The following is a 67,708-nucleotide window of genomic DNA, read 5'->3' on the forward strand; positions in this document are numbered from 1 at the left end:
TTCCCACTCATGTGGCTCCCTGCCTGCGGCCTCTCCCCTCGGACGGCGGGCAGGACCGGGTGACGACGGGCTATCAACGGCCATGTGCCGCTGGGCTGGCACAGCCCTGCAAAGTGCTGGCACTGGGGCATGCACCAGCAGGCGTCTGGGGAGCAGGGCAGGGTGTGGGGTGGGCTCCTTTCCTACGGGGGACCGTGATACCCCGTGCTCCCAGTGCTGAATATCAGATGGCCGTGGCAGGGCATGCTGGAGCTGGGGCTCAGCCTGCAGACACAGACCTGAGACTCTTCTCCTTCCTGCAGTGCCCCTCGTTCAGTACCTGCTCTTCCCTGACCAGTTCTCATCACCCTGTGGGTATGAGACCTCGGTGGTCTGTGGCAGATGGCACTCCATGGGATACACCCATCCCTCCAGTAAGCTCCAGGGACTGAAATAAAGTTTTATTTCAATTATCATACCCTTAACAGTGAGGGACAAGAGGGGGCACAAAAAAAACCCAACCAGTTTCTACGGCACCAAGGAATAATCTCCTTGGAGACAGTGCCGTCTCTGTCGATCTCCAGTCCAGACCCCGGTGATGGGTCAGTTCCCCGACACAGGGGACAGCACGGGACATTCCCCCCAAAAACCATTTGGAAGGACCCATGAGGTATGAGGCAGAGGTTCCAAACAGCAGGGTCCCTCAGCTGCGGAGCCCTGCCGTCCCCGTCTGTACCTCCCTTTGCTTTTCTGTCCTGTCATGCTCTGCAAAAACAGCGCCAGGAGGAATTTCTGCAGTTTCACGGCTCGGGGAGCAGGACAGGGACCTGCCCTCTCTCAGCCGGTGAGTCAGCAGCCAAGCCTGCACCGCCACCAGCTCTCTGCTGCAGATGAGTGCTCCTCACCTGCGGTCCCACCCCAGCTGGGGAGAGCTCCTGCTCCATCCTGTGCCTCTCCGGGCTCTGGCGGTGGGTGATGGAGCACTGCTCACCATGTCCCACAGTGCCAGCGGTGTTCCTGCACGGAGATCTCGCTGGGGACGTCCCGACAGCCCGTGACTTCTGGGAGAGGGCAGCGTGTGCTGCATGGTTTCATTCCTACGTGGGGCAACTCAACGTGGCAGTGGCACAGGTGCCCACCACCCAGCCCAGGACTAGCCAGAGACTTATCTGCTCCAAGGCAGCTTGTGGCATTGCACGGCATGAAGACCTCCATGCCCACACCAGAAGGAGACCTTGGATGGGGTTACCTGGAGAGGTAGCGGAGGCATCAACTAGGCATGATCGTAGGCAGCCTCCTGTAGCTGACCCTGCTCTGCGCAGGGGTGTTGGCCCAAGCAATCTCCAGAGGTGCCTCCAACCTCAACCCTCCTCTGGTCTCCACTTTGGGAACCTGGCAGCTCTCTGGAGGGAGGCATCCATGGGTGACATCCCTACGCCTCCTCGTGCCCCGGGCCACAGAGCCCCACCAGAGGAGATGGCCAGACAGCCCCAGGAACGTCCCAGGCCACCCATCCCAGCATGGCTTATTTCCAGCAAGAGGAGATCCCCTGTCCCAGCGACCCTTTATTAGCTGTCACTTCTGATTGGCTCCAGTGCAGCACAACAGGGCTCCCGGTGCCAATCAGAACACAGCTGCCGCTCCCACAGGTAAGAGAGTCAGTCTCTGATTGGCTGTTTGGGTCCCTCCTGAGGGTTCATGAGTGAAAGCTTGGCTCTGATTGGCTGCTGGAGTCCCTCCTGGAGGCTTATTGGTTTTCACGACTGGTTTCTTGCTGGTGGCTGGGACAAGGCCTGGTGTCATGGCCATGGGCAGCTGGAGGGCTCCCGTCCCGGCTCCTTGCACGGCCCCAGCCCCTGCCCACGGGTGGAGCCAGCCCCAGTGGCGCTGCCCTGGCCCCCGCGCGTGGGTGGTGGGTCTGCGGGGGGCCAGCTCCCGGGCAGAGGGCAGAGCCTGCCCTTGGCTCGCCCAGGGTGCCCGCTCCATCCCAGGCAAGCCCAGGCAGGCCCATCCCTGGTGCAGGAGCTGGTGTCACACCTTCAAGATGCTGAGGACATCCCTGCTTCCACCCTGGGGATCACAATCTGCTGGGAACGGCCACCGAGGATCTTGGCCAGGCTCTGAGCGTCAGTTCCCTGTCTCAGAGCAAGCCCCAGAGCCTGAGAAAATAAAGCAGCACAGGTGGAAAATTATTCCAAATTATTCCTGGCTGCGGTCCTGAGAGCTTTGAACAATATCTCTGATTCCTTAGGAGAACAGCAGAAGGGAGCGGCTCCACCGGCGCAGCAAAGCGTGGAGCAGGTCGTCAGGCACACGGGCAGGCAGAGGCACCGGACAAAGCCAGGGGAAATGGGTATCGCCTGCATTCCTTCCTTCCCTGCTGAATCTCCCTTTGTGGCACCAGGACAATTAGCACAGCATGAGAACAGAAAGGTCCTTCCCTGCTCCATCCCACCCACACGGGGGGTTTCCTGGGGAGCTTGGTCTTTGACATTACCAGACGTGTACTGACTTAACGGGCAGGCATTTGTCACTATAAGGTCTTTCTGCAGCTTTTAATGCCATCAGCAGCGCGGGCTCAACCCCCATGAGACTCAGCTGGTGACCTCAATTGTTAGAGAGAATCTCACTGCCACAATCGCTCTGACTGTGCTGCCATTCAGCGTGACCTGGATAGGCTGGAAAGTTGGGCAGAGAGGAACCTGATGAGGTTCAACAAAGGCAAATGCAGGGTCCTGCACCTGGGGAGGAACAACCCCAGGCACCAGTACAGGCTTGGGGTGGACCTGCTGGAGAGAGCAGCTCTGTGGAGAGGGACCTGGGTGTCCTGGTGGACGACAGGGTGACCATGAGCCAGCAGTGTGCCCTGGCTGCCAAGAAGGCCAATGGGATCCTGGGGTGCATCAAGAAGAGTGTGGGCAGCAGGATGAGGGAGGTTCTCCTTCCCCTCTGCTCTGCCCTGGGGTAGGCCCCATCTGCAGTACTGGGTCCAGTGCTGGGCTCCCCAGTTCAAGAAAGATGAGGAGCTACTGGAGAGAGTCCAGCAGAGGACTACAAGGATGATGAGGGGACTGGAACATCTCCTCTACGAGGAAAGGCTGAGGGAGCTGGGCTTGTTCAGCCTGGAGAAGAGAAGGCTGCGAGGGGACCTTAGAAATGCTTATAAATATCTGAAGAGTGGGTGTCAGGAGGATGGGGCCAAGCTCTTTTCAGTGGTGCCCAGCGACAGAACAAGGGGCAATGGGCACAAACTGAGGCACAGGAAGTTCCATCTGAACATGAGGAAGAACTTCTTCCCTCTGAGGGTGATGGAGCCCTGGCCCAGGCTGCCCAGAGAGGTTGTGGAGTCTCCTTCTCTGGAGATATTCCAGACCCGCCTGGACACGGTGCTGTGCAGCCTGCTCTGGGTGACCCTGCTTGGGCAGGGGGTTGGACTGGGTGACCCACAGAGGGCCCTGCCAGCCCCTGCCATGCTGGGATTCTGTGATTCTGTGATTCTGTGACTGTTCCCCGTAACACGCTGCCCAGCCGCAGGCCGTGGATCCCCTGCTAGTCACCACACCACGCTGAGTTCCCCCAGCCTCTGTGCAAAAACATTTTTCCGGGTGAAGGTCCTGCCGTGTTTTCTCTCCATTCACGTAAGCTAACGTGTTCTGAAACTCTGTTCAGCTGGCGATCTCCATTTGAGGGACCTGATCTGACTTCTTCAGTGAACAGAGTCCAGCCCGGGAAGCCCCTGGGTGCCTCTGCAGGGACCCACAATGGCAGGGCTTCATGTCACTTCTCTTCACAGCGTATCTTCCGTGAGTGCTCCTGCTGTACTCCATCGTTTGTTGACTCCAGCCTCTTTGGCAGGCAGCCATCTCCTGTGTACTTAAAAGAATGTTTGAATGTTAGTTGTTATGCCTATAGCAAGTTGTTCCTCAAAAAAATATTCTGGCTCACCTTACTGTGGTTTCACGTTTCACTTGCCCAGGTTTACTCTATGCTGTTTGCCTTGTTTGGACATGGCTATGGCTTAGTCAAAGAGATCACTTTACTTCCAGCAGGCTCCCATACTTGCTTTTTAAAAAACATTTGTTATAATACTGCTAGAACCTCTTTGGACAGCCAGCGTACATTTACTCTGTGCTTCCAGCATCACATTTACATTAAGTCCATGCTATCAGTAAACATTTTTCTTTTTTGGTTGCTGCTTTTAATTTCTTAATTTCTTCATTTTCTTAGTTTCTTGATTTCAACAGAGTCCCTCTTCTTGCACATAACTGTTGCTGCAGGTTTTATGCTGCTGGTTTTCCAGTCCAAGACATCATATGGTCTTCAGAATAACATTTTGGACTAGGTTCGTTGTCCTGCTTGTAGACCTATGTAACAGATACACTGAGACTGGGATGGAGAAAGTGTGCATGGGAATGGCTGGGTGTGAAAGAGCTAGAAGAAACCCTGAAGAGAAAATAGGGAAAATGGCCTTGATAACCAGGAGCACAATCAACATCAGGCAGATGCTGAAGAATCTGGTGTTTGCATCAGCCCAGATGGCTGTGCGTTGATAAGGCCTGGGTGTAGATGACTCAGCAGCAGAAGACTTGTTCTTTGATGGCAGGAGGATGGCAACAAGACATAAGCACATCGCTTACATCTTCCTACTCCCCCAACATCACGATGGCGCCTGTAGAGACACCCACAGAAAGGAAGCCCAGACAAAGGGCAACAATCCTGCCTGAGGCTCTTGGACGGTGGGCTGAGCAAGGATCAGAGGCTAAAGACGCTGCCATGAAAATAGTTGATTCCTAAAGGGTATAAAAGACCTGTCATCAACAGTTTGCCAACGAGGAGCCCATAAGACACAAGTGAGGACCCACCTGCTAGCATCCCCCATCCTCAGTGCCGCACACCAGTGACCCAGTCAGACCCCTTATGTGGGTGAGTGTGGGGACGAGTGAAACTGGGAGAGAGGCAACGTGAGAGACTGAGTCACTTTGACTTAAAATAAAAATCCCCTTCCCCAGGTCATTTTATTATATCAACACCTGACAATGTGTCTGGCCCAGTACTGCTTGAGTGGAAGCCCCAGCCCCAGCCGGCATCCCGTTGGCATGGCCTTGGAGGGCTTTCCTGGGGCTGCTCCACACCCAGGTTGCGGGAGGCTGAAATGCGAGCGGTACCTGCTGCAACACTGCCTGGTGGCTTGGCTGGGTGGGCTCCTGGAAGTGGGATGCGTTCACCCAGCACAGTTACTTGGGGGCTGTGGAGCTGAAGATGTGCTGGCCAGGCTGAGGGTGCTGCTTCCAGCAGCTGCTAGGGACACACTCTTGGAGAGTAAGGTTGGGTCCCACAAAGGCAGGGCCCTTGTGAAGCCCTGGAGAGTTTCCAAGAGCCACTGCAGCAGCTGCCAGCTGAATGCAAAAGCTGATGCTACGCATGCTCAAACCTGCCCTGACACATGGAGGTCCATGGAGATGGGGCAGGGCAGCTGCCTGTGCCGTGGTTTCTACCTGGTGGGCAGCATCGCTTCTGCATCCTAAAGCCCAGGAGTACTCCTTACCTGTCTCCAACGGCATGCAGAGGACAAAGCCCGAGAGAGGATCCATGCTGCCGAACTCTCTAACTCTGCTGAAACCCAGCACACCCGTGGCTGGACAGGCTCACCCAGGAGAATATCCCTGCTGTGCCACCCCTGATGCAGAGAAGTGTGGTTGGCAGGGAAAGGGGTTGCCCAGGGTTACTCAAAGAGGTGGTGTATCCACAGCAAAGCGCAGGTGTGGGCATGGGGACTTGTGGCCATGTCACCCTGAAGGGATGGAGATCACCCACAGACTCAGGGATCCCCTGGCACGATGGGTCAGGTTGTTGTCCTTCCCTGGCCACTCCATCCCAGCTGTACTCCTGCAGGCTGACTCACAGGATTGCAGATACCACCCACGCCTGCCCAGCAATCGTGGAGAGCTCTGCTCCTGCTCCTGGCACAGCAGGTTGGCAGGATTCTGGCACCCAAGGTCAGAAATTCTGGGATTGGGGAAAGGCGGAGGGAGAAGAGGGGGTACCATTATGGGTTCAGGTTTGGAGCTACAGTAGATGCATCTTGCAGGGCTCCTTGCTCCTGTGGGAGGAGGAGAAGGTTTCCCCTCTGTGTCTGGGCACTGCTTTTCGCTCTCACTGCTCCCCCAGGGTTTATCTGCCACCAAGCCGCTGCCATGTGGACCCTCTGAGCGTTGTGCCACCATGCTGACCTTGGCCTGGCTGGGCACGTGGCCACTGAGACCAGATCCTCCTGCAGTGACTGGTCAGCATGATCCCGTCTTGATGTCCCATAATCAGCATCCTTCCAAAGCAGACTCCAAGGAAAGCACAGAAACACCGAGTGGCTGACACCCAGCCTTGGTCTTGTCACTTTTCAGTCATGGAGTGGGAAAAGACCAGCGGGCATAGAAGGGTCCATCCATCCTCCAGGCTGAGGCCAGAAAACTTCAGCATCTTCGAATCAAGGATAGGAGGAAAAGTGAGAAAATTGTGAAAGGGAAAAGAGAAAAGTCATTTCAGCAAATAGAGGGCCATCTAACCAAAGCTCATAAAAAGAGGTGCCCAGAGGTAAGTTTGGGCTAGGGACAGGAGGTGTCTCTGCCAGTGGCAGAGGATCTGAGATGGGCAAGGGAAGACGTCATAGACTAAAAACCATGTTGGAGACTGGAAATAGCAGACCTGTTCCCAAGTGCCATGAACCTGCTGGGACTGAAACTCTGCTTCGAAGCAGGAATTGTCCCCAATGAACTACTGACCTCCTAACGACGGCTGAGGCACTGGTCAAACTGGGCTGGTAGCAACTGGAGCAGAAACGCAGCAATGCAGCAGAAGCAATGACTTACTTCCAAGCAGGTAACAAAACTCAGCACCAGACCTTGGTGACAGGGGATTTCTGTTTTAAACAAAACCCATGCATACTCCCACACTTCTTGCTGGTCTCTCTCACCCTCACAGCCACCCCCACCCTGATGTGTCTGCACGAGGTGTACGGCCAGGTCTTCGGGCCAAGGCACAGAGGACTGGGGTGCCAGGTCAAGTCCTCCCTGCCTGGGATCATCTCAGCTGGCAATGACAAACTAGTTTGGGGCATGTTTTGGACAGGCATCAACAGTTATTATGGCAGGGTCTTTCACCTCCTAACCTTGCTCACTTCACCCTCCACAAGACTCAGGCAGAGCTGTTGCTTTTTGTCTGTTCATCCTCATTTTGGGTGTCTTGTTTGGCTGCTGTCTGCTGAAGTGTTGGGACAGAAGGAAGACACAGGGCACCTGCTGGCAGCATCTTCCTGTTACAAGAGCACAGACCTGTTGGGCTCAGGGTGAAAAATGCACTTCTCGGTGTTTATCGATCTGCCTGGGGTCACTCCCACCACTGGTTATTGATACAGACCATTCGCTTAATCCCTGGCATTTTTTCAGGTTCTTTCACATTGGGACATTTCTGTCAATGCTTCAGCCAATGTTACCATTTTGGTTACAGACTACACCACGATCCTGCCAAGATCCTTGCTTTGTGCTCGGCCGTTCTGGGTTCAGCCTGGGATCTTGGGGCTGCAAATCGGTCTAGTGAAACCCATCTGAGTCTTGGTATTTGACAAAGCAGCATTTGCATTCTTGCAAGGCTACAGGAGGCCACTCTGCACAAAAAGTAGCACGTTTAAGAGGGCTAGAACTGGTCCAAGAGTTTGTTGAGTACCCAGCAAATTAGCAAAAAAGTGCGGTTTGGTAGTTTGAGTTGAATAAGGTGGGAGCTGGTGTGACCAAGTGAGGTTTTAAGAAATTTTTCAGGACAATTCTAGGCTAAAAAGGTATTTTGAACAATGTCTGTCCTTGCTTCTTTTGTAAAATGACCTATTAAAATCTTCCGACTGCTTTCCTGAATGTGCTGTTTCTAACTCCAGTGCATTTGGTGTGATCTGCTGCTGCCCTGTCCCAGTGAAGACAGAACCCCACGTGCTCCACGTGAAGGGAAAGGGCATCCTCCCATGCAGCTCTTCCCACAAGTGTCCGACCAGTTTACGCCACTCTCCAGTGGCAGCAGTGTCCTTGCACTGCTGGCTGCATTGCCCGCTGCCTGGCAGCCTGCCCTTCCACCGGCCCCGGAGCCTGGCACGGCCCTGGCACAGATACCTGCCCGTGGCAGCCTGTCTGCCAGCCTGCAGAGTGTGCTGGGAGCAGGGAAACGGCCCCAGAGATTCCCACATTTTCTGGGTTTTCTACACCCGCAGCCCTGAGCTTGCAGGAGTGCAGGCACGCAGGGCAGGAACAGCCTGGCCATGCCCCGCCAGCTCTGCTCAGCGCCGGCCCTCTGGGGGCTCAGCACCCCGCAGACAGAGCGAAGTCAGGTCCTGAGGGGCTGGAAATCCTCCAGTGCTTTGCCACATGTGATGCTCCTGGGGTATCACCACTTGCACCCCACTCTCTCTCTCGTCCCCTCTGCCTTAGCTGGCTGCTGGCAGCCCCACGATTGCTCCCATACAGTGAGGTCAGAGAAAATGTTTTACTCTCTGAGTGTCCCTACAAGGAGGGAGAGACCTGCCAGGCTGAGCAGGACCTTGTCCTGCCCCGCTGAGCTCACCTGCATGGCCACAGTTAGGACAACAGAACTAAGACACCCTTGTAGGAGCAAGGGACCATCTGCCCCAAGTATGCAGAGTCCTCAGGAGCGTGCTGGGGTTATGGTCAGTCCTGGACCTCTGCTCTCCATCTTGTGGGCCAGCCTTTCACCTCTCCCATGCTGGAATAATTGCAGCCCCTGTTGGCTGCCTTCACAAAACACCAGCGTCCTCCTCCTGCAGACCATGGTGTGTAATTCTTCTCCTGCAGTTCAGAGACGGAGATGCCAGGTGTTTTAGGGAAAAGAAACAGCACCTCTACTTTCAGGCCAAGGGGCCTAAAGCTGCCCAGCACCAGTGGCCAGTAACCCCATGGGAGACGTGCCTGCGTCACGCTGTCTTTCAGCCTGCATGAGCCCTCTCTGTCTGTGCAGCACCTAGCAGGAACCACCCGGTCTGTAAGTGCTCTCCAACAGCAGAAGTCAAAGCAGGTCCCAGGGACTCTTCCTTCCCCTGTCCTGGATGTGCCTGCAGCATCCCACGGCGGTATTTGGTGAGTCCCCAGTCTGGGGGCTCCGCGGCCCCATGGCCTGGTGCTGCGGCCCTGGGGAGCCCAGATCCCCGCTGCTCACAGGGACGTGGGGTCCAGGGCTGGCCCTGCTCCCAGGTCGTGCATCGGACGCTGGAGCAGGAGGGGAGGTTCCCAGTGTGAGGATCGGGACGTGGCAGGCAGCAGACCATGCCTGCAGCCGTGCTGTCAGGGACAGAGGGGTGAGGATTCTGCCTCAGGCACGAGCCCCAAACAGCCCCAGGTGGCTCCTTGGAGCTCGGTATCTTCTCCCTGGAGACAATGCCCCAGATCCTGACACACTTGTGTCATCTGCCAGCCAAGCAGTCTGTCTTACCAGCTCCTCAGCAATTACCCAAAGCTGTGAGTAGCAGAAAGGCATCCCCCACCTACAGTCACGAGTGCCATCAGCGCCAGGCTGCAATTACTGCTGCATCACCACCTCCTCGGTGCTTGGGAGCCAGCTGGCCTCGCGTCACCGTCGAGCTGCCACACCTGCGAGATACCAGCAGGATATGGCTGTGTCACCTGGTGACTCAGGGCCACCGGCTTCGGCGTGAAGCTGGAGCTGCTGACCTGGATCTAGGGGAGAACATCATGCAAGCTTCTGCCTCCTGCCTTATTGCAACGTTGAGAAGCTCCAGCCCTTCGTGGGCTGCTGGCTGGCGGCCGTGTGGGTCAGTGGCTCAGTGCTGAGCAACTCACCGCGTGGGACTGAGTCACAAGGGCAGCGGGGAAAACTGCACAGGGAGCCTGGGGTTTTCTCCATCACAGGGGAGAGGACAACGTCTCCCTCTCGCCAGGCAGCTGCCACGGCCCTGGCTGACACCTCTGACCTGCAGGCAGCAGGACCTGGAGCCTGGGATGGATGGTGCCCGCAGCCCCAGGAATCCTGCTTGCCCCTCTGTGCTCGTGGTTGGCCTTGCTGACGCTGCAGGTGCTGGGCTAGAGCAGCTCCGACACGGATGGAGCCCATCTCACCCACCCGTGGCTGTGTCCTCGTGGCTGCAGCGTTGGCATCCCAAGATGCAGGGAGTCCCCTCCCTCCCCTGCAGGATAACAAGCTCGGTAGGGAGGTTCTTCCCTCCCTGCACCATCCGTCACCCTCCTGGCACCCCAGGCAGTACCACAGCCCTGGAAAACAGGACTTGTAAGGCAAAGGCAGGCGAACCCCTCCCCGTGCTCTGCCCTCTCCTGAGCCTGGTCTGCAGGTACCTTTGGAGCATGCGGTGCTGATCGTGTGCACCTCTGGGGTCTCAGGAGGGGACCTGCCCGCCCCAGCCTCAGGCCAGACCTGGCCACATACCATCAGCGCGATGCCAGCAGCACGGTGCCCAGCACAGGTACCAGTCCTGCACAGAATCACAGAATCACAGAATCACAGAATAGTAGGGGTTGGAAAGGACCTCTGTGGGTCGTCTAGTCCAACCCTCCTGCCGAAGCAGGGTCACCTACAGCAGGCTGCACAGGACCCCGTCCAGGCGGGTCTTGAATATCTCCAGAGAAGGAGACTCCACAACCTCCCTGGGCAGCCTGTGCCAGTGCTCATCGATGCCTGTCTCCCCCCGAGAGCTCCTACCTCCCAAGAGCCTGGGCACCATCTTCTCGCCCTCTTCCTTGGCCACAGCAACAAGGACGTGACCAGCTCCAAGGGACACCCCTGGTCCTCGGGGTCATGGTGTGGCCCTGCCCGTACGCAGCTCCAGCAAAGGCTCCTCTGGCTCCCCGGAGCGGGTCCGTCAGGAGGGGCTGTCTGTCTGGCAGGGCGTGGGCACAGCCCACCCAGACGTGTGGACAGACTGTGGGCAGTGAGAGCTGCCCTGGGGACACAGCCGTGCCCGGTCACCAGCACACCTCCAGGGTGGAGGACAGATTTCAGGGGGGCCAGTCTGCTGTGATGGGGGCCTGAGGGGAGGCAGCACGGAGAGCCCCCAGCCCTGCTGGGGCTTGGAGAGGGGAGAGCAGTTGCAGGGGGCTTGGACACGGGGTCCCCAGCCCCAGCCCTCATTTGCATGTGTGCAGAGCAGGGAATTTCCCTATTTTTTTCCGTCAGCAAGCAGCCGAACCTTCTGCACGGTGACCTTCATCCCCACCCAGGGTGGGGCGCCCACGGCAGCTGCCGAGCGTCACCGCAGAACCCCGCTCCCCACCGGCGCGGGGACCCGTCCCCGTCCCTCTGCGCGGGGGTACGGCAGCGCTGCCCGGGCTGTGGGCACCCAGAGGGGGCAAAAGCACGGGGTCTGGACCCTGCCCCAGCACCCACGCGCTGCTGGCTCGGTGCACAGCGAGCGGGTAAAGCACCCCTGCCAGCCCCCCAGCATGTCCCCCGGGCAGGGCAGGGTCCCCAAGCCCCCTGCCACCCCCGGCATCGGTGAGTGGGTGCCCAGGCAGCCCCCTCTGCCCACCCTGCTGCCAGCCCCAGGCGCTGGCACCTCGTCCCGCAGGCAGGGCCGAGCAGTGGCACCGGCTCTGCGGTGTCTGAGGGCAGGTGTCGGCACAGACGGACGTTTCGGGGGTGCTCAGCACCGCGCAGCATCAGGCCCTGGCTGCTGTGACTGCTCCGGACGGTGAGGACGAGCTGTCTGGTTTGAAGGGAAACTGGGGGGGACCAGGAGAGGCCACTCAGGAGACCAGGTCTGGGTGGGGGTGGGGGTCTCTGAAGGTCACCCCTGCAGCGTGGAAACCCGTGGCCACCTCCCCCAGGAGCTCACAGCCCTGCCAGCTGCCCAGAGGAGGGTCCCCTTCGGGCAGGGCTGCCTGCGTGAGGTCCCCCCGGATGCACCGCAGCCTCTCACAAAGCTCCGGGACCATCTGTGCCCGCCGCTGGGCACAGACCCCCTCCTGCAGGGGCTGTGACGCCGGACCACCAGCCCTGAAGCCCAGCAGCCTTCGGGGGGGCCCATCGCCCCTGCCCAGGGGGTCCATCTTCCACGTCCACGGGGTCCATCGCCCCAAGCACAGCCTGCCCGTGTGCCAGCTCCCTGCTCGACGCTTTCCAAGAACACAAGCCCTGATATTCCCGGTAAGCGCAAACGACCCTGACTTCTGCTCCGAAACCTTCAGCGGTGCGGGCAGAGCATGGACGGGGGCCAGCGCTGTGCCTGGCTCGGGGCTGCTCGGCACCCGTCGTGCTGCGGGCGGGTGATTTTCCACGGGTGTTTCCCCGGCACCCACGTCCGGGCAGGCGGGCGTGCGGGGGCCCTGGGTCGCCCGCTCTGCCTCTCCCTCTGCCGACACAGGCGGGGATGGCAGCGCAGGCACCGGGCACCCAGCGCGGGGCTCGCTGCCCTCCGGGCTCCCCCAGACCTTCCTCCTGCTCCTCCGGACCCCCGGCTGCGCCCGGCTGGGTTCTGCCCTCCCCGGCTGCAGAGGAGTTGGGATTCACCGAGAGCAGTCGGGGATGAGAAGCACCCTGAAAGCGACCCTGAAAGCGAATGAGGAGGGGACTGGAGCATCTCTGCTACGAGGAGAGGCTGAGGGAGCTGGGCTTGTTCAGCCTGGAGAAGAGAAGGCTGAGAGGGGACCTTAGAAATGCCTACAAATATCTGCAGGGTGGGGGTCAGGAGGATGGGGCCAGACTCTTTCCAGTGGTGCCCAGTGACAGGAATAGGGGCAATGGGCACAAACTGAAGCCTGGGAAGTTCCAGCTGAACCCGAGGAAGAACTTCTTCCCTCTGAGGGTGATGGAGCACTGGAACAGTCTGCCCAGGGAGGCTGTGGAGTCTCCTTCTCTGGAGATATTCCAGCCCCGCCTGGACAAGGTCCTGTGCAGTCTGCTGTAGGTGACCCTGCTTCAGCAGGAGGGTTGGACTAGATGACCCACAGAGGTCCCTTCCAACCCCTACCATTCTGTGACCCTAGGAAACAGGGGGGGACAAGCCCATAACCCTGTGGCGTGGTGGTTTTCACCAGTGCTCCAGCTGACCTTCCCCAGGACTTGGGGGGCATGCTGCCATAGCCCCCATGCAACCGTCACCCCAAACCCGAGCTCCGTGCAGCTCTGAAGCCCCTGGCTGCAGCGTGTGGCAGCCAGAGCAGGGGGACGCAGCGGCATCGGGTTTACCCCGACGCAGGGAAGAACGGGGCAGTCGTTACTAGAGCCGGAGGGAGTGAATTGAGGCAAACGGAGAAACCAAGTACCTCGTCCCCAAGAAAAAGAGGGTGGCGGGCTTGAAGATGTTTTGGTTTCTACATTAAACTTCTGAGTCGTTTTGCTCTGAGTTGCATTTTTGCATTTGTGAGTCCTTGTGTATTTAAAGGGAACTTGGGGGTGAATCACTGAGTGGGCTCCAACAAAGAGGCCACGCTCAGCGCCGCTCCGAACGGCCTCTCCCTGCCTCCAGACCGTTGCTCGTTTTATTACACGGGAAAATACTGCCTTCGCCTTCAGCTGAGCTCGCCTGGGGCTCTCAGTTCCTCCCCCGAACACAACGTGACCGCCCCGCTCACGCGGGCCCGTGACGCTTCCCGGCGCAGACAAGGCTGCGTCCAGCGCCGCGGCACCAACCCACGAGAGCGCGGGCGTCCCCGCAGGGTCCCCTGCCAGGGAGCCCCAGGAACTCGTGTCCTGCTGCGGCTCAAGGAAAATCCCGCCGTCGTTTTGCTTTCCCCGCTGCGAAACGGGGTTGAGCGTTCGCGATGTGCTTTAAACTGGTGACTACTGGGAAACCAGCCGGCGGGGAGCAGAGCCAGCACCGGGAAGGCCGTGGCGTGCGGGTTGGCTCCAGCGGTGCCAGCTGCAGCGAGCTCCGCGCGATGTGGCTGCGGTCAGATGGGAGAGGCTCTTCGCGAGCTCCGGGGAGGGAGAGCCGCGGGCGGATCGCACAGCCTTGCACGGCTCCCGCAGCGCGGGGTGCTGGGAGCAGCTGGTCCAACATCGCAGGGTGGCTTCGCTCCAAAAACCCTCCACTTGTGGGCTGAGCCCTTGCGTGCCGTGCCTGCAGGAGACAGCGGCTTGCAGGATCGGTGCCATCGAGACGCTGGTGGGAACTCCAAGCACCACCGTAACGCACCGGGCGAGGCGGGCTCAGCCCGGCACACCGGGTGTTAATTTTGAGACGGAGGAGCCAGGGTGGGCAGAGATGCTGGGCTGGTCCCCAGCGAGAGGACGGGCTGGGGGGAGAAAGAGGGTCATCAGGGGGGAGTTTCATCGTCCTGTCCCAGGGCACGAAGATCAGACGGGAGCATCTTCACCCAGGACGAGTGGTCACAGCGGTGGGGGGGGAGCTCCTCGCCCACGTCCCACAGCCCCGCTTCCCCAGCAGCTGCCTGCGCGCTGGCTTTGCCCGCACCAGGTCTGTGTTTACCCTGTCCCCTCCCTGCCCTCTCCCCGCTTTCCAAGGAAGCCGGCGGATCGGCTGAGCAGCGCGGGGCCAACCGCCGTGTGCCAGCCCTGTGACTGCCCCGCTCCCCGGCAGTTTGGTGGAAACAGAAGGCAGCCGGTTCCCTCCTCTCCTGGGGTATTTGGGTACTTGGGCCGTGCCTTCCCCGAGTCTCTCCAGCAACGGGGGATGCGCGAGGGGCACCCGCAGTGCCGGGGGGTGCTGGGGTCTGGGGCAGCTCGGCAAGGCAGCCAGGGCAGAGCCACTTCTGCTGCGCCCTGGCAGAGGAGGCTTGTGGTGGCCCTGAGGAGCTCGTCAAAGCTGGCCATCAGGCAGGCTGAAGCCTCGGGTGGGGTTCTGATATTTATGCTGGATTAAGAAGAGTTTTTTCATCAACAGAGAAAAATCAGGGGTGAAACTGAGTCTGAGCTCCGACTGTCCACTGGGCACACGGCGTCATGCCCGCAGGCACGGCCGTCCTGGTGCTGCCCACACTTTGAAGGTTCCTCCATCTCAGCCATGCCCCTGTGCTTGGGTGAGAACAAATTGCACGGGGCAGTTCTTCTCCCCAGAAACCAGAAGGCCAGCGAACCACGGCCAGTGAACTGGACACATCTCACCCCGCCGGGCTCCTCCGTGAGGGTGACGCTGGAGCACTGGTGGGAGGACATGGAGGCTTCCTGCAGAGGCAAGCAGGGAGCCGGAGAAACTCACCAGCTGACATGAGGGATCCCAGCTGGCACGGGCGCTGCCCGCTCACACCCCCTTGGTGCTGGTGTCCCCGCTGTCCCTCCGGCCAGGGAGTGAGAGTCCAGCAGTGGGATCGGACTCGGCATCTCCCTTCTGTCCCCCTGTGACCCTCCAGAAGCATTCCCAGCATCCAGAGAGCCGTGGTGGGTATATGGACACGGTGGACAGGAGGTGAAGCGGTTGCTGGGTGGCTTTGTAACCACCCTTGGCTGCAACAAAGCTGTCTTGATCCAAAGGAACAGCTTCAAGAAGCCCCAAAACGGGGAAGACATTCAGTGCGGTGCAATGCAGGCTCAGAAACACCTCTGACTTTTGCCCCTTTTCTATCAGATGATTTTGAACGTGTTCCTGCGGACGCTGTCCTCGTGGGCCCTGGGGTGGAGAGATGCAGGTCTTAGGCGGGATTTGATTTTTATGCAGACTGGTCCAAAACTCGAAGAGTTGGATGAAATATGTGGAAGAGGGGATTTAGGAAGAAACCTCCCCCGGGTCACGGTGGGAAGCTTTGACGCTGATGAAGCCCCTCCAGAGAGACGTCTGCAAAACCCAGACACACACTCATCTCCCGAGAAACAGTCTCAACCCGTCTGCGAATCTGGGCTGGAGAAGATAAATGTGCAGTTCCCAAATGGTCTCCAGGGCAGCTGTCTGGCCCCCAGTTTGGCGACAGCCGGGGACCCACACTGGCTGGGAGCTCCTGGACAGAAAGAGGGAGTGAAGAGGAGCATCTCGGAGAGGCTGCTTGGGCAGCGATTCCCCGGGAGACAGAGCCCGCCCAAGGTCACTCCTGTGCCACCCCAGTGTCACCTTGCCCCAGTGAATTCTGCTGTTGTCTTCAGGCAGCTCCACAACACACCCAGCCGTTGTGCAATGGCTGTGAAATGAAACTAAAAATAGCTCCTGCTCCTTACAGACCTCGTGGGTGCCTTGCGTGGAGCTGGAGGGTGCCGGGTGCCAGCACCCTGCCCGGAGCCATGTCCTGCCTGGCAGGCGAGGGCTCCCTCCTCCGAGCTGGTGTGGGCACTGGGGAGACCGCGTCCGCCTTCCCCGCGCTCCTGCCCCGAGCCCTGCCCTGCCTCTGCTCGTCCCTCGCTCAGCCCCGTCACCGGGCAGCGTGGTTTTCCTGGAGCCCCGATGCCGTGCGATGGCCTCGCTCCCTGAGCCTCGCGTGGGGACGGATGCCACCATCTCTCCAACCCGGCCTTTGCAGAGGGAGCTGGGATCCGCACTGGGGGTTCACTGGGGAGCAGCTTCGTGAGATCCGATCTTCAGTGAAGCCGACGTCATGAAAACTCTGACAGCGCTTGGCTGGCCAAGGTGCCCGTGCCCTGGCATCCCCCCATCTGAGCACAGCGCTGTGCCCCCTTGCAAGCCATGTCCAGCTTTCCTCTTTCACCTCTCGGCTCTTCTGGGGGTTTGTAATCCACTAAGGAGAACACTTGGCTCATTTTTTTTCTGTGGGATGGTGGGCCAAGGCCAGAGAATTCACGAACCCTGGGGTTGGTCCCCTGATGGCTCACAGGGTCCCTTCGTGCCCTCACAGCCAGCGCTCCTGCAGCGGTCGCAGCCCGCCGCGGTCCCGCGCGCTGCTCGGGCTGCCACTGAGCTCGGGCTGAGCCATCCTTCCCCTGCAGCGGGGTTACCACAGCCAGGTTTGGAGTGGAGCAGGAGCACCCCACTGCTGAGACCCCTGTCAGCAAATGTCCTGCCAGCTGTGGTCACACGCTCGCCTGGCAGGGGCAGCCTCTGGGCTCTGGGACTCAGTTTCCCTGGGCTGGCTCCGGTGGCTCAGCTCTCCCAGCTCCCAGTGAGGCTGCAAGAGGCCCACGTCCCCCTCGGTGCCCTGGGACACCCGCCCAGAGGCCCTGCTGGCTCGGGGGAGAGCGAGCACGCTGCCGGAGGGAGACGGCAGCGGGGTCCCAGCTGGGGGAAACTGGTGTTTGCTGGCTGCAATGGGGTGAGGCGTCCTGGCCCCTGCCGCTGCCCCGTGCAGAGGGGACCCTGGTCCCTCCAGTCCCACAGTCACGGGGAAGAGGTGACAGCGCAGGGAGAAAGAACAGGAAGGAGAACAGGAGACTGGACAGGGGAGAGCTGATGGGTCTGGGGAGAAGTCACAGGCACAGGGGACTGGGGACCACAGTTCTGTTCGAACCCGTGTCCCAGCGGGGGAGGTCAGTAGGAAAAGCAGCAACAAACCTTGGGAGAACGGGGCCAGCAGATGTGACACCCTGATGTGGCAAGGGACATCGCCTGAGGCCAGCCAGTCCTTCCTCTTGCCCTCCCGACGAGGGCAGCCCCGTCACCCCTCCAGCCCCGGGGAGGTGGCCTGGCTGCTCGAGGACATCCACAGCGTGGCAGGGGACGGGACACACCGTGCCCAGCGCCGGACCTTGGGCATCCTCAGGGCGTCTGCTCGGGGGAGGGGGGGTTGGGGGGATCTCAGGTGGGAAGAGCTGAGCTCAGCAGCCGGTCCCCAGTGCCAGGGAGTGGGCATCCTTCATCTGGTCTGTTGTGGGGGGGTGCTGGGGAGATGTTGGGAGAATGATGGGGGATGCTGGGGATTCCTGGAGGATGTTGGGGGATGCTGGGGGACACTGGAGGGATGCTGGAGGGAAGTTGGGGGATGCTGGGGAATGCTGGAAGATGTTGGGGGTGCTGGAAGATGTTGAAGGATGCTGGAGGGATGCTGGATGATGTTGGGGGATGCTGAGGGAAACTGGGGGGATGTTGGAGGGAAGTTGGGGGATGCTGGGGGATTCTGGGGGATGTTGGGGGATGTTGGGGGATTCTGGGGGTTGCTGGATGATGCCGGGGGATGTTGGGGGATGTTTGGGGATGCCGGGGGATGCCGGGGGATGCTGGAGGGATGTTGGGGGATGCTGGGGGATGTTGGGGGATGTTTGGGGATGCCGGGGGATGCTGGAGGGGTGTTGGGCACTGCTGGGCGATGCCGGGGCATGGCTAGCGGGCCAGCCTGGGCGCGGGCGCGTCCCGCAGAGCCTGGCAGCCTCCCCGCAGGGTGGGTGACCAGCAGAGGGCCCGGCTCTGCCGCTTTTATTGTGCCCGCTGCTCGCCGGAGAGCCCAGAGCAGCGGCCGGAGCCCGGCAGAGCGGCGGCTCCTCCGCACGGCTCCCCCGCGGCCGGGACCCCCGCAGCCGGGACCCCGCACACGCCGTCTGCGGAGGGTGCGGAGGGGACCATGCCTTCTCCACCGCCACTTCTGCTCCTGCTGCTGCTGCTGCTGGCGCCGGGGGCTGCGGGGATGCGCGGCGGGGCCGGGGAAGGCAGCCCCCACCGCGGCCGGGGCGCAGAGGCGGGGGGGACGCTGCCGGGGGTGTCACCGGACAGTCCGGGGGTGACGGCGACGAAGGAGCGGCTGCGCCGGGGGACGGACGGGGACTCCAAGTCGGTGCAGCAGTACGTGCCGGGAGTGCGGGTGGAGTTCCCGCGGCCCCTCAACCCCGCCAGCCTGCAGCCCACCAAGGCCCTGCTGCCGTCCAGCACGGACCCGTCTGAGCAGCAACCAGGGGTCCCCACGGACGGGGAGGGGGCAGAGCCCCGAGCCAACCTCACCACCGCGTCCGACAGACGGCTGCAAATCCAGAACCCCCTGTACCCAGTGACGGAGAACTCCTACAGCGCCTACGCCGTGATGTTCCTGTCCCTCATCGTCTTCGCAGTGGGCATCATTGGAAACCTCTCCGTGATGTGCATTGTGTGGCACAACTACTACATGAAGAGCGCCTGGAACTCCATCCTGGCCAGCCTGGCTTTCTGGGACTTCCTCATCCTCTTCTTCTGCCTGCCTGTGGTCATCTTCAACGAGATCACCAAGAAGAGGCTGCTGGGGGACATGTCCTGTCGCATCGTGCCCTTCATGGAGGTAAGGGGCTGCACAGGGCCCTGGAGGGCTCAAGGACTCGTCTCCTCCCTGCTTCCTTGCTTTGGGGGCAGGCCATGCTGCCCATGGCCTGGCGCAATGGCTGTATGCCCCGGAGACCCCCACCGTGGGGCTCAGCAAGGAGCCGAGGGATGGTCCCCAAAGACCCCCATCGTGGGGCTCAGCAAGGAGCCGAGGGATGGTCCCCAAAGACCCCCATCGTGGGGCTCAGCAAGGAGCCGAGGGATGGTCCCCAAAGATCCCCATCGTGGGGCTCAGCAAGGAGCCGAGGGATGGTCCCCAAAGACCTCCATCGTGGGGCTCAGCAAGGAGCCGAGGGATGGTCCCCAAAGACCTCCATCGTGGGGCTCAGCAAGGAGCCGAGGGATGGTCCCCAAAGACCCCATCGTGGGGCTCAGCAAGGAGCTGAGGGATGGTCCCCAAAGACCCCCATCGTGGGGCTCAGCAAGGAGCCGAGGGATGGTCCCCAAAGACCCCCATCGTGGGGCTCAGCAAGGAGCCGAGGGATGGTCCCAGTGTTGGCCTTCCCTTTCCCTCTGCCCCAGGCCATTCCTCAGGCTGTGCAGGTAGCAGCAACGCTGCCAGGGCTGGGAAGAGCCTGTGAAACCATCCTTTGTCCAGCCTGCAAGGGGATTTCTGTCCGTGGGGTCCCTCCGTCTGTCTGTCTCTGTCGCAGCCCAACACCCCCCAGTCTGTGGGCTCAGCCCCACAGCCCACTGGCCCAGCACTGGCCGTGGTGGGCTGCTGAGGACGGCCCCAGGGCAGGGGGCTGCAGGTGGGGCAGCGCTGAGCAGCACTGGGGTGGGAGAGTCCAGGGGCTACGTTTGGGAACCTGAGATCTTTGCTTGTCCTCAGGCCCCGCGCGCGATGTGTTGGCCACGTTCGGGGCGAGCCAGGGACGCACTGAGAAGGCCGCAGGGCCTGCGGTGACAGGGGAAAGCAGAATGAGAAAAAACTGCCCCAGATGGCGTGGTTTGGCGTGGTCCTGCCCACGCTGCGGGGCACGTCCCGTCCCGCAGGGATGGCTGGGATCGGGCTGCTCCGCGCCGTGCCCGGGGCCGGCAGACAGACCCAGCCCGCCCGCGCGTGTCGCCTGGGCTCCGCAGCACCGAAGCAGGGTGCAAACACAGGGTTGGAAGGGATCAGAGACAGCGTCAGGTCTCTGAAGACCCTCTCAGGCTTGGTTGGCTAGATGGGGTTCCAAACCTGCCGGTCCCACCCAGCGCCTACCCCGGGGTCAATGCCCACACAACCCACGACCGCCCGCCGCAAGCCGGGGGCATGGCTGGAGCTGGAGGGCCCAGGGGCTGCTGCCCTCGCGCTCCCCAAACCGGCCAGGTGCTGTGGGACCACTGACACCCACCAGGCACCCGTGCCCAGGCCAGCCCTGCCCCTCCCGGGGCTCTCATCCTGCCGGTTTGGGACCTGGCCGTGTGTCATCGCCAGACCTGTCCGTGCCCATCACCGAGACTCAAGCCTGCTTGAGAAATAACGGCTGCAGGGGACAGAGGGCGGGCGCTGGCGCTCAGACAGGGAAAATTCGTGGCCGTAGGAAGCTCGGTCATTACAGGCAAAGAAATGGTCTCCAGACTTCGACACGTCCCATCACATCCCCACCCCTGGTCCAGCTTCTGGGGGGACCCGCAGGGCTCTCGGGTCCAGGACCTGGCTGCGTCCCGCTCCGTGGGAGCTGGATTGTCCTCTTCTGCTTCCCCCAGCAGCAGCCGCAGGTTGGGGTGACTCCAGCACGGGCTGGGGGTTGAGGTGGTCCTGGGTGGGCTGGCACAGCCCCCACTGCCAGGGCTGGGATGTGAGCAGGTCTGAGGCCACCGCTGCCACCAGCAGTCCTGCTGCTCTGTCCCCCGCTGGCACGGTGACAGCTCCGGGCTGCCAGCACAGGGTCCCTGCACCTTCCCGGACAGCTTGGCTGTGCCCAGCCCCGGCGGCGCTGGGGGTCCTTTGGGACCCCGCACAGCCGCAGCCCAGCACGACGAAGTGGAGTTTGCCAGGGGGAACGGGCAGCCCCCGCCTCTCCCCGCTGTCTCCCCGGCCCAGCAAGCGGGAGCTGCTCCTTGCTGGAGGTCTCCCAGCCCAGCCTTTCGCTGAATGAACCATTTTCCCCACCCCTGCCCTCCAGCTCAGGGCCCTGACGTCTCAGGCAGGCGGGAGGACTCGGAGGGGGGCAGGAATACGGACCCCCGTTTGCCCAGGCAGGGTCAGCGCCCCGGCTGAGGACGGGAAGGAAAGGGCGATGTCCCCAAACGAGACCCCCCCTCCTGAGGAGGGTCTGCCATGGCCTGAGCTGCCCTGGCCACGTCCCTGGTGGGCACCCCTGGGGTGGCACCCCTGGGTGCGGTGACCCAGCAGGATCCTGGTCCCTGAAGGACGCAGGAATGGGACGCAGGTGGGATGCTGGGGCTGCGGGGGGGCATGGCACAGCCCCACGTCTGCTGCGGTCCAGGCAGGAGGCTGCTCCCCCTCTGCCACCCCAGCTGCCAAGTCCTGCCCTGCCCTCCTGCCTCGGGGGGGGCAGAAAGGGCCGTCGGGGCTGCACTGTTCACCTGGGACCCAGCACCAGGGTGGGGGGGCACGGCCAGCCCAGAGCTAGGTCCCCAGCGAAGAGTCAGCCATGAGAGGGGACTCGGTCTGCAGCCCCGGAGTTCGTGTCCAGCCTTCCTGTGCGCGCCCGGGCGAGCGTTTCAGGCGTGCAAGGAGCAGAGGTGTCCTCTGCTTGGTGGCTGCTCAGATGCTCGGGGGGGAGGGGAACAAAGCCAGGATTTTGGGGCAGAGCTGGCTAAAGGGGATCCTGGTGACGGGCAGCGTGCGGGGACGTGCCCAGGGTGACCACCGGCACCAGCTGCGTCCCAGCCAGGGCACTGGGAAGGATGCTCTGCCGCGTCTGAATGCCACCAAGGGGACCAGGAGAGACAGAAGTCAGGGTGTGGGCGCAGGGGGAGAGGAGGCAGCGGCACAGAATCACAGAATCACAGAATAGTAGGGGTTGGAAGGGACCTCTGTGGGTCATCTAGTCCAACCCTCCTGCCGAAGCAGGGTCACCCAGAGCAGGCTGCCCAGGACCTTGTCCAGGCGGGTCTTGAATATCTCCAGAGAAGGAGACTCCACAGCCTCCCTGGGCAGCCTGGGCCAGGGCTCCGTCACCCTCAGAGGGAAGAAGTTCTTCCTCGGGTTCAGACGGAACTTCCTGTGCCTCAGTTTGTGCCCGTTGCCCCTTGTTCTGTCGCTGGGCACCACTGAAAAGAGCTTGGCCCCGTCCTCCTGACACCCACCCTTCAGATATTTGTAGGCATTTCTAAGGTCCCCTCTCAGCCTTCTCTTCTTCAGGCTGAACAAGCCCAGTTCCCTCAGCCTCTCCTCGTAGGGGAGATGCTCCAGTCCCCTCCTCATCCTTGCAGCCCTCCGCTGGACTCTCTCCAGTAGCTCTTCATCTTTCTTGAACTGGGGAGCCCAGCACTGGACACAGCACTGCAGATGAGGCCTCACCAGGGCAGTGTAGAGGGGAAGGAGAACCTCCCTGACCTGCTGCCCACACTCCTCTTGATGCACCCCAGGATCCCATTGGCTTTCTTGGCAGCCAGGGCACACTGCTGGCTCATGGTCACCCTGTCACCCACCAGGACACCCAGGTCCCTCCCAGCTGGGAGGGCTGCAGGTGCCAGCTGGGGAGCTGGGCAAGCGCGCTGGGCGCTGGCCGTGGGGCAGAGCGACGGTGCTGGGTGCTCGGGGTGAAGAACCGCGGCGTGAGCGGTGGGGCTGGGCGGTGGGGCTGGGTGCGGGGCGGTGATGCCGGGCTGGTTCTGGGCGGGTGCTGCGGTCGGTAACTGAACGGCGATGCTGGGTGATGGCGTCAGTGCTGGTCATGAGCTCCTGCGCTCTGCAACACCGCAGGGGCCAACCCAGGACCACGGGAAAGGCGGGGGGTGGGTCGGGGTCGGGGTGCCGGACCTCTTTAGGGCTCCTGCCCAGGCATCACGCAGAGCCCGGGGCCGTTTCCCGAGTCCTCAGAAGGTCCTTCAGTACAGGGTGACCTTTGAGGGCTTTGCTGGGCCAGGAACGGCCGCGGGGCTGGGGCCACCAGCGCGTGACTCTGCCGTTTTCCTGGCCGAGGGCTGTGGGACTTGGCTCCGGGCAAAGCCGCCGCGCTGGGGCTGGGACCATGAACGCTGATTGTGACCCTCGGTGCCTTGGCAGCCCCCCCAGAGCCCCCGCGATTCCTCTGCCTCCTTTGGCCTCTTCCCCTTGGCACCCGGGGTGTTTTTCCTGCCGTCCTCAATGCAGCGGAAATCGCCCCAAGCCGATTTGTGACAACGGGGCCTTGAGCTCGCTTGGCCCGGCCAGGAAGCAGCGGCAGCTCTGCAGAGCAGGGCAGGGACGGGGGCCGGGGGCACGCGGGGAAGGTGCTGGTGGGTGTCATGGGCCCTGGTTTTCCTCTCCAAGAGCCACCCAGAATAGAGGAAGGGCCTGAGGGACAATCCTGCTTTTCCCACCCTGGCTGGACGGACAGACGGACGTCCAGCAAAGCCTCTCCCTTCTGCAGAAAAGGGAGCTGGGCAGGGACAAATGGGTCAAGGGATGTTTTTGCCCACTGCCCTTTCAGCAGTCACAACCTGAAAACACCAGAAAAGTGTCTCCAGCCCTGGGATGCAGCCACAGGCTGCGACCCCTCTAAAACCTTGGAGGAAGGGTCTTGGGCTGTGGTCTTGGGCAGCCAGGGGTTTGCCACCAGCCTGGTAAAGCCAAGCCCACCTTGATGCCCCTGCAGCAAGCCCACGTGTTCTGCCTCCCCTCTCCCCAGGTGTCGTCGCTGGGAGTCACCACCTTCAGCCTCTGCGCCCTGGGCATCGACCGGTTCCACGCGGCCACCAGCCCCCAGGCCAGCGCCCGGCCCATCGAGCAGTGCCAGTCCATCATCGCCAAGCTGGCCGTCATCTGGGTGGGCTCCATGACGCTGTCGGTGCCGGAGATCCTGCTCTGGCAGGTGGCACAGGACACATCGCCCGTGTCCGGCGTGGTGACGGAGTACTGCACCATGAAGCCCTCATCCAACCTGCCCGAGTCGATCTACTCGCTGGTGCTCACCTACCAAAACGCTCGGATGTGGTGGTACTTCGGCTGCTACTTCTGCTTGCCCATCCTCTTCACCGTGAGCTGCCAGCTGGTGACCCGGAGGATCAGCGGCACCGAGAAGAAGACCGAGTGCCGAGGGACCAAGCACAGCCAGTGCGAAAGCCACTTGAACTGCACCATCATCGGGCTGACCGTCATCTACGGGCTCTGCACCACCCCTGAGAACGTCTGCAACATCGTGGTGGCCTACATGTCCCCTGACATGTCCAAGCAGACCTTGGACCTGCTCAACCTCATCAACCAGTTCTTCCTCTTCTTCAAGTGCTCGGTGACGCCCGTCCTGCTCCTGTGCCTCTGCAGACCCCTGGGCCAGGCCTTCATGGACTGCTGCTGCTGCTGCTGCGAGGGCTGCAGCCCCGACGCTGCCTCCAGCGAGGGCAGCGCCGACAGCAAGCTCAAAACGGAGATGTCCTCCTCCATCTTCTTCGACAAGCCCCGGGAGTCCCCTCCACCCCTCCTGGCCCTTGGCACGCCTTGCTAAGTGCCACCAGGGAGCTGTAGAGATCGATCCACCACCTCCTCCCAAGACCAAACGTTGTTTTTGCCGTTAGTGCCCGTGTCTGGACGTGGAGCAAGCAGAAGAGACAGCTCCGGGGGCCGCGTCGTGGGCTTCAAACCCCACGTCGGGCAAGCGGGGCTCGAAACCCCAGTCCCCGCGGCTCCGAAGGCCAGCAAGGACCCCAGCAGCCTCCCACCCTGGCTGCCCGGCCGGGCTCAGGGGGGGCTGCTGCTCCCGTGACGGAGTTGTGCCAGAAAGGTCCCATCTGAAACCGCGGAGGGTTTCCATGGTGGCTTGCAGAGGACACAGCAAACAAACTGCCCTCGTCCTGTCCCGTCCCCTCCCGCCAGCCCCCTCCCCAGTAGAAGGTCCCAGTGACTGCAGCCCACCGGACCCACGCAGCGCGCTGTACGAGCTCAATAAACCAGTACCCCAGAGCAGGTCGCGCGTGCAGGCACCCGGCCGCGCCGAGCGGAGCCGCCCGGAGCCGGCGCCTGGGGCGTGGGTGGCTCTGCCCTAAAACCTGGGGGCTCTGGGGTGGGCAGGGGCAGCTGCGAGGGCACAAGGGCCAAGCCAGCAGCACCTAAGGGCGATGCCCCAGCCCTGCTGCCCCCCTCCCTCTGGGGTGGTGCTGAGCGAGCCGGTGCCGAGCGAGCCCATGGGAGGGTCCCCTCCAAATCCCCGGGCTAGGGGCGGTTTGCAGGACTCGAACTGGTCCCAGTAAAGCCCAGCCAGCCCCGCGCTGGCTTGAGGAGCTCCGTAGCCTGCGAGGTAGCCGGTTCCTCACCTGCACTGCACAGGACTGCGGGACTGCTGCCGGGCAGGATCCCAGAATCCCAGCATGGTGGGGTTGGCAGGGCCCTCTGGGGGTCCCCCAGCCCAACCCCCTGCCCAAGCAGGGTCACCCAGAGCAGGGGGCACAGCACTGCGTCCAGGCGGGGCTGGAATATCTCCAGAGAAGGAGACTCCACAGCCTCCCTGGGCAGCCTGGGCCAGGGCTCCGTCACCCTCAGAGGGAAGAAGTTCTTCCTCGGGTTCAGCTGGAGCTTCCTCTGCTCCAGTCTGTGCCCATTGCCCCTTGTCCTGTCGCTGGGCACCACTGGAAAGAGTCTGGCCCCGTCCTCCTGACCCCCACCCTGCAGATATTTAGAGGCATTTCTAAGGTCCCCTCTCAGCCTTCTCTTCTCCAGGCTGAACAAGCCCAGCTCCCTCAGCCTCTCCTCGTAGGAGAGATGCTCCAGGCCCCTCCTCATCCTCGTAGCCCTCCGCTGGACTCTCTCCAGTAGCTCCTCATCTTTCTTGAACTGGGGAGCCCAGCACTGGACACAGTACTGCAGATGGGGCCTCACTGGGGCAGTGTAGAGGGGAAGGAGAACCTCCCTGACCTGCTGCCCACACTCCTCTGAATGTACCCCAGGATCCCATTGGCCTCCTTGGGGGGGCCAGGCAGGTCCCCCCCCCCAGCACCCCTTGGGGAGCCAACAGGGCAGGCGCATCTCACCCCAACAGCTCCCACCTGGGGTCCCAGCCTTCAGCCCCCCACCCACGGCGGCGACGCCATCAGCCCAGGGGGATGGCGCGAGGGCACTGGCGCTCCCCAGCCCCTCGCCCACCCCCTGCCCGGGGCTCCTGCGCCCGCGGGAGCTGCGGGCGGTGGGACCGGGTGAGGGCAGGCTGGCCAGGAGCTGTTAGAGCCCCTTGTCCTGCGCTGGCACCCACCCCAGCACGGCTGGCACCCGCCCCAATGCCGCGGCGAGGGCGACGGTTGCTACGGGCGGGTGAATGCGCGGGGCTCACTGCGGGCTTTGTGCGGCTCCCACACCCACCGGGCTTTGCTTTCGCAGCCCCGTTTCCAGGGAAACAAAAGCCCCAGTTTTCTCCTGAGAGCACAAAAATGGTTTTTTTTATTTTTCCTTTTATCCCTCCCCCCTCCCCCGCTGCTGGTGCGGGGCCCCGCGGGAGCAGCCAGGGAGAAAAGGGGTCTCACCCTGGCGTGGGGAGGGGGCCCGAGCCCAGGCTGCCCGCCGTACCCTCACCCCCCGGGGGGTCCCTGGGGGGGTTCGCTGGCGTGGGGGTGGTGGGGAGGGGAGCGGGGGCAGCTCTCATGCGCTTGGTCCGTGCCGCTCGGTCCTGAGCCCGGGCCAAGGGCGAACAAAGCCGGGCTTGTTGCTGCGGCCCCCGGGGCTGGGTGCGTGGGGAGGGGGGTGGGGAGGGCTGGGGGGGGGGGGGGGCACAGGCAGCACCCTCGGGGGCTGCGGACAGCGCGTGGCCCCGCAGAAGGCAACGCACCCCACACGCAGGGCTGAACCCCCAGAGGACACGGGCAGGGTCCCCCCACCCAGCAAGGGGCTGGTAGGGGGCAGGGAGGGGGGGCAGCACCCCCCCAGCACCCTGCTCCCAACCCGACTGGGTGCTGCCCCGGGACAGAGACCCCCGCCCTGAGCCACGGCACCGAGCAGGGACGGGACGGGTGGCAGCGACGGCGAGGAACCAACGTGACGGCAACCACACCCCCCAACGCAAAATTGTTAATTTATTACTATTAGGAGGCAAAAAAAATTGTACAGTTACAAGAATCATTTCCCAACGGAGGTCAAATCTGAGCCAAAATATCTCTTAAAAAAAAAAAAGGGGGGGGTGGAGGGTGGGGGTGACAACACTTTACAATTCGTTAAATTAAAAAAAAAAAGAAAAGGAAACCTCTCTTTGTGCAATTCTGCAAAAACAAGAACAGAAGAGAAACCCCCGGCCCCCCCCCGCCCCCACTGCCCCCCTCTGCCCCGGCCCTGAGCTGGGGACAGCAAGCTGCATCCCCGCTGACCCCCCCCACGCCAGCGTGTCCCCCCCGCCCAGCTAAGCCCCCCCAAACTGCCCCTCGACAGCCCGCCAGGCCCCCGGGCCGTGCCTGCAGAGACCCAGCAACTCATCACACGGCAGAGATGGGCAGAGCCTTCCTCACCTCCCCTGAAATTTCCTCTCCTCCTCTCCCCACCTGCAGACATGGACCCACCCGTGCCCCCCCCAGCCCCGTTGCCCCCCGCCCCGCCACCCCCGTGTCCCCCCCAGCCAGGGGAGCAGAGCTGGGGGCCGGCGTGGGGAGTTGGGCAGGGGGAGCAGAGCCCGTCTGGGGTGTGGGGCAGCGCTGTGGGGACACAGGGGCTCTCCTGGCCCCCCCATGTGCCCCCCGCCCCCGGCGTCCCTGCGCCACGTCCTCGGCCGGGGCAGAGCCAGCAGCCCCCGGCCAGGCGCGGGCGATGCCTTTGGGCACACGGAGACCCCGAGTGGCTTCGGGGGCCAAGGGACCCCCCCGGGGGCAGCTGGGGAGGGGAGGGGGCAGGAGACGGCCCCCCACTCCCCACGGGGCTGCTGGCACTGCTGGGCCCCCCCCTTGTCCTGGCCCCGGCCCCTGGCATCACCGCCCAGTGTAGGCAGCGGGGCAGGATCGGGCCCAGGCGTGGGGGCTGGGGGACATGGGGCAGGGGGCCGAGCGGCCCAGGGCAGCGGGGAGGGCTTGGGGCAGCGGGGGGGGCGATGGGGAGAGGCTGATCACAGTAATTCCTGCCCCCCCCCAACCCCCGAGGGGTGAGGAGCCTGGGGGGGGCATTGCCTCCCCCCCAAACCCTGCCCGGGGAAGGGCAAGGCGGGCGGGCTCCCGAGACCCCCGGGATGCTCCCTGCCCGGGGGTCCCGGCAGGGCCACGTGGGGAAGGGCCGAGGGAGCCCAGGGGACCTGCCCGCAGCCGGGCCTGGCCCCATCCCCAAGGGGCTGCCTTCCGTCATCACCCTCACCTTCCTCCCAGCGCCGAGCCTCGCGGAGCCCACAGCCTTCCTACCGCTCCCAGGGCCCGGTTTAGTAACAGCGCTATCGCTTAAATTAAAAAATTAAAATATATATACATATATATATATAGTGTATACAGAGACAACAACAGAACAGTGCCCAAATGGGAGGAGGAGAGGGAGAGGAGGAGGAGGAGGAGGAGGAGGAGGAGGGGAGGGGAGGGGAGGGGAGGGGAGGGGAGGGGAGGAGAGGAGAGGAGAGGAGAGGAGAGGAGAGGAGAGGAGAGGAGAGGAGAGGAGAGGAGAGGAGAGGAGAGGAGAGGAGAGGAGAGGAGAGGAGAGGAGAGGAGAGGAGAGGAGAGGAGAGGAGAGGAGAGGAGAGGAGAGGAGAGGAGAGGAGGAGTCGGACATTTTCTTTACAATAAAAACAAGGGCTCCATCTCAACGCGAGCGGAGTCTGGGATCCCCTAAAAACACCCATCTAGAGAGAGCTGGGGGGACAGGGCAGGGGACAGCAGGGGCCTGGGCTTGTCCAATGGCATCTTCCCGATCCGCGCCGCGCTCCGCGGGCCCTCAGCTCCTCCGCGACTTCGAGTGCTGGATAAGCCACTGTAGGGTGATGTCTGCCAAGGCAAGGGGACGCTCACGGCGTCTGCCTCCAGCCACCAGCCCCTCCCGGGCTCGGGGATGAGCCCCCCGCCGCCCCCCCCGCCGCCCCCACTCACCGATGTTGTCCTTCTCCTTGCAGGAGATGGAGTAGCAACAGATCTCCCGGTCCTGGATGGCGGAGAGGTTCCTGCGGGAGAGGAGCCAGCCCTGGCTGCAGAACCCCGCGGCTGGTGGCGGCGATGCCTCCGGGCAGCCCCTCCAAGGGTCCCTTGGGACCCCAGCTCCAAGATGGGGGACGCTCGGCAGCGGCAGCGTCCCCCCCCAGCTCCCGGGGACCCGCACGCGGGTCGGGCGAGGACACCCGCACCGTGCCCGTGCCTGACAGCACGCAGGGGCCGCGTGACGGGGCAGGAGGGACCCAGCCTCGGGGACAGCGTGGCCGCCGAACCACGCAGCTTCGCTCGCTAAACGCGGGCCCCGCGGCGAGACGGGGCAGGGAGGGTCTGCGGGCGGCACGGGGCTGGCAGCGCGGGAGCTGCGCGGGTGCCCGGGGGAGCGGGGAGCTCTCCGTGGGGTGGCTGCGGCCACGCGGCGGCCAGGCGAAGGGTGCTGAGATGAGGGCGAGGTACAGGGACGGCGTCACGCGGCGGCGCAGGGCCCGGCCTGCGAGCAGCGGGGTCCCAGGGCAGCGCAGGCAGCGGGGCAGAGCCGCGGGGGGTGACGGGAGCAGCGTCCAGCCGGGAGCCCAGCCCCACGCCACGCCACGCCGGGCCCCAACACCACACCGGGCCCCAACGCCGCGCCGGGCCCCAACGCCGCGCCGGGCCCCAACGCCGCGCCGGACCCCAACGCCGCGCCGGGCCCCAACACCACACCGGGCCCCAACGCCGCGCCGGGCCCCAACGCCGCGCCGGACCCCAACGCCACGCCGGGCCCCAACGCCACACCGGGCCCCAACACCACACCGGGCCCCAACGCCGCGCCGGGCCCCAATGCCACGCCGGGCCCCAACGCCACACCGGGCCCCAACGCCACCGTGTGGCACCCGGCCCCAGCACTGCGGCTCCCAGCTCTTCTTGCACAGATGTCACCTCCCGCCTCGCCACGTCCCCAGCCACCGGTCTCCGCCAGCCCACCCCAAGCACCGCGATCCCACCCCAGCTGGGGACTTTCAAGTCTTTCTGGGGTTGGACTAGATGACCCACAGAGGTCCCTTCCAACCCCTACTATTCTGTGTGATTCTGTGTGTGTGACTGAGCGCCGGCGAAGCGGTGACCGTGCCGGTGGGGACACGGCAGGAGCAGCAGGGTCGCACGGGGTCACAGCCCCACCGCAGCCGCCCGGCCCACTTACATCTTCTCGATGAGCTCCTTCTCATCCAAGGCACCGGGCAGGTCACGCTTGTTCCCCAGGACTAGGACCTGCGGGGGATGGAGAGGGGACACCTGAAGCTCCTGGCCACCAGGCTGGGTGGGAACCCGCTTCTGCCACCTGCTAGAGATGCAAGGCAGCCCTGGCCACTTCACCAGGGTGCGCCCAGACGGAGACAACCCTTTCTGCAGGCCATCAGAAGGCAGAGCACTTCAATTAACAACCTTAATTAGCCTTACACAGAATCTCCTGTGTACTCTCTAGTCCCAGTGAGAAGCTGGCCCCACATCACGCCCTCCCTGAAGGACACCAGCATCTCTCACTCCACCTACAACCTTCTCCCAGGAGCCTCTCGCTGTCTGTGAGCACCAAATCAAGGGAAATGGCTAAAACCAACAGTGTCGGGAAGGAGCGAGGCGCGGACACCGTGCAGAACCTGCTCTCGGCAGGCAGCCAGCCCAGAAAAGCGGTGGCTGTTTGCACCATCCGCCGATCTCTCCTTACTTCAAGGCTCTCCACACCCACAAAGGCACCCCCAGACCGGGCAAGGAAGATCATCACCCGGCAGGGCCCTCCGGCGCGCGCCACGCGACCGCCATCCGACCAGGACAGCAGCGCGGCTGCGGCCGCCTTCCCGGGGCCTCCGCAGCAGCACGGCCACGCAGCGTCCCCCAGCTGGCACCTGGGGACTTGCTCTCCAAAGAGAGCGCTCGGAAGGGCTGCGAACGCGTGTCGGGAGCTTGATTTAGTTGGCAGCGAATCTTTGGGATCTGTGGCAGCATCCTCCATTAGCTCCGTTCAAAGGACGCCGACGCTGGATGCTCGGTGAGCGTCCCGCCCCGGCACACGCGGCGCGGCCCCTGCTGCCACCTCCCGCAAATGTCACAGCCCGGCAGCCGCTCTCCTAGGAGACAAGACCCCAGTGTCCTGCCATAAATAAGGCGCAAATTCACGCGAGAGGACAGATCTCACATATTGGGTGGGTTCTTTGGTCTCTTCTAAAGCTCCCTCTCCTGCTGGGTGGCCTGCTACCAGGCTAGAACGCAGCGCTTCCCCAGCTCCGGGGAAGGGGACCCCCCCAAAGGACGGGGATCCGACCCCAGAACTGCTCTGCCCCTCGCTGCAGACCGGGGCAGCCCGGGGACCGCGAGCGGCTGGGGGGAACGTGTGGAGGCAGCAGCTCACCGGGATGCCCTGGAGCTGCGGCTTGTCGAGCAGGTTGTGCAGTTCATTCTTGGAGGCCTCGATCTTCTCCTGGTCGGCGGCATCCACCATGTACCTGCAAGGGAAGGGACAGCCCTGAGCACCGGCACCGAGGTCCCCGCGCCCCGGTGCTGTGCCGGGGTCCATGCCCCCACCAAACCCTGCGCACACGGTAGGCACGTTGCCTCACCGGCTCCCAGACCAGTGCGTGGAGGTGATGGATAATGGGATCCTTCCCCCAAGGCCCCTCTTCCCCAGGAAGGCTGTGGGGCTGAGAGCCCCCCGTGTCTCCCACGGGAAGGAAGGGACCCATCCCCGCAGGGACCCAGCCCGCTGACAGCAGGGATGTGGTGGGTGAGTGGAGCCCAGGCACTGCCCGGGCAGAAGCTGCAAAACACAGCTTGTCCCCAGGTGCCCAAGCAAAGCTCGTCCGCGCGTGGCAGCGCCTTATGGAGACACCCAGAATAGAGGGCAAGCAGTGGAGAAGACAAGAGGAGCTCCTGATGGAGAAGAAGACATCGACTCGAGATCCTGACAGAGGGAAGGACCTGCTGGTCTTCTCTACGGGAGCAATGCTGGGCATGGGGCACAGAGCAACGCTTGCTCTGAGCAGATGGAGGAGACTTAGGGAAGGGTTTAGCTCTTACGGGCAGACACCCGCCCTGCAAAGGACCCAAGTGAAGCCAAAACTGGGGAGAGGAACTGATCAAAGCAGCCTTTATTTTAAAGATCAAGAAGCTGGGAGAGAAGTGAGAAACACCATCAAGCTTCATCGGGCCTCGCGGGGTTTATTAAAACCAGGAAAAGATCCTTCAGCTACTGAAGCGCCGAGCACAGGAAGATGTGCATGGCTGTACCGAGGGGAGAGCCACCACGCGGGCACGGCCACGAGCCTTCGGAGCCGGACGGGGGGGAGGGCTGAAGGCAGGAGAAGGGACACGAGGCAGCTCGAGGTGAGGAAGGCAGCCTGGAGCATGGCCGGGATGGCCACAGGTCCTTTTGTTGCCTCTCAACCAGATGGACCACTTTGGAAAAATTATGGAAGGAGGCAGTAAAAGGAGTGAAAAAAATGGGATTTTGTCATTTCCAGCCAAGCTCACTGCAGTGTCAAGGACATGACCCGATGTGATGACCATTAGGAAGGGCAGGACCAGACACCGCTGTCCCAGCAAGCAGGACAAGCAGTCCCTCCCCGCTCCTCCCCAGCCAGACCTACAGCTGGGACGGCAGGACAGGCACCCAGCCCTCCAAACCCTCAGGGCGCCGTCGATCGGTGGGGATCACATCAATCTGATGTTCTAATTGGGTTTAAGCAACCCCGATGTGCTCTCCTAGGGTAAATCCTTGTCCCTAGGAGCAGGCAGCCTGCTCCCCAGCAGCATCTCGGCCAAGGCTCATCCCCAGCCTGGACTGCGCTTACTGCAACGTCTGCAAGCAGGGGACACTTGGGGACTTGTGGACAGTCAGCAGCGGGCGGTGCAGGGAGACTCCTTCCCTCCGCACAAGGGCAGGAATCGGGCCCCTTTACTCGGCACTGGTGAGGCCGCACCTCGAGTGCTGTGTTCAGCTTTGGGCCCCTCACTCCATGAAGGACATGGAGGGGCTGGAGCGTGTCCAGAGAAGGGCAGCCAGGCTGGGGAGGGGGCTGGAGAACAAGTCTGATGGGGACCGGCTGAGGGAGCTGGGGCTGCTCAGTCTGGAGAAGAAGAGGCTGAGGGGAGACCTTCTCACTCTCTACAGCTCCTGACAGGAGGGTGCAGTGAGGGGGGGTTGGTCTCTGCTCCCCAGTAACCAGCGCTAGGACGAGAGGCAATGGCCTCAAGCTGCGTCAGGGGAGGTTCAGGTTGGATATCAGGAAAAATGTCTTCACTGAAAGAGTGGTCAGACATTGGACCAGGCTGCCCAGGGCAGTGGAGGAGTCCCCATCCCTGGAGGGGTTCAAAAACTGTGTGGATGTGGCACTTTGGGACATGCTGGTGTTGGGGTGATGGTTGGACTTGACGATCTTGGAGGTCTTTCCCAACCTTCATGATTCTGTGATTCTCTGATCCATCCGGCAGCGCACAAACACCACGACCTGGAAACACGCTGCTGGCAGCCGCCCTTGGAAGCCCCCGACGGCCTTCGCTCAGCCCCTGCGACGAGCAGGGGAAGCACGGAGCCGGGAACGGCGAGACCTGAGGAACAGAGCCCGGCCGAGCGGTGCTGGGAGGAAAGGGTCTGCCACGGCCGGGGGGGACACGGGTGCCCCGTGCTCAAAGCCTGCGGGGAGCCCAGTCCGGGGGAAGCACCTCTGCTCCTGACACGGGCTCTGGCAGCGAAGGCACCGCAGCTCCCCGGCCCAGCCCTGCCCAGCCCCCACGGGTGGGGCGATGGGACGGTGGCCCTGCCGCAGCGGGGCTCAGCATCAGCGCGGGGGTGGCGGGGTCCCGGGGTACTCACACGATGGCACTCACTCCGCGGCAGTACCGCTCCCACATGCTGCGAAACCGTGGCTGGCCACCGATGTCCCAGAGCTGTGACAGGGAGAAGGCGGTGTTACCCCACCGGCCTGCCTGCTGTTACCCCACCAACCTGCCTCCCACCCCACCATCCTGCCTCCCACCCCACCATCCTGCCCGTTATCCCACCGACCTGCCTCCCACCCCACCATCCTGCCCGTTACCCCACCATCCTGCTCGCTGTTACCCCACTGACCTGCCTCCCACCCCACCGTCCTGCCTCCCACCCCACCATCCTGCCCATGACCCTTCCCCACCTGGCCAGAGCACCCAACGCACACCACCCCCCCCATCCCCTCCTCTTCATCCCAAACCCAAGGAGGAGGCTCCCAACCCTCCCGACTCGGTAACAGAAGGAGACACCCCAGGAAGGGCAGCGGGAAGGTGTCGAACACCTCCTGCCATGTGCTCTGCTGGCACGGAGGGACCCCCTGGCCCACGCTGAGGGGGCTCCTCCCCATGCCCACCCCTCCTCCTGGCCTTTCACTGATGCATTTGCTATTTCAAAGCACTCAGCACACTCTTGGAAACATTTCTGAAGCAGGCAGAGATCCCCAGCCAGCTTTTCAAGCCCATCCCACTGTTATTTCCCAGACCAACAAGGGCCCCTCACAAGATTCAGAAGGGGCAGAAACCTCCTCTCCCTTTGCTCCCGAGGCAGAGACCACCACTGCAAGCCATGACCTGGTTTTCCCAGCGCTCCCACCCTCTGCAAGGCGACCACATCCACGAGTCCCCACCAGCAAGCCAGAGGTGTAAGAAAACCTCCGAGCTCTGCAGCCCAGACCAGCTCTTCTTGGAGAGGTCTGGATCTCCTACATCCCCTCCCACCACCCCTCTGGTGGGACCCCGCAGACACCTACCAGGGCAGATCTTCCCAACCGCAGCCGCGGCTGCCGTGTCCTCCAGCCTCCAGCATGAGACCCACCAGCCGCTCCTCACCCCACCTCCCACCCCAAGAGCCCTCACCAGCGGTACCACCCGCACCCTACCTTTATGGTGACGTTCCCCTTGGTGATCTTCCTCATGTTAAAGCCCACCGTCGGGATCATGTCCTCGTTGAACTGTCCCGACTGCAAGGCAGAAGGTGAACAGCGTCAGGAGGCACGGGGACCCGAGCGGGGCCGACAGCCCGCCTGGAAACAACCCCGGCTGCTCCGCCAGCCCCATGACCTCAGCAAGTTTGCTGATGACACCAAACTGGGAGGTGTGGTAGATACACCAGAAGGCTGTGCTGCCATTCAGCGTGACCTGGACAGGCTGGAAAGCTGGGCAGAGAGGAACCTGATGAGGTTCAACAAAGGCAAATGCAGGGTCCTGCACCTGGGGAGGAACAACCCCAGGCACCAGTACAGGCTTGGGGTGGACCTGCTGGAGAGCAGCTCTGCGGAGAGGGACCTGGGTGTCCTGGTGGACGACAGGGTGACCACGAGCCAGCAGTGTGCCCTGGCTGCCAAGAAAGCCAATGGGATCCTGGGGTGCATCAAGAAGAGTGTGGCCAGCAGGACGAGGGAGGTTCTCCTTCCCCTCTGCTCTGCCCTGGGGAGGCTTCATCTGGAGTCCTGTGTCCAGTTCTGGGCTCCCCAGTTCAAGAAAGATGAAGAGCTACTGGAGAGAGTCCAGCGGAGGGCTACGAGGATGGTGAGGGGACTGGAGCATCTCTCCTGCGAGGAGAGGCTGAGGGAGCTGGGCTTGTTCAGCCTGGAGAAGAGAAGGCTGCGAGGGGACCTTAGAAATGCCTCTAAATATCTGCAGGGTGGGTGTCAGGAGGATGGGGCCAAGCTCTTTTCAGTGGTGCCCAGCGACAGGACAAGGGGCAATGGGCACAAACTGAAGCAGAGGAAGTTCCGTCTGAAGATGAGGAAGAACTTCTTCCCTCTGAGGGTGACGGAGCCCTGGCCCAGGCTGCCCAGGGAGGCTGTGGAGTCTCCTTCTCTGGAGATATTCAAGCCCCGCCTGGACGTGGTGCTGTGCAGCCTGCTCTGGGTGACCCTGCTTGGGCAGGGGGCTGGGCTGGGTGACCCACAGAGGTCCCTGCCAGCCCCTACCATTCTGTGATTCTGTGACCCCCCTCCTGCTCCGCACCAGGAGCAGATTCGGAGCCAAGGAGATACAATGTCCGCAGGAGGGAAACGCTGCTCCACCGCACGGGGTGCCCCGGCGAAGCCCCCAGCCCCGCAGCCGTCTCGGCGGGGTGGCAGAGGCTCACCCACCCCAGCCCCTTCCAGGTGGGATCCCCAAGCGCTTCGTGGGAGGGGGCCGAGACCTTTGCCCGCCGCAGCGAGCCCGCTCAGCCGTGCTGGGCCCGAGCCTCTCCTGCAAAGCGCTGTCAGCCCCTGCGGCACCGGCTCCTCTCGGGCCGCGAGTCCCGGGCGCTCCAGCACGTTTCCAGCTGCGGATCATTTCCCAGCCCCAACCGGACTCCAGCCCCCGCACCCTGCCCACGCACGAGAGCTGGGTGCTCGTGCTGGGCGACGCGGGGGGACGCAAAGGGTCCCCTGTCCCCGTCCCCAGGAGCCGCCGCCGCGTGTCCCCCCGCAGCGCAGCTCGGGGCCGCGCCGGGCTGCAGGAGCAGGGCATTGCCGCAGATCTGCAGCGTCCCAGCGCCGCTGGGAGAGCAGGAACGGCCCCTCTCCCGCCGCCGGGAGATGCCGGCTCGGCAGCCCACGGGGCCCAGCACCGCAGCGGAGGGACAGGATGGCGCTGGCCTGGTCAAGCCCACCCCGCCCGGGGCAGGAGCTGCCACAGCCCCTGGCCCCTTGCTGCCTCCCGCCCCGGCAGTCTCATGGGGACACCAACCAGGTTCGTCCCCGCTGCTTTACAGACGCATCCCCGTGGAGGGCCCTGCGGTGGGACGCCGGGGAAGAGGGTTTGATAACCAGGGTAACACGGCGCCGGGGCTTTGGGCCATCAGTGCCAGAAACCTGCAGGAACCACCAACGCGGCCAAACTCATCTCAGCAGCTCTTTACTGGCTAAAAACTCGGTTTCTCTAGGACTTTTCTGGGTTTTCTTTAACGCAAACCTCAAAAAAGGAAGGCAATTTATGCTATGTTCTGATAAGCAGAATTTTGCGCCCTGTTGAGCCAGCGGCTCCTCCAGGCCCACCACGTCAGCAGCTCCCCAGGGTTTTCCTGACCTCTTCCAACGGTTCTGCAACGCGTGCTGCTTCCCTTTTTCACTTCCCTTTTCCGTTTCTCAGCAAAGCCCAGCAGCCAAGGGGTCTCCGAGCCACGGTGCCCCCAGAAACCACGTCGGGGACTGGGAGGAGAGGGGGGGAAGCAGGCAGGAGTCCCTCTACCACTGGCTCACACAGGGGCTGCATCCTGCGGACTGAGGTCCCACACACAATTTGGCTTCAAAAACCAGGTTTTAAGGAATTATCAGGCTTCGTTCGGAAGACGTGGAGAGCAACTGTGCAGGCACCTCCCTTCAGGATCCGGGACCCCATCCTGGGAACTGCTGGCTGTGCGAAAGCCACCTGAGACACGGTTCATGGGTGATGGTAGCTCTTCTTCCAAGCATGAGCTGCAGGAGCCAGGAGTCACCTCCGCTTTGCCCCACGAGAGACGGGAGCCAGCACGTCTCCGTGAGCAAAGCACGGCCTTGCTCCCTGCCCCAAATCCTCCCCCCCCATGGCACCTGCCCACGGCCAAGGGGCCAACACAAAACCACTTGTGACGTCTACAAGAGCTCGGGCCGGGAACGCGACACGTCGTGGTCCAGGATGGCTGGCACGTGGTCCCTGCCGCCTTGGAACCCGCGGTGGCACCTTCACTGCACCACGCTCAGTTCCTTCCGCACCAGCTGCTCTCCGAAAGCAACTTCGAACGGTGGATACGCGGTGTCCCCTCGTCCCTCCGGTGCCACCGGCACATCGTCAGCTCCCTGCGGGGCCCAGCCGTCCGCAGCTCCGCTGCTGGGGCAGTGGAGACGAGCCCCCCAGCAACGGACACAGCGTCCACGCTGACCCCAGGGATCACGCCCAGCCGCGCTGACTGCTTGGGAACGGGACGGGAAGCGACGCCGGCAGGGAGCCCTCCAGGAGGCACAAAAATCCTTGCAGGACTTTGTGGCGGTGACGAGCGGACCAGGCTTTCGCAGGCTCTAGTTCATCGCTGGTTTTGCCAGGGTCCCCTCAGCACCCCGGTCAAACCACCCCGAACCACTGCCCCGGCTGGAAGGCAGCTGAGCTTCCTGCCCAGCCCCACCACCTTCCAGCTGGGTTACTGGGAGAGCCAGCCAGGATCTGGCTTTTGAGGGATCTTTTCAGTCACTGTCCCTTGCTCAGCCATCATGGCCAGCACGTGGGACCTCGGCTCGCTGGCGGATGTGAAAACCCCCTCAGCCTCCACGCTGCACCCCCCGCTCTGGTGAGCAGCGTGCAGAGTCGGGGTGGCCAGGCCCTGCTCCTGGCCGTGGCCCGGTGGCCGTCACCCTGTCCTCGCACAGGCCGACCCCGCTCTGATGCGACCCGCTCCCGATAAACCACCGCGGGCTGTTCCGCCGCCGCGCACCCCCAGGTGCTCACAAACCAACCACTCCCCGGGGAGCAGCGATGGCAGCACCGAAAGCCCGGCCCCTGGTCATCTGCAGCCACGTCCCCGCCAGAACACGGTCCCCGTGGGGCGGAGGCAGATGCCTGATGTCCCTCGGGCTGGACGGCTCCCACCAGCGTCCCCAAGCCACCCACCCAGCACCGAGTCCCAGCCGAACCCCACCCAAGCTCCAACCCAGGCAGAAACGCAGCGGGTTCCATCTCTCCCCGGTAACCCCCCCGGTCCAGCCTCCCCCACCGGCTTCGTGCTCGGGGCAGGGCAGCAGCGCCCGGCAGCCGGGAGCTGCGCGTGCGAAGCTGCTGCTCTTCCAGGAGCTCTCCTCCCAGACACCGAAAAACGGCCAGCGCTGCCGCACGGGCTCGCTCCGGCCCCCAGCGCGTCTCGCACCTTCAAGCCGAGCTGCGACAGCCCCCAGAATCACAGAATGGTGGGGGTTGGCAGGGACCTCTGTGGGTCATCTAGTCCAACCCCCTGCCCAAGCAGGGTCACCCAGAGCAGGGGGCACAGCACCGCGTCCAGGCGGGGCTGGAATATCTCCAGAGAAGGAGACTCCACAGCCTCCCTGGGCAGCCTGGGCCAGGGCTCCGTCACCCTCAGAGGGAAGAAGTTCTTCCTCATCTTCAGCTGGAGCTTCCTCTGCTTCAGTTTGTGCCCATTGCCCCTTGTCCTGTCGCTGGGCACCACTGGAAAGAGTCTGGCCCCGTCCTCCTGACCCCCACCCTGCAGATACTTAGAGGCATTTCTAAGGTCCCCTCTCAGCCTTCTCTTCTCCAGGCTGAACAAGCCCAGCTCCCTCAGCCTCTCCTCGTAGGGGAGATGCTCCAGTCCCCTCACCATCCTCGTAGCCCTCCGCTGCTTTTCCTTCTCCAGCACTGCCCAAAACGCCCTGGCCGGCAGCGCTGGGGCCGCGTGGACCCAACACCCTGCTCGAGGCAGACGCACGGACACGTCCGAGCTGCTCCCGGGGACGCTCAGCGCAGCTCCCAGCTCCGAGCTGGAGGAGACACCACTGTACAAGAGCTGCAGCCACGTCTGCTCCCACCTCTGCCCAGACAGACCCCGTCACCGCCTACAAATCTGTGAGCGGCTGCTCTCGTTCCGGACGTGCCCACAGCGAAGCAGCACCTGGACGGAGGGACGGAGGTGGTGGCCACATGAAGTGCTGCTGGCTCTGGGGTGACCGCTCGCTGCTGGCCCAGGCTTTGGGGTGCGGGACGTGCGCAGCCCCCACCAGCACCAGCACTACTCGACGGCAGTCTGGTACAGGAACTCTGGAGAAAAGCAAAAGCCTCTGGATCCAAGCAAGGCACCAAGAAGGTCCCCTCCTCCAAGCTCGGGGAATGGTGCGGGACAGGACCAAAGCAGAGCCGCCCTGCACGGCGGGGACGGCAGGCAACGCCTTCGCAGGATGCCAGATCCGCTGGGACAAGGTGAAGGTCGCAGCTGAGCAGCTCTGCCCCTAGCATCGCCCTCCTGCAGGAAACCGAAGCGGCCTCTCTGCTGTTCAGCGCTCGTGGGCCCACGCGAGCTGGCTGCGTGGCACCTGCACCCGTGGTTCTCGCTACGGAGCCCGACGGATGGCTCCAGCAACGGAACCTGGAAGACGTGGTGCTTACTTGGGCACAAGCTGAAGCCGAGGAAGCTCCAGCTGAACGCGAGGAAGAACTTCTTCCCTCTGAGGGTGACGGAGCCCTGGCCCAGGCTGCCCAGGGAGGCTGTGGAGTCTCCTTCTCTGGATATTCCAGCCCCGCCTGGACGCGGTGCTGTGCAGCCTGCTCTGGGTGACCCTGCTTGGGCAGGGGGCTGGGCTGGGTGACCCACAGAGGGCCCTGCCAACCCCTGCCATGCTGGGATTCTGGGATTCTGTGATTCTGTGATTAATCCATCCCCAACCCATAACGTCTAGACGAACCTGCTCTGCCACCGCCAGCGTCCATCTGCCTCCTCCCCACGGTCCAACCCAGCTGCCACAAACTCAACGCTGGAGCAGCTTGGCCCAACTCTTGTTTCTGAGGTTGCTCGATCTCCCTTGGTCTTTTGCTGAACTACAACGCACAGGTTGTCCCCTCTTCAGTCATGGCTCCTGCTTCTCAGAGACCTCCAGCCACCGCCCTGCTCTCTGCTGGACTGTCTCCCCTCCCACCCCTTCCTCCACCGAGCACCGCACCCCAACCAGCCGTGACGCCCCAGCCAAGGCGGCGACAGCCAGCAGCAGGACTCGGGGTGCTTGCACCTTGCAGGACGCTACCGGCAGCTGTGCCGCACGTCCACAGCCCAGCCAGGACGCTGGTGGCACCTCGTGAAGACGAAGCCTTGTGCTCTCCTTCCTGAGCTGGGTTTAATCAAGGGGAACCTGCAGGGAATCTCCTAGAGGAGCCTGGCAGAGGAAATTATTAAGTTCTGTGATAAAAAGCACATCTGCACACGGACGAAGGAGCACAGAGAGGCAGGAAGAGGTGGACAAACCCCAAAAAAACCTGGTCCAGGGCAGCAGAGCCAGCGCGGGTTCCTCTGCCCACGGACACGGGGCAGGCGGGGAGCCCACAGTACAGCAGGGGAGGAGCACCTTGGCGTGTCACAAGACTTCTTCTGGGATGTCTATGGGGACAAACCTGGGAAAGCAGAGGGATGAGGGGACAGAAAGGGCCCACGGGTTGCTGGTCAGGTTTGTCTGGCCATGCCTTGTGATCAACCAGCGCAGTCTGTGCTGTTGTCTCACCAAACTGCATTTCTAACGATTTCCCTGGCTAAGGGCTGCTGTCTTCAGTGTGTGTGTGTCTGGGGGCCTGACCACCAGCCACTGGTCTCCAAACCAGGGCTCAGAGGCCCCTCGTCCCTGGTGCAGCCCCCAGAGTGGGTGAGCAAGCAGCCACTGCCGAGCAGCCGGAGTGGCCACGGAGCCAGGGGATGGGCATCCCCAGGGCCGAGACCCCAGGAGAAGGTGGCTGCTGGAGCGACCAGGAGGTCCAGGACAACGGCCAGAGCAACCGTGGGGTCTGAGGGTCAACTGAGAGATCTCTGTGGGCGTGTTCTGGCCACGGCAGGCAGAGCTGGAGGCCACTGGTAAAACTGAATTTAAGTGAAACCCTTACTTTCTCCAAGGCTGTAAAGATGGGACCACAGTAAATACTGAAGCAGTGCCCACGCGAACCCACTCTTCCACCTGCTGAAGCTGCTGCTCCTGAGAAGTAGAGTTAACTAGGAGAGAAAGTCTGCATGATGGCAATAATTAAAAAGCAGGCCTAACGAAGCCTGGAGCTAGACCAACATTGACACATTCTCCACTTTTAGAGGAAATGAGGACTGAGTTTGGCTTTTCCCTTAAAAAAAAAAAAAAACAGAAGCAGAAAAATGGAGAACCAAGCAGTGGGTACACGCTGCTGAAACAGAGGAAAAAGCTGGGGACAAGGACAAACCTCTCATGAGGCTGTAGATGGTGGACTTTTGTTACCAGGCTGGATGAAACCCAGGAGGTTGCTCCTTGGCCGTGCGTCCACAGCTCTGAGCCTGCACAGCCATCGGCTTCCCACGCCGGCGCTGCTCGTCCCCCTGCGGCAGCCAGCACCCACCACCAGATCCGTCGGGCACCAGCTTTCAGCTGAGGTTCTGAGCTCATGCCTGGCCTGACTCTGCCCCTTCCCACCAGGCCCTCGGGCACCAGCTCCTCCCCGAGACCTCTGTAAAGCGCACGAGGACACGGAGTCCCACCACAGCTTCTCAAGCAGCTTTGCCGCAGGGGGAACGGCTGATGGGTGAAGAGTTAACAAAGCAGTGACACATCCGTGCGGACCTCCCAGGCAAGGGACACCAGAGCAGAGGCCAGCAGTTGCTGTTAGGACCAGGCAGAGAAATAAGGCCCCCGCTGAGCTCGCCACAGCCTGGTGGTCCTTGGTTCTTCCAAGCTGGATTGATTTCACAGAATCCCAGAATCCCAGCATGGTGGGGTTGGCAGGGCCCTCTGTGGGTCACCCAGCCCAACCCCCTGCCCAAGCAGGGTCACCCAGAGCAGGCTGCACAGCACCGCGGCCAGGCGGGGCTTGAATATCTCCAGAGAAGGAGACTCCACAGCCTCCCTGGGCAGCCTGGGCCAGGGCTCCGGCACCCTTCGAGGGAAGAAGTTCTTCCTCGGGTTCAGCTGGAGCTTCCTCTGCTCCAGTTTGTGCCCGTTGCCCCTTGTCCTGTCGCTGGGCACCACTGCAAAGAGTCTGGCCCTGTCCTCCTGACCCCCACCCTGCAGACATTTAGAGGCATTTCTAAGGTCCCCTCTCAGCCTTCTCTTCTCCAGGCTGAACAAGCCCAGCTCCCTCAGCCTCTCCTCGTAGCAGAGATGCTCCAGTCCCCTCCTCATCCTCACAGTCCTCTGCTGGACTCTCTCCAGTAGCTCCTCATCTTTCTTGAACTGGGGAGCCCAGAACTGGACCCAGTACTGCAGATGGGGCCTCCCCAGGGCAGAGCAGAGGGGCAGGAGAACCTCCCTGACCTGCTGCCCACACTCTTCTTGATGCACCCCAGGATCCCATTGGCCTGCCCTGCTTTGAAAGACCAGAGAATCATAGAATCATAGAACCATTAAGGTTGGAAAAGACCTCTAAGATCATCAAGTCCAACCGTCAACCCATCACACCGTGTCTGCTCAACCAGTTCCTGAGATCTCCAACCCAGGCTGCTCGAGGCTCACACTACCCTTTAACTTCGCCATCTTACTGATGTTTACATTCTTCTCGGGCTGCCTTTGAACTTTGCACTCTTTAATTAAAAAAAAAAATAAATTAATTACAGCCCTCCTTAATTAGCAGGTCTTTGCTACGTCCGGACCTCGGGTTATGCCAAGGGGGGATTCAAGGACTACGCCTGGGTTCTTCAGGATGCTCCACTGCTCTCACCCGGCGGACGGCACCCACGCCACGGGGCACGCGTGGCCGGGCGGTCGCTGCCACGCCGGGCTCAGCCGCAGCCCCTGCCCACGCCTGCGCCCAGGAAGGCCCGGCCGGGGGCACGGCTGTCCCAAACCCAGCACCCGGCTGCGCCCGCTCTCCGGCGCCGTGCCAGCCACTGCCCTGCCAAGGGCGCTCCAGCGGGCCGCAGGCATGGGTGTGCCCGGCACCGGGGGCAAGGGGCCTCTGACCCCCAGTTTGGAGACCAGAGGCTGGTGGTCAGAGCCCCGGACACACACACGCACGCCGAAGACAGAGGCCCTTACCCAGGGAAATCCTTAGAAATGTACAGGAAAACAGGACAGACTGCGCGGGCTGAGCACGGCCAGACAAACCTGCTGACCAGCAACCTGCTGACAGGACCCTTTTGATTCCCTTATCCCTCTGCTTTCTCATGTTTGTTCTCAGAAATGCCCCAGAAGTCCTGTGCAATGCCAAGGTGCTCCTCCCCTGCTGCACTCTGGGCCTCCGAGGGGGGCAGGAACGGCTCAGAGACCGGCCATGACAGGGTTATGTCATGTCAGGTTGGGCAGAGAGGAACCTGATGAGGCTCACCAAGGGCAAGGGCAGGGTCCTGCACCTGGGGAGGACAACCCCAGGCACCAGTACAGGCTGGGGCTGACCTGCTGGAGAGCAGCTCTGCGGAGAGGGACTGGGAGTGCTGGGGGACGACAGGGTGACCATGAGCCAGCAGCGTGCCCTGGGTGCCAAGAAAGGCAACGGGATCCTGGGGTGCATCAAGAAGAGTGTGCCCAGCAGGTCAGGGAGGTTCTCCTCCCCCTCTGCTCTGCCCTGGGGAGGCCCCATCTGCAGTGCTGTGTCCAGTGCTGGGCTCCCCAGTTCAAGAAAGATGAGGAGCTACTGGAGAGAGCCCAGCGGAGGGCTATGAGGATGAGGAGGGGACTGGAGCATCTCTCCTACGAGGAGAGGCTGAGGGAGCTGGGCTTGTTCAGCCTGGAGAAGAGAAGGCTGAGAGGGGACCTTAGAAATGCCTCTAAATATCTGCAGGGTGGGGGTCAGGAGGATGGGGCCAGACTCTTTCCAGTGGTGCCCAGCGACAGGACAAGGGGCAACGGGCACAAACTGAAGCAGAGGAAGCTCCAGCTGAACCTGAGGAAGAACTTCTTCCCTCTGAGGGTGACGGAGCCCTGGCCCAGGCTGCCCAGGGAGGCTGTGGAGTCTCCTTCTCTGGAGATATTCCAGCCCCGCCTGGACGCGGTGCTGTGCCCCCTGCTCTGGGTGACCCTGCTTGGGCAGGGGGTTGGGCTGGGTGACCCACAGAGGGCCCTGCCAACCCCTGCCATGCTGGGATTCGGCGATGACGGGGCGATGTATTTCTAAGGCAGCCTGAGCACGGCACAGGGTATCCCAACGGGCTCCGTCCCTCTCCCGGCATCCCACAGCCCCTCACGGTGCACAGCGGGTCCCGCAAACCCTCGTCCCGAGCTGGGCAGCAACGCAGCCACGGCTCTTCTGGCAAAACCCAGAGTGTGGGCAAGACGCGGGGACGACGCGTGGAGCACGCCAAGTGGCCTCACCCACACGGCTGCCCAGAGCATCTCCAGACTGAACGGCACCGCCGCAAGCCAGGGGCTGGTGCCGGGGATGCCGGGCTGGGTACGTCCACCCCGGCGCGTCAACCCATCCGCCGGCCGGACCCTGGAGCACCCAAGGGGACCAGCTCATGGCTCTGCAACACGCTGCTCTTCAGGGCAAGCTGATGGGCTTCCCTGGGGTGTCTTGCCAAGCAGGAGGGACACAGTGCCGCTGCCCGCTCGGATGGCTCTGGCCAGGCCCTTCAGACCTGCTGACGTTGCTGCTCTGGACAACGCAACTCACACTCAGGCATCACCTGTCCATACTGGGACCAGTGTCCGTACTGGGACCAGTGCTGTTTAATATCTTAATCAAGAGACAGTGGGATTGAGCGCACCCTCAGCAAGTCTGCAGATGACACCAAGCTGACTGGCGCAGCTGACATGCCCGGGGGATGGGATGCCATCCAGAGGGATCTGCACAGGCTCAAGAACTGGGCCTGTGTGATCCTCACGAGGCTCAACAAGGCCAAGCGCAAGGTCCTGCCCCCGGGTCGGGGCAATCCCCGCTATCAGTACAGGCTGGGTATGCAGGGAGGGAGAGCAGCCCTGCCGAGAAGGACTTCAGGGTCTGGGGGATGAAACACTGGCCATGACCCAGCAATGTGCGCTGGCAGCCCAGAAGCCAACCATGCCCTGGGCTGCATCCCCAGCAGCGAGGGCACAGGGCGAGGGGGGGGATTCAGCCCCTCTGCCCTGCTCTGCTGAGACCCCCTGGGAGCCCTGCGTCCAGCTCTGGAGCCCTCAGCACAGGGCAGAGCTGGAGCTGTGGGAGCGGGGCCAGAGGAGGCCCCAGCAATGATGCGAGGGCTGGAACCCCTCTGCTGGGAGGAAAGGCTGGGAGAGCTGGGGCTGGGCAGCCTGGCAGTGCTTAAAGGGGGCTTCTAAGGAAGATGGGGACAGACTTTTTCGCAGGGCCTGTAGTGACAGGGCAAGGGGGAATGGTTTTAAACTAAAAGAGGGGAGATTCAGACTGGATATAAGGAAGAAATTTTTTACCGTGAGGGTGGTGAAACCCTGGCCCAGGTTGCCCAGGGAGGTGGGAGATGCCCCATCCCTGGAACCATTCCAGGCCAGGTGGGACGGGGCTCTGAGCAACCTGATCCAGGTGAAGATGTCCCTGCTCTTCACAAGGGGTTGGACTAGATGGTCTTTAGAGGTCCCTTCCAACCCTAACCATTCCATGATTCTATGATCCTGGAAAAATCCCACTGCCTATTTTTTGTTGGCTCATGCTGACAAAGCTCGCAGCAGCAAGGCAAGACCATGCCCCAGCCAGCTCCTTCTCATCCTCCAGAAGAACAGGGAATGCCCCCCAAACCCTACCACCTTCTGCACTATGAAGCTCAGGTGCAACGTAAGCAGCTGTCGAGGGTCCAGACTCTGAATCTGGAGGCAGAAGCACCCAGCGCTAGGACCCACATCCCCCTCCCACCCCATCCTGGCCCTGCCAGACCCCATGCAAGGGGCACGTCCAGAGTTCCTGGGAGAGGCGGGTGCCAGGCAGACCAGCGAAAACACATCAGAACAAGATCTCCTTGTTTCTCCTTCAGCGTCTCCACCAGCATCTCATTAACGGGCTGCCCAGGGCAGTGGTGGAGTCCCCATCCCTGGAGGGGTTCAAAAAACGTGTAGACGTGGCACTTCAGGACCCGGTTTAGCAGGCATGGTGGGGTTGGGTTGATGGTTGGACTTGATGACCTTAGAGGTCTTTTCCAACCTATGATTCTATGATCTCTCTTCTCTACCTCCCCAGCAATTCTTGGAGACCTTGCAGGGCCTGGAGATGATGACTCTCCTCCCGGGCTCACCTTGCCAAGGCGGGTCAGGATGCCAGCGGAGGGGCACGGTGGCTGCCCAGGGACGGGTGGGAGCGGAGGCCTAGCCCTGCGGTCCTCTGAGCTGCTGTCGGGACGCACCCCGGCAGCGCTGCCGGAGAGCTGGCCAGCTGCCACGGCACCCATCCTCCCGCCTGACGCCACGTTCGAGGCCGACGTGGTTTCCTCAGCAGCAGTGAATGGAATCACTTTCCGAGCGGGGCTCAAGCACGAGACGCTGCCCCAGGCCACCCCACCGTGCAGGTCCACCACGCGGCACCCAGTCTCCGCAGCTCCACTCCCTCGGAAGGCTCACGCAGGTGGAAGATGTGTGATGTTGAATCAAAAGCAGCAAAAAAACCACTTTTTTTCTAAACCTTTCCTGCATTGACGGGTTTTGAGCCCCAGCACCCACTGGGGCTCTCGACGCCCTCAAGTCTCACCCTCGCCAACCCCAGACTGGGGAAAAGGCAGCTGAAAGCCCACCAGCTCTGGGATAAAACCAAGACCAGAAGCGTTTTACACACTTTCACCCTGCCTTGCACGCAGGACTTCCAGCTCCAGCTCCCAACAGCCAGGGAAATTAAAAATGAGCCCTGAAAAATAAACCTCCAGCCAGGTGACGCCGATCAGAGGGGATCGTAGTCACCTTCAGCAAAGCCTTCACCTGGTGCAGCCACAGCTGTGGGAAGAAGCCCCCTGACCTTCCAGGCAGCCAGGTTCTGCTCTTCAGCCAGGTGCAGCTAAAAATCCTGGAAGCCAAGGACGGTGCCAAGCCCCCGGAGCAGCTCCACCCCAGCACCCACTCCGCTCTGCAGGCTGCGCAGCAGCACCTGCACCCACCAAGATTCCTTGGGCGATCTTGCCACCAGCGCCAGAACCCGCTGCTTCTCAGGCCAGGTTTTTCCCCCCTCCCCGAAGCCCAAATCACAGCGATTTCCCCTTCTAACGCTCCCGTCACGTCACCTTAAAGCCAGACAGCTCACACCCTTCTCAGGCAGTTCCTGCTGAGCTGGGACTTTCTGCGTGTCACGTCGCTCTTCAGCTGCCCCCCACAAGTCCTTATTTACAGGGCTTTTTCTCAAAGGTCAGCGCCTCTTTTTTGAGCGCACCCGCCACAAAAGCTGAACACCCCACACAACCTCGCAGAGGCAAAGCGGCGGCAGAGACCGAGCTCCCTGCTCAGCACCCTGAGCCTGACCGCCCTGCAAGGGTGCTGCTCGCCCCGCCACAGACCACGCTGCCAGCTCCAGCCCACGCACGGAGAGCTCCCCTGGAGAGCTGCTGTCACTCGCGGGCGGCTCTCCTCCCCGCCGCAGCGACGCCGGCCGAGCCGCTCCGGTCTCGGTGCACGGGGGCTGCAGGTGGGGTCTCGCACACAGCCAAGTCACCAAGCGTTGACCCACAGAAGCAGGAACCCCACCGAAGCCCGCAGCGAGCCCTGGCTGCGGGGAGGAGGAGGCGCGTGGGGTCAGAGAGCCGTCGTCAGAGGATGAGGATGAGTCCCCAGCGACTTCCAGCCCCGCGCAGGCGAAACAGCCCACCAGGTTTGGGATAAAGCTCCAGCGTCCTTTCAAGCATACCTGGTTATTTAAAAAGGCACTAAATTACTTTTCCATTTTTAATGCAGCCTGTTAACGGGCTGGCGGCACACGGCGGGTCCAGAGCGGGACTAGCCCACACGTGGCACGGCCGCGTCCCACGCCTGCAAAAAAAGACCGTTAAACACGCAAATGGCGGGGAAGAACGCACCCCGAAACAGGACCGGTGCTCGTGGTCGCTGCCGCAGAGCCACAGGGCTCCCCGTCCCCCAGGGCTGGCGCGGATCTGCCGCCGGGACCAGCACCCGACGCCAGCACCCAGCGTCGCGCGGCAGCCACACGGGCTGGGAGCGTCTCCGGGGCGAAGGCGGCTTTGGGGTGTCCTCCCTCGGCCCCCAGCTCTTCGGGAAGGGCGTTTTCGCCCCGGCAGTGCCCGGCACCGAGGGAAGCCCACCCGGGGAGCGCAGCCCAGCAGCTCCAGCTCGCTGCCGAGCCAAGGAACCGGGCGCGGGGGGCACCGGGCCGGCCGCAGGACCCACACCCGCCCCCCCGCCACCAAATCCCCCCGGGATCGCCCCGGCAGCGCGGGGGGGAACCCCAAAAACACGGGGGGACCCCGCGCCCGGCACCCCGCGGGCAGACGCCCACCCTGGGCTCCGGGGAGGGGCCGGGCACCGCCCGACAGCCCCGGGCCCGCCGCCGGGGGAGGGCCGGGGGTCGCCCGGCAAACGGGCACCGAGCCCGGGGGTCGCCGGGCCCCCCCCGGCGCGGCCCGGCCATGACACAGCGCCAGCGGCGGGGGGGGCCCGGGCCGGGAAGGGCGGGAGGGGGCCGGGGTCCCGCCCGGGGCCTGCTCCGCCTGCGGCCCCGGGGATGCGGGGGACAAACGGCGGGGGTCGCCCCTACCCCCCCCACCCCCCCCAAAGGCGCCACCGACGTGGGGCGCGACGGGGGGGGGGGGGCAACCCCGGGGGGCGGGCGGGGGTGCAGATGGGGGGTGGGGATGGGGGTGCGGGATGGGGGGTGCGGGGATGGGGACGGAAGGGGGTGCGGCCCCGGGGGGGTGGGGGAGGGGCCGCTCACCGCGATGACGTTGACGAAGGTGGTCTTGCCCGAGTACTGCAGCCCCACCAGGGTCAGCTCCATCTCCTCCTTCCAGAAGAGCGCCCGGAACCAGTCCAGCAGCTTGTTGAAGAGCGCCAGCATGGTGCCGGGCCGCGCCGAGCCGAGCGGGGCCAGCCGGGGCGGGGCCGAGCCGAGCGGGGCCGAGCCGAGCCGATCGCTGCCGGGCCGGGCCGGGCCGCGCCGAGCGGGGCCGATCGCTGCCGACCGAGGCCGAGCAGAGCCGAGCGGGGCCGATCGCTGCCGACCGAGGCCGAGCAGAGCCGAGCGGGGCCGATCGCTGCCGGGCCGGGCCGCTCCGAGCGGGGCCGATCGCTGCCGACCGAGGCCGAGCCGCCGCCGCCGTCGCCCCGGTATTGTCCGCGCGCCCTCCTGCCGCACCGCCGCGCGCCGCCCCGCGCACCGCGCGCGCCGGGTGGGGCCCGCGCGCCGCCCGCCGCCGCTGCCGCCCCCTGCCGGGTGGGAGGACCCGCCGCAGCGCGTAAAGCACCTCCGGTTCGGCGAGGCTGGGCCCAGCCTGGCGGCCGGCAGCCCGGGAACCCGGCACCCCCGGCACCCTGCACCCCGGCACCCCCGGCACCACGGACACCCAGCACCTTGCACCCCCTTCACCCCCACCACCCCCGGCACCCTGCACCCTGCACTCCCAGCACCCCTGTCCCCAGCACCCCCAGCACCCTGCACACCTACACCCTTCACCCCCTCACTCCGCACCCCCAGCACCCCTGTACCCCCCTACCCTGCAATCTGACACCCTACACGCAGCACCCCTGCACCCGGCACCCCCAGTTCTCCTGCACTGATTGCCACCCCCTTTTCAGATTGGCACCCCAGGACCTTTGCACCCCCAGCACCACTGCACCCTGGACCCCTGTGCCCTGCGACCCCTCCACCCAGCACCCCCCTGCACCCAGCACCCCTGCACCCAGCAACCACTGCGCCCTGCACCCCAATACCCCTCCACCCAGCACCCCCCTGCACCCTGGCACACCTGCACCCAGCACCCCAGCATCCCCAGTATCCCCAGCACCCCTGCACCCAGCACCCACTGTGCCCTGCACCCCAAGACCCCTCCACCCAGCACCCCTCTGCACCCTGGCACACCTGCACCCAGCACCCCAGCATCCCCAGTATCCCCAGCACCCAGCACCCAGCACCCACTGCGCCCTGCACCCCAATACCCCTCCACCCAGCACCCCCCTGCACACTGGCACGCCTGCATCCAGCACCCCTGCACCCAGCACCCACTGTGCCCTGCACCCCAAGACCCCTCCACCCAGCACCCCCCTGCACCCTGGCACCCCTGCACCCAGCACCCCAGCATCCCCAGTATCCCCAGCACCCCTGCACCCAGCACCCACTGCGCCCTGCACCCCAATACCCCTCCACCCAGCACCACCCCTGCACCCCGCAGCGCTTGCACCCGCCTGAGCCCAACGCCTTCTGCGCCAGCACCCCCCGCACCCCCCGCACCCCCGTGCCCTTCTGCACCCGGTGACCCCTGCACGGGCCAGCCCGTGCCTGGCACCCCGCTCCGCCCGGCGCTGGCCCTGCGCCCCGGGACAGACCCTCTGCAGCAGCCAGCACCTGCCCCCCCCCGCCATGCCAGCTGGGCAGAGCCCCCATCCTGCACCCTTACGTGTCCCCACTGGTGGACCCCAGCTCCCCCGTGCACCCGGGGTCCCAGGGGTCTCCCCCGCTGCAGCAGGGACCCGCTGCTGTCCTGCCCCCCAGCCCTGCTGCACCCCAAGTCCTGGTCCCCCAGTTATCACCTGCCAGGGACGTGGTGACGCCAGGGCAAAAAGTGCCCGGCCAGGGGCCAGGACAGCTCGGGTGGCATGGCAGGAGCCACCCCTCCACCACGGGTGCCCCTTCCTCAGGGCTGGGGACAGCGGCTGCTCCCAAAGGACGACGTGGCAGCTCGACACGAGGGTGCGGTCCCAGCAGGGACCCCGGCTCCCGGGCCTCAGCGGACGCTGACGGGTGAGATGAGGGGGACCAGGGGCACGGCGGTGCGAGGGGACCTCGTGGGCGCGAAGGGGACCTCCTCCACCCCCTGGTTTCAGTCATGGGACAGTCACCGGGCTTGGGGAGCTGGGGGCTGGGCTGTGACCTGGCACTTTGCCCCCGGGCCTCAGTTTCCCCAGGCAATGGGCTGCGCCTGCTGTCGTGTTTTTGCCCTGGGGTTTCTCAAGACCAGAGCTCTGCAGAGCGGGGAGCCCGGCGCGGCGCCGCGTGAGCTGGGCAGCGTTTCTCCGCGTGGGGAACGAGGCACAGTCCGAAGGCACCGCTTGCTCGAGGGAGGTCTCTGTAAGACCTGCTGCCACAGCAGCCGTCAGAGGTCAGGGTGGGCTCTGCGGCCTCGGAACCCCCTCGTTCTCACCCAGGTAAGCTCTGCTGGGTGCAAGGGCACGCTAAGCTCCTCCTGTGCTCTAGGTACCTGTGCTGGCCTTGCTTTCCCTCTGCTTTGCCCTTCCGCATCGATGCTGAGCGCTCAGGGCAGGCTGTGCGGTGCCAGCAGGGCTCCGTTCCCTCCAGGCTGGGTTGGAGCCAGTCCTAACGCGAGGACCGACCCGGGGGGGCATCTGCAGTTCCCTGACGCTGGGAGGAAGAGGCAGGACCTTTATTCCAGCAGTTGCTGGGGAGAGAAGTTTGCTCACGCTCCCACGGGAGATGAGGATGCTGTGAATTCACTGCTGGGGCTGCCTGGCTGCCCGAGACGAGTGTGTACGCGCGGGGAACAGAGAAACCGAGCTGCGGCTGCGTGCACCGAGCTGCAGGTATCTCAGAGCCCCTGACAATTCGTGGTGGGAAAGGGTGTCCATCGTGTGCTGGAAGTCACTGGAAATCTGCCTTTGTTTTCGGAGACAGAAACCATTTTGTTTTCGGAGATGCTGCAGCCTGCTGAAGATCCCTGTGCTCCCGAAGGGACGCCTGGGGAAGCAGAAATATCGTTGCTTTCTGTAGTTACTCCCTTGTAGCTCCTCAAACCCGTGAAAAATTCATCGTCCCCCAATTCTTGTGTGGAATTTCTGCCTGAAGCTGTTTTTGCAACAGATTCCAGCCCAGGGAATGTCCCTACACCAGTTTGGGGCTTCCCGCCCCAAACGCCCGTGGCACTTGAGTGGTTCACAGAGGTTGCCTCCTGGCAGCACGTGTGTCCCTGCCGTCCCTGCCGGAGAAACTCCATCCATCCATTGCTCAGACACAACGCTCCGCTCCCAGCAGAGGTGGGGGCTGGGCGAGTCCGTCCCCTCGCCAGGAGAGACGCGAGCAAATGAGCCGAAAAGACCCTTCTCATGTACCGTCCGCCCTCCGCCCGCCCCGTGGCCCCTATCCCCAGCGAGGGGAGGGTCTCACGCCAGCCCTGGCAGGTTTGGAGACATTTGCCTGTTTCCCACTGGTTTGAACCAGGAGGTTCCAAGCTCTGCTGCCGGCGGGGAGCCATGGCAGCACGCACCGGGATGCACGAGCTGGATCCGGTCCCCATGAGGCACACCTCTGCTGTCCCCCGTTGTGTCACCCTGTGGTTTCCATGCCAGGAGTGTGGGACCGGACAGAGTGTCTTGTGCAAGAGCCAGCACCTCTCCCAGACCTCTCCAGACAAGAGCATATTTGAAATTCCCAGAATGTTTCGATGCAGTTGCTCAACCAGGTTCCTTAAAGAAACCGAATTGTCCGGGCTGTGCTTCACGCGAATGTGGGGTGATGGACGGGCGATTGTCTGGGTTCCCCCGTCTCCCAGTTTAACCACTGGGTTTCTGAAGACCAGCCCGAACAGATGTCTCTCCCATGCCCCATGTTTTCCCTGGTGCTCCCAGCCACCAGGTCAACCTGTCCCTCTGGTGCTGGGTGAGGTGTTGCTGAGCGGACCTCATCCTCTGTGGGGTCCCACCCACTGCCTCTGCGAGCTCCTGGAACCCCAGTGCTGCCCTGGAAATGTCAAGGCATGACTTGAAATTTCTCCTTTCCAGGTGATGGCTTGGTCAATGATTACTTGGAGTCCATGAGGATGCTCTTGGAGACTCGTCTGGGGTTACATTGCTTACCTGAGTGGAGAGCTGTTACTGAATACCTGAAACGCTGGATTTTGGCACATCCTGCCCCAGTTCCCTGCTCTTCCAGGAAGGTGGCCAAAGCACCAGCCTGCATCGGTGTGCTGTGTTCGATGGGGACACCGTGCAAGGCCCCAGCTCTCCGTCAGCTGCAGTGAACTTGGAGGACCTTAGGTCTCCTTGCCAGCAGCCATGCCTGCCTGTGCCGCTACGGCGATGTGCACCACATGGTCACCGTGGTATTTTCTCCTGTCCTACGCAACTTCCAGCCTGGTGAGTTCTCACAAGGGTCAGAAATGGATTACCAGCCTGGGAAACCCCAGGCCAGAATGACAGTCGTGGAGAAAGGACTGCTTCTGAACCCTGGGCAGGGTTGCCGTGCCGGAGATGTGGTTCGCAGGAGTCTGCAGCCCAGAGTTCCCAGTAGCAGCTCCCTGCCCAGTTGTGTGGGCTGCACGTCCAGCAAAGCACAGAGATGCCATGAGAAGGAAAAAGGCAGTGGGGTCCCTGCCAGGGTTTTAAGGGAGGGGAACGAGGAACAGGAGCAATCTCAGCCCTGCTGGAACCCCTGACCAAGCTCAGTGGCTTAGTCTCAGCACAGGGACCTGAGATTTTGGAATGATTCCTTTGCTTTGCCTGCTGGGCACCCCGTGGTCCTCACGGACAGGGTGAGGCAGTTTCCCAGGACGGAGGTGTAAGCGTGACACAGCCAGACCAGGTGGAACACCCTGCTGCACCCCTGCCAGCGGTGAGCCCCGGGACGGGGTTTTGCAATAGCGCAGGCAACAGCCCAGCGTGGCCCCGAGCAGCGCTTGCGAAGTAAATACAGGGAGGATGAAGAGATCCTCAGATAGCGCAGCGGTAACGGCCTGATGAGTATCTTGAACAGATAGAGCTGGTAGAAATTGAGATTGGAAGACAGGAAAACTGTTGAACTGATCAGAATCTTCATCAGACGGCTGAACTGCGACGCTCCCAGCACCTGCTGGGGAATCTGAGCAGGGAGACAACGCTCCCTGCCCGGGTGCGGGTCCCTCAGCTCACCTCTCGCTGTAAGCTGGCCTTGACAGCTCTCCTCTTGATAATAGGCCAAAAGCATGAGAAAAATGGTGCGTGTCCTGCTGTCCAGGGAGCGCGAGGAAAGACCATGCCTTGGTGCAGTTTGCAAGCTCTTGACGTTCCCCTGCCTGATGGCAACGCGAGGAGGAAAGACTCGGAAAGGAGGATGCCATGGGGCAGCTGAAAGAAGCCCGGCTCAGACAAGCTCAAAACTTCCCTTGCTGGCTTCAGAGACACCGTTGAAGGAAGCATTAACCGAGAAAGAAGGCAAAGTCCTGAGCCTTTGGCCTCCAGGCACTTGTGGAGGCTCTGCGGTCTCCCCAAGAGCCCAGGCACCAGGCAGGAGCCCCGTGGAGACCGAGGTCCCCCAGCAGTGCCCGCTGGGCAGGCTCGGTGGCACCAGGCAGGGCTGACCTGGCAGCCACCACAGGGACATTGCTGGGGCAATCCAGACGCCGGCGCTGGAAGGACTTTGCTTCAGATCTGGGGGTTTCCAGGGAGTGGGTTTGTTCCTGGTGCTGCGGGTGGGGGCTGGGCTAGCAGAGGGTCTCTCGCTGGCTGTCACTCTCCCAGCCACTCTCTGGGACGTTTCTCCGAAAGCACTTGCTCATTGCGGCGAGCAGATGCTTCAAGATGGCTTTATCGTGCTCTTGGAAGTGCCCTGGCACGTCGGTCTGTCTGGAGAGCCCGCAGACACACGACAGCCACCAATATGGCCGACCGGGGCCCAGCAACACCTGAGAATTTCCGTACCATTGGGTGTTTTCGCGCAGTGGGACTCACCTGGTGTGCCGCTGGGCTTGCTGCTTACGCCCGGTGGGATTAGGGAGAAGCAGCTGCCTTTGGCTCAGCACCCGTCCCGGGACAAGGCTGCTCCGTGTCCTCACGTCCTGCTTTTATAGAGAGCGAATGGAGAGAGCAGGGAGAGGAGCAGGGAGGATGGGATACGGGGCGGGGGGTGACAGGCCTGAGGACCCCCCTCCTGGGCTGAGGGCCTGAGGACAGGTCAGGAGAACTGCAGAGCTAAGGGTGAAACTTCGCTTTTTATTCAACCGTTTCTCCTCCCGGGAGAGCCGCAGAGCCTCAGCGGGCGGCAGGGCAGAGCTGCTGGGCAGCCGTTCCGCAGCGTTCTGGGGACCCTCGGAGCGGTGCAGGGGGGTCCATGCGTGACAGCCCCAGTCTGGGGATGTTCCCGGGGCCGAGGCAAGCTCAGCCTTGCTCAGGGAGAGGGTCGGCCCTTTTTTTTCCCTGGATCTCACCCACCGAGCGGGCCACGTCAGGGCTTGTGGGCACAGGCTGGGCAGCCCCCGGCTGCTTGTCAGCCCTCACTGCAGAACGTGGTGCGCAGTGCCCTCAGCTGAAGGACGGCTTTAAACAGCTTTAAAATATTTCACAGAATATTTCCATCTCCACACTTTGTGCCAAAATGTTTCTCCCTCTGCTTCGTTTTTTTTTTTGCTGAATTTATCCGTGAAAAAAAAATCCCCAACAAAACCCAAATATTATTTTCTTCTGATTTCAACCAAAAACCAAGAATGCAAACCCCCACCCTCATGTAACAAAAGGCAACTGGGAATGTGTTGCTTGCAAAACTGCAGCTGCAGAGAGGAACCTCCCCTACTTGAAGCCTGCGGAGAAGGTGTTGGCTGGAGGTGGGGAGCAAAGCGAGCCCCGTAACAAAGGCAGCCGGCTGAGCACCCTTTGGCCTGAGCCATGGAGGGGTACCTTCAGCAAGGGGAGCGTTGCGGCGCGTGTTGGGAGCAAGCCCAGCCCTGCACGTAGCGCAGCCTCTGCCCACGGAGGATACGAAATCAGGAGACGGGCTCGGTTTATTTGCAGGGTAATTGCACCAGCTCCACGCAGCGAAAGGGCAATCCGTGCTCCCGGCGCTCACCCGCCCGCAGTTCCTCCCAGCAGCTTGCTCTTCCGCTTGAGGATAAAAGGCTGCACGTTTCGAAAGCCAAAGCTTCTTCCCAGGGGTGAAATCTGCCTCGAGCCAGCAGCAACGGCCGCCTCGAGCACCCGCGGAACCCCCCGTGTGAACTCGCCAAACCCCGCTCGTCCCCAGGGTCGCAAGGCCGCAGTCCCCGTGGGTTCGCTCGGCTCTGCTCGCCCGGGGATGCTCACGCTGCTGCCCCGTGGCCCGGCGGCAGCAGGAGGGGCTTTGGTGGAGACGTCCCCATGGCTGGTGCGGGAGAGGTGGGAGCGGGGAGCAGGCAGCGCGCGGGGAGCCCGGCGCTAGTGGCCTCCCGCCTCCGGCAGCTGGGCAGCGTAGAGAGCTAGCGTGTGATGGAGGAACTGGTACTGCTCGCTCGTCTGGATCATCCCGCCTCTGCAAGGGAAAGGCACGTCCCGCTGGCTCCGCGCCGAAGCCCGCAGCCCCGTCCCCGGCTCCCCGCTCCCGCGGCACAAGTGCTCCCGCTGCACCCGCCACGTCCAGGTACATCTGGAACAGGCACCAGAGCTGCCCGAAGAGTGGTTGGGCTCAGAAGCATTCCTGGGCTGTTCAAAATGCAGTTAGCAACTGACCGGGCTCTGATTTTTACCAGTACTTCTTCCTTGAAAAGTGGCAAAACTCAGTGTTTCTGAACTTAGTGTGTGAGCTGGAAGGAGCAGAGCGGCTACGAGGTTCAGAGCCGCTCTCCCCTCCCTCGCATCCTCAGGTCCCCAAAGCTGCAATAGCCCTGACAGCACAACCAGCCTGGTGCTGGGCAGTCATTTGCTGTCACCACATCCGCGGGTTTCAGCAACGCTGCTGGTTTCCATCAAAAATTGTCCCCATGGCCCCTCGCAATACCCATCCCCACGTCCCTCCCACATCCCTCCTCCCAGGCACCCAGCGGGACCCCCCGAGGAGCAGCCTGCTCGGAGCACCCACCTGTCTATACGGAGACGGCACACGATTCCCAGGATATCCACCTCCCCCTTCTCCTTCAGCTGCTGGCACCCGATCCTGGTCGCGATGAAGCAGCCCGTCCGGCCGATGCCTGCGCTGCGGGACAGACACCGCTGTGCTCAGCACTGACGACGTCCACTGCCTGGACCTGGATCTGTCCGAGCTGGACGTGCTCCCGGGTTTGTTTGCTGCCGTGATTTCTTCCTAGAGGATCCCAGTCCCAGCTGCCAGACCAACTTTCTCAGCCAGACACCAGAAGTCATGGGCTGGCGTCATTCTGCCACGGCAAGGGGGCCTTGCCACGCTGCACAGCCACGCGGAGGTTGCTCTGGAAGCGCAAACCCAGCCTGTGCGCCCGTCCCTGCGTGGTGCGGGGGTCTCTGCAGCCCCTTCACCCCCCTCCCATCTGTGCTGACCCCAGGCACGGAGCCGTTTGCCCTGGGGTGGGCAGCCTGCAGCATCGCACGCCCGGTGCGTTGCGTGGGGACGACTGGGCACCCCGCTCCGCTGTCCCCAAATTCGCTTCGCAGTGAGAGAAAATACACAGAGGCCACCTCCTCCAGGAGAGCTGCCCCGAAGACAGCTTCGCAGCCGAGCTGCAGGCTGTGCTCAGTGGCAGAGGGAGCCTGAGCCATGGGTCTGCCGTGGGGCTGGTGGCTGGGTCCCGACCCTGCAGAGCCCTCCTGCTCCCCCCGTGCTGCCCGCAGACCCAGGTGCAAACCAGGTTTCTGTGCGGGGCAGAACGCACCGTGCTAACGGCACCATCCTGATGCCAGGACAGGAGGTGCTGGTTGAAGAACTCTGCTGTGGGGATGCCGTGCCCTGGGGTTTCTGCGCCGCAGCGGGACCAGCTCGTGAACGTTCACACGCAGGATTTTCCCCCCCGGCCTTTGCAGACTGACCCCAAAGTGGGGGACACACAGGGGCTCAGGTGAGCGGGAGCTCTTACCTGCAGTGCACGATGATGGGCCCTGGGCTGGCTGATGCCTGCAGAGTCTCTTCCACCTTGGACACCAAGTGCAGCACGGGCTTGGCTGACTCGGGCGTCTGCTGGTCCGGCCAGGAAGGGAAGAGGATGTGTTTGACCTGGCGGCATTCCCCTGCAAGCTTTTCCAGCACAGAAGAAAGAGAAATCAGGATGTGGGAGCACAGGCTTACTGGGCTGGGCCAACGAAGGCATGGAGTCCAGCTCAGACAAAGGCTGGGCAGCCTGCGACCATCTCATCTGCTCTCCTCCCAAATCCCTCCCTGAGCCTCTGCCAGACACCTGGGAGACACCACTGGGTCACGGACACTGGGAAGTGTCCCATCCCCGAAGATGGGAACAGAGTGTCCTATCCTGTCCCCACAGTCCAGGCAAAGCCAGCAGATCCTTTTGGCTATGGAGAGCCCCTGGGGCAGAGCCCGGTGGCACGGTGCAAAGAGCGAAGGGCCAGCAGAGAAGCTCTCCCCAGCTGAGCCCCTCTCCTCTCCCCCCAGGGCTGGGTCCTGCTCCCTCTCAGCCTTCTTGGCAGGCAGGAGCTCTCAGACCCCTCCTCTGGCAGGGGCTCAGAAGACCCAGCTCTTCAAGCCGTGAACCCTCTGCTCTCCTGTCACACAGCATTGCGGTCCCACTCGAGAGCCCGGGGATGGCAGGGGCACCGCCGGGCCCTGCTGGGCTCCCCCTCTGACCCCGCACGGAGCTCAGACCCACCTGGATGGAGAGATCCCGGACTGCGTACTCCACGCGCTCGCTCACCCCCTGCACGGAGATGGTGAAGGGGCCGTAGGTGCCCTCCTTCTCGGGCCAGTAGTGGACACATTTCTGAAAGAAGGCGGCAGGAGGTTTTGTGGCTTGTGGAGATGCTCAAGGCACCCACTGGATGTCTGAGCTATGCTTTGGGAAGGAGCAGAGGAGGGGTGGGCGAGCAGGGAAGGTGGATGTGGAGTGACCCAGAGCACAGGCTAAGGACAGGGCAGATCCCTCTCCCCACATCTGCTCCCCCTGCACCCTCTCCCATGCTCTGCCATATGGCTTTCAGCCCCAGGGCTGCACGGCTCTCCCCAGCCCCACGGGAGCTGTGCCTGGGCCAGCCCATGTCCCGCCAGACCCAGGAGGACCCAGTTTGCCCGGTGCAGGTCACAGGGGTGCTGCACTGGCCAGGGACAGAAGGGAGGAAGGGCATGGCCAGGAAAGAGAGGGTGAGTGACCCCATGCTGGTGGTTGCTGGACATGGAGCCAGGGATCCCAGCCCCCCACAGGGCTGGCTCCCATCCCAGCCTGGACCCACCAGCTGAGAGCTCCCAGCCCACGGGGAGAGCTGCCCAGGGCCGGAGGGACACTGCTGACCACTGCCTCTGCTCCCTCTCCCAGGGGTTGCCCTAATCTCTTTATCCTATTATCCAGCTGGCAAAGCATGCCCAGAGCACGAGAGGCCACGTGAGGAGGAGAGGCTTTGCTGGATGGGGCCAAGGCTGCAGCCCTGGGGCTCTCCTCCTCCAAGTGTGCTCCATCAGGGGCACCCTCTGAGTGCAAAGCAGAGAAGGCAAGCGGGTGCTGAGACCCCACGTTTGGTCTCGCGTAACCCTTTACCATGGATATTACCCCACCCTTTGCTCCTGGCCCAGGCCAGGGGAGGGACAACGGTACCTCTTTGCGCTCCTGGAGCTTGGTTATCATGATGATGAGGGGTGCCTTCTCCTGCCACACCATCTCCCAGAAGTCGGTCACAGTGTTCAGCATGGGTCCCTGCGTGGCAATGTATTCCTGGGGCCGGCCCGCATAGCCCTGCCGAGCACATGGTCCATCAGTGATGGTGGGGGGCCCCTGATGACCTGATGTGTGAGGGGAGGCTGCCTCCAGGCCAGCCCAGCTCTCATGGTGCTTGTCTTCCTCTGCAGGTGAGAGACTGAGCCACATGGGCTATTTCCTACTAAACCTGTCCTTGAAATTCTTGTATAGACCTGCTCGGGAGCTACCAGACATCTGCTCCTGGTCCTGCAGGTCAGGAGCAAGCAGTGTGTACCCAGGCTCCTTGCAAGCCCCCCCAGGTCGTTGGTGTGACATTAGCCAGCATGACGGGCGCCTCGGCGAGGCAGAGCTCACACAGGGACAGCGCTTCTCGCCGGAGCACTTCCCCAGGGACAAGCAGAAGTCATCAAGCTCGGCTCTGCTGGGAACTGGGATAGTCCTGGCTGGGTCCCACCAGTGCTTTCCCTGCCAGGCGCAGGAGGGACGTGGCAGTGCCAGCAGTGGGAAGGCTGGCTCTGGGGACACCGGGAGGGGTGGTGGGCACAGACCCCCACCCAGGCTCTTTTTCACAGCTCCAAGCATCCTCTACCTCCATGGTCACTTCGTCCCCCAGTGTAAAATTGCCACAGAAATAGAAAAGCTTGGAGGTGCTGCGAGTCCTGCTCAGCTCCTGCTTCACCCCCCGGCCCCGGGGGCAGAGCGAGGGGAGAGCGCACGGCGGCAGCAGGCAGGAGGTGGAGGGCAGGCACAGGCAGAGCTGGGGGAAAGCCTTCTCCCGGGGTCAGTTCCGTGTTAGTCCAGCTCCCAGCCGGAGATGCAACCGGGCAATACGGCGAGGAGTCAGGGACCCGGCTGAGGGTGCCCTGGGGATGCTGGGGGAGGCACCCACAGCACCCACAGCTTTTGGAAAAGTGAGTACACAGCACTCTGGGCAGAGCTTTATGGCTTTGTCCAAAGAGATCTCAGTTAAAAACGCACCCAAACCCCTGTGATTTAATCCAGGTCTTTCCCATAATCTTGTTAACAGCTTAGTCCCGCAAGAAGCTGCACCGGCCCAGCCAAGGGGCAGGAACATTTTCAGGAACGTTTTGTATAGCTCTTTTCTCATGCTCCAAGATTTTTTTGTCCTAGGAAACATGGTTTTCCATTCAGAAGGAGACTTGCAGTAAGACCTGGAGGTGTCAACACCGGGAATTTCCCCCCACCTGCTCCTCATGCTCAAAAACATCTCATGGGGTGCGGTCAGCAGGAGAAGACACTCAGTCCCAGGTGGGGCCCGACGTGATCAAAGACCTGCAGAGCTCTCCTGGGCTCCCTGGGCCTCCCAAGCACGCCAGGAGCCGGCTGGGCCGCCCACCCGCTGATGAGCGCACGCGTTCCCGCACCGCGACGCTCTCGGAGAGGTCGGCAGAAGGAAGGAGTCAGGAACCACCCGCTCCGCACCGGGACATCTGGTCACACGCGTGCTCAGGTGTGTGCACACGCGTGCGAGAGAGGGCTGGGCAGTGTCTGTGCGCTGGCGCTGGCGCTGGCGTGGGGCAGAGAGGATGCCACGCGCTCACAGCCGCGTGCGGGCAGGGTGATGCTGGCACCTGGTGCGAAGCTGCACGCTGCCAGGCTGCTGCAGGAAGGCTGCTCGGAGAGTGGTCCCCTGCTGCCCACGTTCAGACCCTCGTCCGGGCCAGCAGCCTCCCCGCAGTTGCAGGCACGGTGCTCCTGCACCCGAAGCCAGGCTTTGACCCTCACCGCGGGGTGCTAGCAGCTCGCGCTGCTGCTGTCTCGTTGCATCACACCCAGGAGCACCGTTGGGAAAGAAATGCTGCTAAATGCCCTCCAGCTCCAACCTGCACCCTCAGACCCCCGGCCAGGGCTCTGCCCGTCGTACCAGAGGGCACGTTTCTGAGCCCGCTTTCCCACGCACCCGGAGTGGCTGCAGACGCCCTCCTGCTTCCCAGCGTCCCTGGGCTGTCCCAAGGGGAAGGATGCTGAAACGAGACGAATTGCTCAGAAAGAAGCCTGCCCACCGGGCGAAGCTGGCACCTGGCTGACGTGAGGGCCTGTTTGAGGGTGACGTGTGGGCAGCACAAGTGAGACCACAGCCTGGATGGGGTCATTTGCACAGGAGAATGATTACCATAAATCAGGCTGATTAACACCCTTGGGGGTGGGGATTTTTCAGTCCCTGGAAAGGGACCCCTTTGGGAGCCCTCCCCTTCATTAGCTTTCTGCTCGGGAAATGGCACAAACCCGCTGGGTGAAGAGGAAAGAGAGAAGCTGTGGCTGCCCCCTCCCTGAAAGTGTTCAAGGCCAGGTTGGATGGAGCTCTGAGCAACCTGGGCTGGTGGAAGATGCCCCTGCTCATGCCAGGGGGGTTGGAACCAGATGATCTTTAAGGTCACTTCCAACCCAAACCATTCTATGATTCTATGATTCTATGAAAGCCCCGAGTGGGTAAGGGTTGAACAGCGCTGGGCTGTGATGCTCTGCTGACGCGGTTTGCCCGCGGTGGTCTTGCCCGACAACGGGTTAGTGCACGAGGGAGAGGTGGGGAAGCCACTGGGAGGGAGCCCACTGGGTGCTCAACCCGCCCAAGCAGCGGGAGCCGAGAGCAGCCACCTTCTGAGGGTTTCCCACCAAAGGGGACAGTGTGTCTGCCCTGCGCGGGTGGAGCCGCATCTCACCAGCTTGGAAATGGGTGGCAAGTCCAGGCTGCTGCCCCAAGGCAGTGGGTGACAGCCAGTGCCCCGGTGTGGCATGTGGGGTTTGCAGCCCAATGCCCTGTGAGCCGTGGGCTGCAGGACCTGGGAGACCACCCGTGCTCCAACCAAGCCGGACACTCACCGTGATGTAGTTGGCATTTATGTAGCTGTCTTCCTCCTGGCTCCCTGCCCTCCTGAGACAGACCCGGCTCTCGGGATCTGAAAGACACGGCAGGCGTTACCCCAGTCTTCCAGAGGCTGACCCTGCCCATCCTCCCTGCCTCAGCTCCAGCAGCTGGAGGCTGAGTCGTCCCAGCTCCATGCCATGCTTGGAGCTTTCTGCACCCTCCCTCGGGCCCCTGCTTGCCCCACTTCACCCTTGTTGCCGTGGCAGGATACAGCCAGCCATGCCCAGTCCTACCTGCACCACCGGGAGCATGCAGAGCAACTCGCTTGCCAGATGATGACCCCCCAGGACCTCCCCGCAGTGCCTGACTGGAGCCCAAACCAGCCCTCCTGGAATGTTCTCAGCCTTTATTCCCCCCGTGACATGTCCTTGGGACATGGTGACAGGGAGCAACCCAGGCTGGGCTGCCATGCGCCGCACACCCTGGGAATGCACCCCGAGGAGCAGCTCCCCACGTACCACCCCACAACATGGTGTACCCCCCTGCAGCACAGCTCCCAGCTCCTGCAGCTGGCGGAGCAGGAACCAGCATGACAGGACCACCAAGAGCACCCAGGAGTGCCCACCCCGGTGCCAGGGGTGCTCTGAGCCATCCCTCTCCCCTGCACACCCACCCACCCACACCCCCACCCACACCACACTCCCTGCACGTGGCACTTGGGCAAACGTGGGACAGAGGGATGCAGTGGCACGTACTGGGGAGGATGGTTTTGTATCTGTCCTTGGAGGCACGTCCCGAGATCTCCAGCTCCTCGGGACTGACAAAGTTGGGTGGGATTTTCTGCAGGAGAGAACAAATGTGAGGGAAACTTTCTTGCTGCTGCTTGCTTCCCCTCGTCGTGGCAGAGCTGGTGATGCGAGGCTGACCCAGGGACCTAGCAGAGACGTCAGCATCGGGGATGAGCCCCGTCCTTATCCCAAACGTGGTGTGACACCTTCCAGAGAGGCCACCTTGGGAGAAGAGCTTGGCACGGCCATGCAGGACAGATTTTCCGTGGACATCCCTCACCCCTGTTTGCCCACATCACCTTCCCTGCCACCTTCACAGCTGGGCTCGCAGCCTCCCTTGGAGATGTCCACCCCTGCCAGAGCCCCCCACCGCCATCCCCGGCCGTTCCTTGTGTGAGGAGGGAGACGGAAGGGAAGCATCGCACCGAAAACTCCTCCTGGAGCTGTGTCAGGCTCTGGGCACGTTGCTGGAGCTCCTCTCTCCTCAGCACATGGCTGGACGTCCTCAGGAACTTCAGTGTGATGTCCCGAGGTGTACAGACAGGCTGGATGGGCTCCACGCTCCCCAGTGAGCTCATGTCCAGCATCAGCGACACGTTGGAGCCCCTCCTGCGAGGCAAAGTGGTCCCTGGCTGACCCTGGGCCATCTCGGGACAGGAGGGCAGCCCATCTCACCACATCATCAGCTAAAACCACCCCACACCGAGCAAAAGCCAGGCAGGGAGTAAGAGAGGATGGAGAAAGGGGCCAGACAGAGACCTCAGAACACAGAGGGGGCTGAGGAACAGGAACTAACTGGTTATTTGGCCTTTTTCATAGAATTATAGAATCATAGAATGGGTTGGGTTGGAAGGGACCTTACAGATCATCTGGTTCCAATCACCCTGCCATGAGCAGGGACATCTTCCACCAGCCCAGGGTGCTCAGAGCTCCATCCAACCTGGCCTTGAACCCTGCCAGGGAGGGGGCAGCCTCAGCTTCTCTGGGCAGCCTGGGCCAGGGTTTCGCCACCCTGGGCTGGGCTGGGGGGGGGTCAGGGCTGCCTCCATGCTCAGAAATGGCGTCTGCAAAAGCTGGCAGGCAGCAGGCTGGCGGGGCTGGGCTGGGGGAAGGCAGCTTGGGAGAGCCCTGCGCAGCGCCGTGGGTACCTGCCGTTTGGCTGAGATGGACGGTGCAGGGCTTGGGCTGCAGGCACCACCCGGCCACGCTCACCTCTCCTGAAGACGCACGTGCTTCTTGGCAGAGGGGCTGGGCTTGTCTGTCTTGTCCATGTCTGCCCCGGCTGCCCGGGCTGTCAGGCTGCTGTTATGAACTCTGGAGCACACCAAGCAGGCTTGCACCATGCTGCAGCAGCCACCAAGCTCTCGTCCTGAAGCTCGGGGAGTGGGCACGGGGGGGCCCTCAGCTCCTGGGGAATCAAGGAGCCATCGGAGGAGAAGCAGCTGGAAAAGACAAGGCAGGTATGAGAGATGCCATGAGGCTGCACGGACCCCTTGACAGACGGTCCCTAAGCAAGGGGCAGCTTTTGGGTCCTCAGCTGCCCCAGAACCAGGCCCCCAGCCCCTGCATCCAGGCAGGTGGTGCGGGGAGAGCTCCCAGCGCGTTGACCCTCCGGCGTGCCCACAGCTCTGCAGCCCACACAGGCACCCACTGGCGACCCTGGGCATGGCACCAACGACCGTCTGCTTGCACCGAGCAGAGGACACCTACACCCTGTGTTTCCAGAGCACAGGTTGCTTTTTGGGGAGTCCCAAGATGCTCTCCACCTCCATGGGTAGCACACGCTGCTGTGTGCTTCCAGCCCTTCCCCAGCATGCCTGCTTCGACCTTGGGACCTGGTGATGAGGAGGGAGAGCTGGGACCCTCATGAGCACAGCAGCATTTGGCAGGTGGGACAGGGTGGGCACCACAAGGAGCCTGGCCAGCTTCTGCTGTTGGGAGACACAGGGCCAGGCACCCTCATGAGCCTCGTGGCTCTGGCGAGGGATGGATGACCCTGGGACAGCCTCCTCCATCCCGCAGGTCTCAGCAACCGTCAAAAGGAAACTGCTTTATCTGGGTGGTTGAGCAAGAGGCGATGGTGTTGCCCAGCTGGAGGAGGGTGCCAGGTCTCCACCACCACCAGCCCTGGAACAGCCCCTGGCAGGGACAGGGGATGCAGGTGACGCTGGTTCACCTCTGGGCAGAGCTCCTCACGGTGCAGGCAGCACCCTGCGATCATGAGGCTCCTTCTCATCCCCAGCTCCCTCCATGGGGAGGAGCTGGACCCAAAGGGACAGGGGATGCTGTGGAGTCAGAGCTCTCAGTGGGCAAAGAGTTGGATCTCAGGTACCGCATCAGCTCAGGGAGGTCCTGCAGAGAACCAGGTCCATGCTGTGGCCACGCCATCTGGGAACACAGCTGAGGCAGGGGCCGTTCCCCATGGCTCCCTGATGCCCAGCAGCATTTCTGGGGGTGGCAGTGCCGCTGCTGCCATGCCCACCATCCCCGTGCCCCATGCAGGGCACCCTCAGGTGCCTCTGCTGCCGGGGTGTCCCCTGCCCAGGCAGGGCAAGAGCGACTGCTCCCCAGGATCCGCAGCACCAGGGGAGATCCTGGCCGGAGACAGCAGCAGGCTCCAGCCCTGGCAGCCATCCCTCACACCCCGGCCGGGGAACACCTGGGAGATGCCCCAGCCAAGGCCCTGGCAGGCAGGAGAGCCCTGGGAAGAGCCTGGGAGAGCATCCCCATCACCCTGCCCAGCATCCCAGCCCTGCCTGGCAGCAAGCACGTGCCCACCTCCCATGGGTGCCGGGGCCTGGTGCTGCCCACCCGGGGTCCCCTCCCCGGTGGGTGGCACGGGCAGGCTGGGGGCTGCCTACCTGCTGTCCCGCGGCCGGGCTCCGTCGGTCCGGGCTCAGGCCCACGGGCACCGCGCGTGTCGATCGAACACCACGGTTTGAAAGTGTTCAGGAAGCTGCTTATCAAAGGAGCTGCTGCCTCTGCCGCTTCCTCTCCCTCCTTCTCCCCCACCCTGCCTGCCGCCCACACACATACCGGCCACATCGCCGCAGCTCGGCTGCAGCCCCAGCCCCGCTCCCCGGCCCTGAACCCCTGTCCTGCGCCCGCGGGCACGGCCCTGGCTCTCCCGAAATCCCGGGGTGCCTCCTCGGGCATCTCCGGTATGGCCGGTGGGGTGTCCTTGGTGCCCTCTGCCACCGGCCGTGGCCGATGTCCCTGCCAGCCCATGGGGCACAGAGGGACGGGCGAGACCTGGCCGTGGGGCTGGGGCCGCTGGCGGGACGGTCGAGGTGGGGTGCTTGATGGGGTGCGGTGGTGCTGCCCTGGGACACCAGACCCCACCTGCCCCGCAGGGAGCCGGGATGAGTCCCCCCGTCCCTGCCGCCTTGGCCGTATCCCCTTGCCTGGGCTGTGCGGGGTGAGCCAGGGCTCGGCATCTCCCACCCTCCATGGCCAGCTCTGCACGGTGCGGTTGGTCCTTGTGCCACCCCACCATCCCCCTAACCTATGTCCCTCTGGGTGCCACCCCTCCGGAGCCGGGATCACCCCTGGGCACCTGAAGTGAAGACACGTGGGGTCCCGCT

At 62.9% G+C, this 67,708-nt stretch overlaps 3 protein-coding genes across 3 annotated transcripts; 1 reads left to right on the top strand and 2 right to left on the bottom strand.

Annotated features, from left to right (window-relative positions):
• Positions 1 to 18,355: 18,355 nt before the first annotated feature.
• On the top strand, positions 18,356 to 25,175 carry GPR37L1 (G protein-coupled receptor 37 like 1). Its single transcript, XM_009932242.2, has 2 exons — positions 18,356 to 19,076; positions 23,908 to 25,175. The coding sequence occupies exons 1-2, from the start codon at positions 18,393 to 18,395 to the stop codon at positions 24,718 to 24,720; spliced, it is 1,497 nt and encodes a 498-aa protein (XP_009930544.2). The 5' UTR covers positions 18,356 to 18,392; the 3' UTR covers positions 24,721 to 25,175.
• A 2,428-nt stretch (positions 25,176 to 27,603) lies between these two features.
• On the bottom strand, positions 27,604 to 49,946 carry ARL8A (ARF like GTPase 8A). Its single transcript, XM_075443098.1, has 7 exons — positions 49,730 to 49,946; positions 35,194 to 35,274; positions 34,143 to 34,216; positions 31,683 to 31,776; positions 30,480 to 30,547; positions 29,243 to 29,313; positions 27,604 to 29,140 (listed from the first exon to the last, which is right to left on the bottom strand). The coding sequence occupies exons 1-7, from the start codon at positions 49,850 to 49,852 to the stop codon at positions 29,091 to 29,093; spliced, it is 561 nt and encodes a 186-aa protein (XP_075299213.1). The 5' UTR covers positions 49,853 to 49,946; the 3' UTR covers positions 27,604 to 29,090.
• A 7,108-nt stretch (positions 49,947 to 57,054) lies between these two features.
• PTPN7 (protein tyrosine phosphatase non-receptor type 7) lies at positions 57,055 to 67,063 on the bottom strand. Its single transcript, XM_075442986.1, has 10 exons — positions 66,986 to 67,063; positions 65,337 to 65,566; positions 64,550 to 64,733; positions 64,092 to 64,176; positions 63,351 to 63,427; positions 60,408 to 60,545; positions 59,472 to 59,582; positions 58,728 to 58,885; positions 57,761 to 57,874; positions 57,055 to 57,214 (listed from the first exon to the last, which is right to left on the bottom strand). The coding sequence occupies exons 2-10, from the start codon at positions 65,465 to 65,467 to the stop codon at positions 57,121 to 57,123; spliced, it is 1,092 nt and encodes a 363-aa protein (XP_075299101.1). The 5' UTR covers positions 65,468 to 65,566; positions 66,986 to 67,063; the 3' UTR covers positions 57,055 to 57,120.
• Positions 67,064 to 67,708: the final 645 nt, after the last annotated feature.

Source organism: Opisthocomus hoazin, chromosome 25, assembly GCF_030867145.1.
Source record: "Opisthocomus hoazin isolate bOpiHoa1 chromosome 25, bOpiHoa1.hap1, whole genome shotgun sequence".
NCBI lineage: Eukaryota > Metazoa > Chordata > Aves > Opisthocomiformes > Opisthocomidae > Opisthocomus > Opisthocomus hoazin.

Excerpts from the sequence above, each read along its gene's own strand:
- PTPN7 (XM_075442986.1), bottom strand. The coding sequence starts at position 65,467 with ATGGTGCAAGCCTGCTTGGTGTGCTCCAGAGTTCATAACAGCAGCCTG. Across the intron at positions 64,734-65,336 it reads CACGTGCGTCTTCAGGAGAG|GAGGGGCTCCAACGTGTCGC; the intron begins GTGAGCGTGGCC and ends TTTGCCTCGCAG. Across the intron at positions 57,215-57,760 it reads TGCCGTCTCCGTATAGACAG|AGGCGGGATGATCCAGACGA; the intron begins GTGGGTGCTCCG and ends TTTCCCTTGCAG.
- ARL8A (XM_075443098.1), bottom strand. The coding sequence starts at position 49,852 with ATGCTGGCGCTCTTCAACAAGCTGCTGGACTGGTTCCGGGCGCTCTTC. Across the intron at positions 31,777-34,142 it reads CGCGGAGTGAGTGCCATCGT|GTACATGGTGGATGCCGCCG; the intron begins GTGAGTACCCCG and ends CTTCCCTTGCAG. Across the intron at positions 30,548-31,682 it reads CGCAGCTCCAGGGCATCCCG|GTCCTAGTCCTGGGGAACAA; the intron begins GTGAGCTGCTGC and ends CATCCCCCGCAG.
- GPR37L1 (XM_009932242.2), top strand. The coding sequence starts at position 18,393 with ATGCCTTCTCCACCGCCACTTCTGCTCCTGCTGCTGCTGCTGCTGGCG. Across the intron at positions 19,077-23,907 it reads GCATCGTGCCCTTCATGGAG|GTGTCGTCGCTGGGAGTCAC; the intron begins GTAAGGGGCTGC and ends CCCTCTCCCCAG.